This window comes from Panicum hallii, chromosome 8 (assembly GCF_002211085.1).
Source record: "Panicum hallii strain FIL2 chromosome 8, PHallii_v3.1, whole genome shotgun sequence".
Classification (NCBI taxonomy): Eukaryota; Viridiplantae; Streptophyta; class Magnoliopsida; order Poales; family Poaceae; genus Panicum; species Panicum hallii.
The window spans coordinates 41,085,809-41,146,756 of NC_038049.1; the positions used below are offsets into that span (position 1 = coordinate 41,085,809).

At 44.6% G+C, this 60,948-nt stretch overlaps 8 protein-coding genes across 9 annotated transcripts; 5 read left to right on the forward strand and 3 right to left on the reverse strand.

Annotated features, from left to right (window-relative positions):
* Positions 1–12,978: 12,978 nt before the first annotated feature.
* LOC112902487 (DEAD-box ATP-dependent RNA helicase 52C-like) lies at positions 12,979–17,758 on the forward strand. The gene is made up of 6 exons (XM_025971603.1): positions 12,979–13,861; positions 13,973–14,056; positions 14,421–14,663; positions 15,831–15,989; positions 16,090–16,203; positions 16,577–17,758. The coding sequence occupies exons 1-6, from the start codon at positions 13,139–13,141 to the stop codon at positions 17,090–17,092; spliced, it is 1,839 nt and encodes a 612-aa protein (XP_025827388.1). The 5' UTR covers positions 12,979–13,138; the 3' UTR covers positions 17,093–17,758.
* A 1,065-nt stretch (positions 17,759–18,823) lies between these two features.
* LOC112872315 lies at positions 18,824–24,154 on the reverse strand. The gene is made up of 2 exons (XM_025935420.1): positions 23,018–24,154; positions 18,824–22,696 (listed from the first exon to the last, which is right to left on the reverse strand). The coding sequence occupies exons 1-2, from the start codon at positions 24,152–24,154 to the stop codon at positions 19,115–19,117; spliced, it is 4,719 nt and encodes a 1,572-aa protein (XP_025791205.1). The 3' UTR covers positions 18,824–19,114.
* Positions 24,155–26,274: 2,120 nt separating this feature from the next.
* Positions 26,275–30,121, reverse strand: LOC112872316. The gene is made up of 2 exons (XM_025935421.1): positions 30,040–30,121; positions 26,275–27,104 (listed from the first exon to the last, which is right to left on the reverse strand). The coding sequence occupies exons 1-2, from the start codon at positions 30,119–30,121 to the stop codon at positions 26,275–26,277; spliced, it is 912 nt and encodes a 303-aa protein (XP_025791206.1).
* A 1,345-nt stretch (positions 30,122–31,466) lies between these two features.
* Positions 31,467–32,438, reverse strand: LOC112903341 (probable calcium-binding protein CML45). The gene has a single exon (XM_025972585.1). The coding sequence runs from the start codon at positions 32,350–32,352 to the stop codon at positions 31,759–31,761; it is 594 nt and encodes a 197-aa protein (XP_025828370.1). The 5' UTR covers positions 32,353–32,438; the 3' UTR covers positions 31,467–31,758.
* Positions 32,439–35,567: 3,129 nt separating this feature from the next.
* On the forward strand, positions 35,568–36,557 carry LOC112903055. Of its 2 annotated transcripts, none has more exons than XM_025972264.1 (3): positions 35,568–35,873; positions 35,948–36,009; positions 36,187–36,557. In XM_025972264.1, exons 1-3 carry the CDS (start codon positions 35,714–35,716, stop codon positions 36,316–36,318), a joined length of 354 nt encoding a protein of 117 aa, XP_025828049.1. In that variant the 5' UTR covers positions 35,568–35,713; the 3' UTR covers positions 36,319–36,557. The 2 variants fall into 2 exon arrangements, with proteins under 2 accessions (XP_025828049.1, XP_025828050.1); XM_025972265.1 differs by having other exon boundaries at positions 35,569–35,873; positions 35,948–36,006.
* Positions 36,558–38,105: 1,548 nt separating this feature from the next.
* On the forward strand, positions 38,106–42,609 carry LOC112903345. The gene is made up of 8 exons (XM_025972591.1): positions 38,106–38,265; positions 38,816–39,141; positions 39,928–39,999; positions 40,751–40,815; positions 40,936–41,068; positions 41,662–41,745; positions 41,825–41,914; positions 42,157–42,609. The coding sequence occupies exons 2-8, from the start codon at positions 38,875–38,877 to the stop codon at positions 42,286–42,288; spliced, it is 843 nt and encodes a 280-aa protein (XP_025828376.1). The 5' UTR covers positions 38,106–38,265; positions 38,816–38,874; the 3' UTR covers positions 42,289–42,609.
* Positions 42,610–45,675: 3,066 nt separating this feature from the next.
* On the forward strand, positions 45,676–50,160 carry LOC112902007 (mannose-6-phosphate isomerase 1-like). The gene is made up of 5 exons (XM_025970898.1): positions 45,676–46,446; positions 46,587–46,754; positions 47,973–48,185; positions 49,204–49,470; positions 49,600–50,160. Exons 1-5 carry the CDS (start codon positions 46,036–46,038, stop codon positions 49,918–49,920), a joined length of 1,380 nt encoding a protein of 459 aa, XP_025826683.1. The 5' UTR covers positions 45,676–46,035; the 3' UTR covers positions 49,921–50,160.
* Positions 50,161–56,713: 6,553 nt separating this feature from the next.
* LOC112872317 (cysteine-rich receptor-like protein kinase 10) lies at positions 56,714–60,144 on the forward strand. The gene is made up of 7 exons (XM_025935422.1): positions 56,714–57,569; positions 58,330–58,419; positions 58,522–58,700; positions 58,835–59,045; positions 59,128–59,365; positions 59,462–59,612; positions 59,842–60,144. Exons 1-7 carry the CDS (start codon positions 56,714–56,716, stop codon positions 60,142–60,144), a joined length of 2,028 nt encoding a protein of 675 aa, XP_025791207.1.
* Positions 60,145–60,948: the final 804 nt, after the last annotated feature.

Consider the following 60,948-nt stretch of genomic DNA (forward strand, 5'->3'; position numbering starts at 1 on the left):
TCTTGCATTGGTTGCATTAATCCATCATTTTGCGCCATTGTGTTAGTTCTGGCATCGCCATGTCGAAGATCCGTCGTGGTGCAGTCCAGACATGGTCTGCCATATGCCATCTAATTGTGACAACAATGGTCGTGCCGTGTTGATTATTCTCCAGCACTTACCTAGCGAGAGGGTGTGTGGTTCCTGATACCTCCCAGTCCCAGGACGTCATGTACCAACCCAATGCATCGTCATGCGGCTCACAACTCCAAGTGGGAGTTTCCTGATGCCATTGCCCTCTTCTCTTCTCTCACGGCGGCTCTATTAGTTCTGAAGTTCTATTTCCTGCTGGAGACTACTAGACTGATGAGCATGCAAGAAGTCATTGAACAAATACTACAGCCTATGTATGTAAGCATAGAGGAAATGATTAGAGGAACTGTGATGTTTCTCTTATGCGAAAGATTGTATTTTGAGAACTGGAGGTTGGTGGGTGCACCTATACCTGCACTTGCTCTAGGATTATATCTTGCCGTTATCATATCTATGGCTTGAAATTTCAGAGATATCATTGGCCTGTACGTATCATAAGAGGAGTTACCACAACGAACGGAGTACTACACCTTCGTATCCCAATTATAAGGCCATATTATGACATAAACTAGGACAGTCCTATTTAATCAGTTGTAAGAGGCAGAGGCAGAACTAATGATAGGAACACCAGTTGCGTTTTTCTTCAGCATGAATAAGCTACCACTACTGTGTAAAGATTTTAGGGAGCGTTGAACCTCCCGTAGGAGGCCGCACCTTTGTTATATAGGCAAGGAATAGCCCCTTGCGTGGCTTACAAGTCGCATATCCAAGTCTGTTACAATTGAGCCAAATCTATACAACCGAAACATACAACAACTCAAACTAGATTCTATTTTATCTCTATTCTATCTCTAGGCTCGATTGAACAGACTTGAACTGCAAATTATCAACGGAAGATTACAACGTATCTTAACATACTGAGCATCTTCCCGCCGTGCACACAGGACAACCTAGATTTGCAACACCAATATTCCATTAGTTCCGAGTGCTCACTCAAGGCTCTGGGGTGATAAGGATCGTTACTGATAATTTTTGCTTGAAGATGAACTATATTAATTTGAAGATAAACTTAATCTAACCAAAAGATATCCCTAATAACAAACTTTCTGCGCGAAATCAGTGGGCTCATGGGGCCATACGGCCCGCCTGCGGGCCACCATGACACATGTACCTTGTTTTCTCCATGAAAACCCTGTCTAGGTTGGTCCCCGAGCAAACATAACCTGTCACGATTTGCTCTTCCAGATGCCAAACATTCCCAACGTCAAACTCTCCTCCTCCTCTCCGGCCTCCATTTTTGAGCCAGAGTTGTGCTCCCTTTTGGGTGGATGGCCATCGAGTACTGACTACTTGAAATATTTGGTAATACTGAAGAACATGGCTATTTATATAAGGAGTTGATGATTTGGTTTCAATCGTTCAGTAGTGGGGATGTCTGTGTGTAGCTGGGTTCAATAATACTGCACTCGCTTTCTTGTAACCCCGTCAATGAACCTACAGGTACAACAAAAGATCTATAGCAATAACTCACTTCAGTTGTCAAAACCACATCTTGCTCTTTTGTAAATAATCCTCCAATCACAAATAAGTAATGCTTTATTTGGGAGTAGACTAGTACCAGGGTGCATTCACATGAATGAGTCATCTGGTGGTCGATTGTTGGGAAACATAAGTCCCAGATATGCACCATGATGTGATGCGCATGTAGAGACATTGTCAAATCACGAAGCGCAAACGTACATATCAGAATGGAAAATTTCAAATTGACCAAGTGAAAACATAAGAACGTTTTGCATTTGTACTAGCTATAGATAGTCGTCAACAGTGGCGGACCGTGACCAAAAAGGAAGGGAGGGCCAAATTGACCAAGTGAAAACATAATAACCTCGTTCACACATTAAACCTTGAAGCCCTTTTCTATTACAAGAAAAATGGTCACACGCACACACACCACACTAACGCACTCACGTTAAGGGGCGTGGTACCCATGCATGAACCTGATTTACGCTCGAATAAACTCACACATCTTGTCATTAATTCTAATTTATACCACACTACCAAATAGACTAACTTCTAAAAATAGTTTGGAGTGAGCTCCTCGATGCGCACGATTGAAAGCAGGCATATGTTTGCACATCGTTTCGAAAAAATCATACAGGAAAACATTTAAGTTCAAACATGAAACACACGATAACTTCAGAGAGAACCTATATACATGGCTTAAGATCAAGCACCTACCATCTAATACTTCAGCTTAAGAATTGCATTGCCTTTTCTCAGCCGCATCACTTCTCTGAGAAGGAAGCCTCGAGGTTTCTTGCATCTCCCCGTACTGGCAGCAGCTGATCTTGCCACGACATTGGTGTGGTGAAGGCGGTTTCGAAGACTATGGTGGCGGAGCAGTGCTGGCAAGCGTTGCTGTCTGCAATATTGCAATAGCATAGCAACCGATCGACATGTTCTTCTTAACTATGCATACCAGTTCGGGTTTGAACCTAATGCATGCTGATCTCCTCCGTTATTTCGGCAGTAACGAGTAACCACTTCAAGGTCGATCTCACCGCACCTGCGGGACCCGATCTTTGGCAGCTTGTTCATTCTTCAGTAATCACATCCCCGCTGATTCTATGCCATTAGGATCACTTGAGGAGACACGGTTCCTGATGCCTTCTATTTCCATGTCCTAACTTAGTTCTCAGCTTCAAAGAGTTAGTTTCATATTGCAATTGTTCTGGCACTTCCAATTCCATTAGTGCATGCTGTGTTCACCTTCGGCTAAGGCTATTCCCAGCAGGTATGGTATCTGGCACCTTATCCCGATTATGGGATCGAATTATTACTGTTGTGCCACCCAGCGGCTGTCCATATACGATCCCAAAATCCGAGCGCTCTCTTCCGACTCTCATTTTCGCACCTTCTCTCTCCTGTTCGGATCTCAACTGCCGATCCGTGTCTCGCCCCTGCCCAGTTCCAGATCGCGCTCTGCTCCGCCTCCCCCGCTCGTCCGCCGCTCTGCTCCCCCTCCCCTGGCCATGTCCTCGTCGTCTGCCGCTGCAATCCGCCTCTCTGGTCAACCTCCCTGTCATGTGCCGCTAGATCCGCCTCACCAGGTCGTCATCCTCCCCGTCCGTTCTGGGATCCGCCTCCCCGGTTGTCTGCTGCTGGATCCTCCGGCTCGGGTCGTCCTCCTCGTCGTCTGCCGTTGAGATCCGCCAGGCCCCGGTCGTCTTCCTCCTCCACGGTATGCAGTTCCCCTCCCCTCCCCTAGATGAGCAAGGCCGGAGATTGGCTACGGACTGGCTTGGATTTGGCCCAGATCCACACAATAAAACCTGCTGAAATGGATTATTTCGTCGAGTAGGCATGCATTTGTGCGTTGCTGTGTCTGCATATATGATTCATCTACCTGTGACAAACATCGAGCAGATCATTATGTATGTGTCTTTATTAATCGTCCTGAACATCGAGCAGATGCATGTACCTGCTATACATTGTGTGTCTTTATTAATTATGTATGTCTTGCTATGTTTTTAAGATGGCGAACATGTGGAATGACGCTGGTGCTGATGGAAGCCAGCCATATGCAGATGTAACATACACCCCAGGCTTTGAATTCAATGCCTATGATTTTTCTGTTGCCGATGACCATGAGCATGAGCAGCAGGCCAACATTTTGGTAACGTGTAATGTTAACATTGAGTTATATATATGTGCCAATGAGTTACAACTTGTGCATTTGATCCACTGATGTTTTCACTGATTTATATCACAAGAACCCGACCAGCCAACTGAAGCTGAGAACTCTTCACAAAGGAAGACAAAGGGAGTGGCCAAGCGAAACTAGAATTATTCTGGTAATGAGGATGAGACTTTAATTTCAGCGTACCTTAATGTTTCAAAGGATCAAGTGGTTGGCATAAATCAGCAAGCCAAGTCGTATTGGCAAAAGATACTAGATTACTACAATGAGTTCAGGACGACTACTACCACTAGGACCTGGTCCTCTCAACATAGATGGGGTGAGATACAGTGAGCCACTACCAAGTTTTGTGGATTTTATGATGAGATTGAAAGGAAAAATAAGTGGAAAGAGTGAGGATGATAAGGTATTCGTGTTGCTTTTAAATAATACATGCATAAGAAATTGTTGTGTGCTGAATACTTGCCTAATGTTGAATAAATTGTAGGTGAAAGATGCACTCCAGATGTTTGAAGGATTGGAAAAGTCTCAATTTAAGTTTCTCCATTGCTGGATACTTCTTCGGAAGGAGCACAAGTGGCTTTGTTGACTTGCAGAGAAGAGAGACGAGCTAGCTGCCAATCCTACTGAAGCTGGAGATGGTACAAGTATGGATCCAATCAAAGTGATCAGCGAGGCACCAAAGTTTTCAAGGCCAATGGGTCGTGACAGGGCCAAGAGACTCCGAGGCAGCCCAGGTGTTGGTAGTTCTGCTAGTTCTACAGCTTGCCTTGAGGTGCTCCAGAAAATTCAGTTAGACCGAGCTAAATATGATGAAAGGCAGGAGATTGCTAGCAAAGATGAGGCACAGGAGGTGGCTGCCCGATATGAGAGAAAACTAAGTCTTGTGCAGGAACAAATTGATATTCAAAGGAAGATGTTAGAGCTGCAGGAGAAAGACCGGGTGGACAAAATCATGTTCATGGATTTAGATAAGGTGCAGCCATGGGTGCGTGACTTCTACATTCGGGAGCAGAAAAAGATTGCAGGTTGGAACGACGAAGCTTCGGGTGCACCTCCTAGTTAGAATGCTTCGGGTGCACCATGGATTCTTATACTAAAACTTAATTGTAGTGCTGTTGTATGAGATTTGTACCAAACTTAGTTGTAATGCTGTTGTATGAGATTTGTACCAAACTTAGTTGTAATGCTATTGTATGAGAGTTGTACCAAACTTTCTTGTAATGTTGTTGTATGAGAGTTGTACCAAACTTTGTTGTAATGCTGTTGCATGAGTTGTATGAAACCTATGAACAATGAGAGTTGTACCAAACTTCACTGCTTCTGTTGAGAGTGGTTGTGATAAGACTATGGTGTATTGCTTCTGTTTATATAGCTGCTGCCCACAAAATGTTTTACATTGCTTCTGTTTATATAGCTGCTGTCCACACTTGTTGTCCAAAAAATAGTTCACATACTTAACGTCAAGAATGGAGCACATACTTCATGTCCAGAAATACAACAATTAGAGAGTGCGTAAAACATTCAACTACAATTCTAGTACAATTAGAGAGAGAGTACAATTAACATTCTTCTACAATTAGAGAGTACATAAAACATTCTTCTACAATTAGAGAGTACATAAACCGTTCTACTACATTCCTAGCTTCTTCCGTAATGGTTCCAAACATGTTCTACCAAATCTAACTTGAGTTGTTCGTTGGCCGGTCGGCTTCTTATGCGCCGGTGAGCATCGATCAGAGCTTCGACCTCTGGTACATTTCTATTAGCAGCGATGTTTGGTTGTGTAGCACCCTCATAGTCCTCAATATGCAATTGGCCAACATCTTGCTCGAATTTGATTCCCATGTTGTGCAAAATGATCACACAATCAACTATAAACTTCATGTCCTCGGATGACCAAATCTTTGAGGGCCTTTTAATGATATGGAACTTAGCTTGAAGCATACAAAACCCGCACTCAACATCTTTTCGGTAAGAAGATTGCAAATCTGTAAATAATTTCTGTTTATTAGATTTCAGAATTGAAATACCACCTATAAGAGTTGCCCATGGTGGGTATATTCCATCTACTAAGTAGTACCCCAATTATACTCTCTACCATTGACAACATAATGAACTTTAGGACCAGTCCCACTAGAAATCCTATCAAATACATGGGATCGGTGCAGCACATTTATGTCATTACAAGAACTCGGCATTCCGAAAAACGCGTGCCATATCCATAAGTCATGACTTGCCACTGCCTCTAAAATTATTGTTGGTTTCTTGAAATGACCTCGATATTGACCTTGTAAAGCTTTAGGGCAGTTCTCCCATTCCCAATGCATACAATCTATACTTCCGAGCATTCCCGGGAATCCCCTTTATTCTCCTACAGCAAGAAGTTTGGTAATGTCATTGTCATTTGGCTGCCTCAAGAACTCTGGACCGTAGATGTCGACAATTGTACGAGTAAAGTGCTGCAAGGTTTCCATGATCGTGCTCTCGCCCATGCGAATATACTCATCAAGCCGATCCGCCGACCCTCCATATGCAAGTAATCTCAAAGCAGCTATAACTTTCTGAATTGGATGAAACCCAGCCTGACCGGCTGCATTGTGTCGAAGTCTGAAGTATACATTTCTTTGTTGGACACGAGCCAATATGTCATCAAACATTGCCCGTCTCATTCGAAACCTGCAGGAAAACATAACCAAAATCGTGAGCTAAACTTGGTGATTGGCAGGAAAAGGTTAGGTAATTGGGATCAACAAACCTGCGATGGAACAAGTTTTCCCCATACACTGGATTTGCAACGAAATAATCTTCCATCAATCATACATAACCGCTATACCGATCGCGTGGAATGGTCCGACGACCAGGAACAGAACCAATGTACACACGTTCTTCATTCTCCTCCTCACCCATGCTCGCTAGGGTTGCCAGGCACATTATGTCATCCTCTGCAACCAAGCTTTCCCGCTCAGTAGCTCGGCAACCCGCTCTGTACCGGCGCCACATCGTCGACGACGCACGGTGGCACTGAAAAAACCGAGTAAATCAGTGATGAAAGGGGAAACTCAGGCGTGCTGCTTGACGGTACGGAAAAATCATCAGGAAAGGGGGGAAAACAAAGATGGGATTGGAAGGAAAATACCTTACAAGGAGGCTGCCGTGAGGTCGCCGGAGTGCCGATCCGGCCGCACACCGCCACCACGCCGCCGGCAGCACCACGCCGGCGCGGGAAGCAAACGGCCGCCTCGGCGGGGGAGCCAGCTGCAGTGCTGTTTCGGGAACCTGCTGGAGGCACGATGCGGAGATGGAAGCGGAATAAGTGGGCCCCATACCGATTCGATTGGTATTTCCCGATCCGAACCCGCTCGCTGCTGGGAATAGCCTAAGGGTAGCCAATGCAAGACTATGTAGAAAATGTAGGAGGTAGAATGCTTGGCATCAAGAGGAAAGCTGATATATAAAATGACATCAAGAGGATATCCAAGGGCCCAAGGGAGTCATTCTTCAATAAGAGGTAGTTGGTGGCTGCACTGCTGCACTTATCTCAGCTCCATTAACTTCACATAAAAGTGTAATGGTATTATTGCCTAAGCAATGCAAGTACAAATACCAGTACTACTCCTGTGCGTAAAAGATTTGCACCGGGAAATTATTTGAAAAATACTATTATGGTACCTAGAGGTGCACAGTATCACAGATACTTTTTTGCAGGTAATTGTAGTATATATGGAAATTCTAAGCAACCATCATTTCAGTGTAGTTTATATTGGGACAACTTATTGGTATCTGCTGCAGCATTGATCCCTAAAGCTAGTGCTGGAATAATTTTTAGGCTCTATCAATAGCTTTTATATAGAAGAAGCACCATTGGTATAGTCCGATGGAGATGATCTTGGGTGTATGTACTTGAACTTATAAACGAGACGGCTACACTAGAGCTCCGTAACGGAGAATGGGTAACTTAACTGAGACCCAACGTCATGTGCCTGCCAAAATTCTTTTACGTTGCCTTTGACAAAGTGGGTGAAATGGTAAAAGAAGAAAATCGGGATGAGCTAGAAGACAGCAAAACTCCAATTCCAAATGTCCAACAAGAAAAATGACTAGAAGATGAGGTACGACTGGATCAGGATTTTCTATACTAGCCTATCAACCCGTGCTTCCGCACGGTCTAATTAAAATTAATATAAAAATAAAGTTTATTGCTAATATTATAATTATCTATCTCACGCTCTCTTTCATCTATTAAATATTCTAACACATACTCTAAAATACATATTTATTATTATCTATTTGCAATAGATTTTATTTTGCATCACACCTCCATGCGTGTTTGATATATATTTAATTGAACCATTTGTTTGTGAATCGGTATTCTTATCTATTCCATCGTACATGAATACAAGGTGACACATATCATGGGTAGTATTTTATATAAACAATAACATAAATAATATATTAATAATGATAGAAACAATAATTTAGAATTTTATATTGGTGCATTTTAATATTTTGTTATAATTATATAATTTAAATTCAGTTTTAGAGGTTACTTTAACTATTAATAATGATATGATTGGATAATTTATATGCAAATTTAGGGGTTATAATGGCATAGGTGGGTAATTTACATAAAGATTACGGGTATTATAGATTTTTTATAATGCAAAGGTGGGTAAGTTAGATACATGTTTAGGGTTACTTTAATCTATTTTCATAATGGCAGAGGTGGGTAATTTATTAGAAAGATAATAGATCCAATGACTATTATGATTAGAGTTGTCGGATTGATGGCCGGATGTTTCTAATTTTTATGAGAATTTCAAGAATTTCTCTATTTTTTTAAAGTATCCACCTAGGATTCTAGATGGCTTCACCTGGAGACTTCAAAAGGACATTTCAATTAGTAATAGTAAGATATCTTTAAAGAACGTCAAATAAATGTGAAATATCAAATCGAAGCCATCGTTGTTGGTCCCAGAAAAAGCTTCTAGAGCCACGCGGCATTTGATGCATGTATATGCCAGCTTGATCCAAAAATATAAATTGGAAAAGGTTCCATCCTGTTGATGTAACAAATAAAAGAGTGACCTAACCATGTAATATTAGAAGTGGTGTTGCTCGGTTAATCCCCTCCAGGTCTGCTGGAGTATTAATTAAGCCCCTTGATCCACTCTGGTCCCTTTCAATCCGGGATTAACCAAATAAATCCGAGTACTTGAGTTTTCTCTAACCGTGAGTGTTCATCCCAAACAAATTATGCACAGTTTTTGAACCATGTAATTACGACTATGATATATTTTTCTCCCTTCTGTTTACGTTCCATGGATTATTTACTGACCTCTCCTACGATGCATTTTTTTACCACATCTTATCTCTTGGTGAGTGGTCGTGTACTCTCGTGTTACACGTGTTTTCCATGGATTTATTGAACTCTCTCTACGATGCATTTTTTTACCACTATCTTGCCTCTTGGTGAGTGGTCATGTTACACGTTTTTGCCTTTTCGTACTTTTGGAAAAGACATGGCCAGCGCAGCTCATCGAGATCCAAGTATATATGATGGCTGTGTCTGAGCTTTCTACCATGGTCGCCCAATATTTTCAAGCCCAATATTTTCAAGTCATGCGACTAATCACGGTTAGTCATGATTAATTGCTCTTATCGATCCGTCAGTACCGATCAGGCTCACTGAATCGATTATCTCGACTAGAAGTCTGGTCGTCCGACTAATTATCGACTAACCGTGATAAGTTGTCCGATTAGACGACTAGTTTACAACAAGCTTTAGCTAACTTTTGGGCTATCGGTGGTTTTGACCTTTTAGGCTGGTAATTTAATGGCCCACTAGTGAAAGATGTTCTATTCTAATGCTCTTTTAGTCTACTTCACATATCAAAACTTATAAATTATTAAATTAGTGACCATCTACCATCAACATTATCTTCATCTTTACTTTAAATAGTATACTATATATAGCATATTGGTCTGGAAGTATACAGGACGACTAGGCTACGACTAGTATTGACTAGGCTCGAGACAACTAATCATGACTAATCATCTTATTATCACCCTAACGACTAGACACGATTATACAATTTGAAAACATTGACTTTGACTCCTAGCTGAAAAACTATTCTCCCCACCGCCTGTAAATCGGGCTTGGTTCAACGTGTAGGGTGCAACAAAGCAGAGAGAGAGATATATATAGAGAGAGAGAGGGTGCCGCGACACGGCATGGAGAGTGGGAAGAAGAAGGCAGCAGCCGGCGTGGCGGCGCTGGTGATCGCAATGGTGGTTCTGCAGCTGGTGCCAGCTCCCCCAATGGCCATGGCGGCCCGCTCACTGCAGGCCCATCCGGAGGGGCTCGGGGAGATGGTGATCGGGGGAGCGCTGCGGTCGGCGAAGCTAGCAATGGAACGGAGCGCTTGGATGCCAGCACCCGTATTGCTGGAGGAGGCCAGAGCCTCCTGCTGCTGATGCTTGAAGCCATTCCCATGGCGGTACGACTCGATCGGCACCTTCCTTGGACGTACGAGAACGACGACGACGTTGCCGTTGCTTTCTCGGTGCTGTGTGCAGGTGCAGCTATATATGTTTGGTGATTGAATAAATGGGATGCTTGTGCGTGGGGTGCGTGTATTAGTACCCTGCAGGTCGTCGTTGCAGCTATGTTTGCTTTCATATCTACCATGTTTTCATAAAATGAAACGATCCAGACATATCAAAATATGAGAGCCCTGCAGATCCATCCAATCCAAACTATTTTTTAAAAACCAACAATCCAATCGAAATCCAAACCGAAGCAAAAGAAACAAACGTTGGTTGAAATGTTTGCATAATGTTTCCCCATATTTTAATTCAATACTGCCGCATCTTAAGAGAAAAGCCTTTCAAAATTACGAACTTGGAACTCTCTTGCGAAGGTCCTAAATTCTTAAGCTAAGAGAGAGGGAGAGCTGGATTATATTAACTGCAGCTGCTTCGTTCCGCAATGATATCTTGAGTAGATTCTGGGTTATTCGAATATGACAATGATTGATGCTATCATTTCTTTGATATCTAGCACTGAGATACTATCAAGACACTGGTGACATGGAAGGTGAATGCTCCAGGTTGTGATTGGTTGGCTTCATTACGTAGATGATAGATACTCCATACAATACAAGGGTATATATCTCAATGTATTTAAATAAAAGTGCCTCAACATTAGTGTGGGAGGGTACAAGGATCCGAGTAACGTACTAGTGAATAATCTAAGCCTGAGACCGAATGCATCTCGTATTTTTCGTCGAAAAAATGTATCTCGTATTTGTTTGGTTTAATAATGGTGCAAGGATAGATATCAAACCATGCATACAACAAGGGTACCTTGACATCAATTTAGGAGGCTGCATAGATTCATTCAGGTGATAAATAAGTGCCTATCTATCCTAATACAAGAACCGCTCCTTGTTGCATTCTTGTGATGGCGTCTCCAGCCATCTCAGTACTCGTGAAGGGTATGTATGTATACAGCTGCTAACTGCTGCTTTAGTTTTGTACGTACTTGTTAATTACCATACCATGGTGTCATTATGTTCGCGCATGCATATGGTTTGCTAGTAAACTAGATGTGGATCGCATGTCACATGCAGCTGCGGAAGTTCATCTCCACATGAACCCATGCACTTGGAAGAAATGCGTCACAGAATGTATCCACAGGAACAGAAACTTTAACAGACTTGCAGAGGGAGCATGCGAGTCGCCTAGGATGTGTCTCTGCAAATATTAAGGAACGCCCTTCTCCGCCGCCGCCGGCGCCCCACGCTGGAATAGTTGCCGCTGGGGAGAATGGTAACGGATTCCTTGGTTGAATGGTACTGAAACGGACGCCGACGATGGCTAGATTCATTTCATGAATGCAGCCCAATGCAGATCTGCAGAATGCTCTTTGCGTGTAATGCATCTATGATGTATGATGTTTCTATCCAAATAAATCTAATAAAATAATAAATAAGTGTGTCCTATTTTTTCTTGCATTTTCCTAGGTAGTGTTTATTCCACTCGCAAACTCCGTGCCAACGAACGTCGCATCCATGGTTTGGTGTAACGAAAAATTCCAGACGAATTTGCTAAATTTTACAGGTTCGAGCACCACCGGTTAATAAATATTTAGCACGCTACCATTCAAGCCTCCTTACTTGTGGACAGAAGGTTAGCCAAACTCTTCTCTTCTCATCCATGCATGCTTTAATAATTTTTCTTCCCGGTTCCCACACCACCTCCGCGCTGAAAAAGATAAAACCACATGTGAAAGACTAGCAGCTCCCACCCTTCGCCGAAACTCCATGCAAAATGGCAGCAAGGACCTTGACACAGCCATGCCTAGCATGGGATTCCCCTCTTGCCTAGTGTGAGATTTTCCTCCATGAACCCTCGTCATTTATTAGCCGTCTAGACTTCTGAGGATGCATGTTCCCCTAATAAGCCTCTTATAATAAGACCGCTTCATATAAATTGATGTTTCTTCCTAGTTAATTTTGTTCAATAATACTTTTTTTTTTGGAGTAGAGGCTAGGAGGCCAACAATACTCGGCAAGAGATGAAGAGATCTGTTTTTTCCCGTGTCTTTCCTTCTCACCAATTCATCACACTTAAGGTCTGTTTGGAATGGCTTATTTCAGTTTCGGTTTCATCCGTTTTGCACAAATCGAGATATTATAGTGTGTAGCTGTTCTGTAAGCCCGGAGGTTTAAATGAGTTAGAAGATGGATGAAGCTAATCTTTTTAGCTTTATCGGCTTTTAACTTTACTAGTTAAATTGTTTTGGAGAAATTCTCCCAAAAGCCACTTATATGTTGTGGATACACGTGTGACATGACATTCTTTACTAACCAAACTCGATGGAGAAGATCCCGCGTTAGTAGCAGCACGGTTCGCCGCCTTCCAGAACCATCTAGAAACGCCGGACCCGGTACGCCGCGAAGCAACCCGACGCAGGAAAAAATGCCTGGGTGACGGAGCAAAGGCCACGAGAGCCCCCACCCACCCGGCCGAGCCCGAGATATTTTCCGCCTCCGCTCCTCCACCACCTGTCCTCCCCACCGACCAAAAGGCCACGCCGACGCGGCGACGCACGGGCACACGCCGCCCGCCCACCGCCTCTTCGCTTCCCTTCCCTCCCCCACCCCGCTTTTAGCGAGCCGCAGGCAGGCCGGATTACAACTGGCCCACCTCCCGTCCACCCACCTCATCCCCATCGATCGGAATCGGACCCCTCCTCCCAGGAAAAAAAAAAAGCTCACACCAAATCCACCCCCTTCCCCTTCCCCTCCGCCGCCACCGCCGCCGCGCAGATCCGCCCTCCCCCCCCTCCGCGCCGCCGCCATGGCGACCTCCCGCACGTCCTGGGCCGACGTCGCCGACGCCGAGCCCGCCCCGCCCCCGCCCGTCACCACCCCCGCCCCCGCTCCCGCGGCCTCCAACGGCCCCGCCCGCTCCTCCTACGTCCCGCCCCACCTCCGCAACCGCTCCGCCTCCTCCGCGGCCGCCCCGGCCCCGTCCTCCGCCGCCGGCCTCCTCTCCCGCCCCGGCGGCGGCTTCGGCGCCGGCGCCGCCCGCCCCCGCGGCGGCCCCCGCTGGGACCGCGAGCCGGACCCCTTCGCGGGCTCCGAGCCCCCCCTCCCCCCCGCCGACGCCGCCCCGGCCGACGGCGCCGCCCCCTTCGAGGACCACCAGAACACGGGCATCAACTTCGACGCCTACGAGGACATCCCCGTCGAGACCTCGGGCCGCGACGTGCCCCCGCCCGTCGCCACCTTCGCCGAGATCGACCTCGGCGCCGCGCTCAACGACAACATCCGCCGCTGCAGGTACGTGCGCCCCACCCCCGTGCAGCGCCACGCGATCCCGATCTCGCTCGCGGGCCGGGACCTCATGGCCTGCGCGCAGACCGGGTCCGGGAAGACGGCGGCCTTCTGCTTCCCCATCATCAGCGGCATCATGAGGGGACCGCCCGCGGGGAGGCCGCAGCGGGGCGGGGGCATGGGGATGAGGACGGCCTACCCGTCCGCGCTCATCCTATCGCCCACCAGGGAGCTCTCCATGCAGGTCACCGTCTTCTTCCTCTTGTTGTTGTGGTGCTGTAGGAAGGATGCTAGCTAGTTAGTTTTCCCCAGATTCATCCGGGTTGCTGATGCTGTGCTCCGTTTTTGTGGGCAGATTCATGAGGAGGCCAGGAAATTTTCGTACCAGACTGGTGTTAGGGTAGTTGTTGCTTATGGAGGAGCGCCGATTACGCAGCAGGTCTGCTTTTTTCTTTTGAGCAGCGGATTTCTCATGGATGATTTATGGATAGACTATCTATCTATACTCTTCTTTAATTATTAATAGCTCAATTGGTTCGGTTGAAGCTTGCCTGGCATACATTTGTCTAGACTAACCCTGTGTACAGAATTATGAGCTTTACATTGAAAAACTTGTGCTGCTACAATGCAAAGCTTAGCTAGTTAATACTTGTAGTATCAAGACATGAACCATAGTAGTTCTCCTGACTTGTCATGATGCAAGATATGTTCCCCCCACATATTCTCTGGAATTGCTGAACTATCACCATAGCTTATTTGCTTAGGTTTCTATCACATCCTAAAGTCGTATTCTGTCCTTGCAGTTAAGAGATCTTGAGAGGGGTGTTGACATTCTTGTGGCTACCCCTGGCCGTTTGGTTGACTTGTTGGAAAGGGCAAGAGTGTCATTGCAGTCAATTAGATACCTTGCCCTTGATGAGGCAGATAGAATGCTTGATATGGGTTTCGAACCACAAGTCAGAAGAATTGTTGAGCAAATGGACATGCCTCCACCAGGTGTCAGGCAGACAATGCTTTTTAGTGCAACATTCCCAAAAGAAATCCAGGTTAGCTGTTGTTTATTTGTTAACATTACTGTGATATTAGATGTTGAACCGAGACATCTCCTGAATAAGATTTCCGTTTCTTGTAAGCTGTTGTTCTGCTAATAAATTTGTGGTCCTCGCCGCGCTTCTGTATTATTTCTTGTTACAGTCTTGGCATGTTTTCCCCCACTGATATCCTGTGTGTGATTGAGCATTGTGGGTATTAGCTTTGCATATTTTTCTTAAAATTTCTTTCCATGCTAGATGAGCTTAGGCAAAGCAACTTGTTTGTAGTTTTGTGACCCGATGTGCTATATAATTTCTAGTTAGTTTAATATGATGTTTATGAATGTTGAATTGGCAATCTGATACTGCCGTACTTGTGTAGCTGAAATTTTTCGTATGTTATTTAATGCTGCTATTTTATTTTATATGCCTGTTCTATTGTTATGTTCAATGTAGAAGCATTTCTATCATAGTATGGTATAGCATGATTATCTTGGCATTGTATATATGTGATTCTTTTCATCCTTGTCTGCACTCAGGGGCTGTTTGGATCTGCCGGACTAAAGTTTAGTCCCGTCACATCGGATGTTTGGACACCAATTAGGAGTATTAAATAATGGCTAATTACAAAACCAATTGCATAAATGGAGGCTAATTCACGAGACAAATCTATTAAGCCTAATTAATCCATCATTAGCACATGTTTGCTGTAGCACAACATGACAGCAAACATGTGCTAATGATGGATTAATTAGGCTTAATAGATTCGTCTCGTGAATTAGCCTCCATTTATGCAATTGGTTTTGTAATTAGCCATTATTTAATACTCCTAATTGGTGTCCAAACATCCGATATGATGGGGACTAAAGTTTAGCCCCCCTCATCCAAACAGGCCCTCAGCCTATGTTTTGCATGAAAACTTGAAAAGAAAAAAAATAGCATGGACATTGGATTATCCTTTGCTAGCCAGTACTTGTACTTCTTCCAAACTAGTTTTCTTCTTCAAGCACCTTTTATTCTTTATTGTTTCAACTTCTCTTTGGTGATGATCATCTGTGACTTGTGTGAAGTAATCAAGCTGCTCGCTGTGCTGAGTTCTTGGATTTTTTTTATTTATTCTAATGAAAAAGTTGTTCAATTTTTGTATTCTTAATGATATGGATGTTACTCCAATGAATACAGAGAATGGCATCAGACTTCCTGGAGAACTACATCTTCCTGGCTGTTGGAAGAGTTGGGTCGAGTACTGAATTGATTGTCCAGAGAATTGAATTTGTGCAGGAGGCAGATAAAAGAAGTCACCTGATGGACCTTCTTCATGCCCAAAGAGATACTGGAAAGGTAATGTTCGATCGCTAATTTCTTTTGTCCATGCTATCGAATCAACTTTCCTGATATGTTTACTTTATTAGTACTCATTTTCTTTTTTCCCTTGCTGCAGCAAACTCTCACACTTGTCTTTGTGGAAACCAAAAGGGGTGCTGATTCATTGGAAAGCTGGTTGTGCATGAATGGGTTTCCAGCTACTTCTATCCATGGAGATAGAAATCAGCAGGTTTGTTTTTGTTTGTACTCCCTTTAGGACAGCTAGATTTGCTCAGAGCATTTAGTTACACCTGTTCAGTGCAGTACCACTGGGCAGTTAGTGCCATGAATGAATATTATGCTCTTACTATTGCTACCTGGTCTAACGTGTGTCTGGCAATCTATAAATAGGATGCTATTTGAAAATATTGCTATTAGGTAGCACGCACATGACTCATGAGTTGCTTACGTTTGCTCGTATCTATATCCAAGTTCCAAGACTGCTGTATCATTTAACCATGTTCAATTTGACTTTTTAATTTTTTATATACTTGTTTCAAATCATGATGAATGTTAGCAGTGGCTTTTCTATTCCTGATGCATTGATCTACTGTTTCTGACAGGAAAGAGAATATGCTTTGAGATCCTTCAAGAGTGGGCAGACTCCTATCTTGGTTGCTACAGATGTGGCAGCTCGGGGCCTTGACATTCCTCATGTTGCTCATGTTGTGAACTTTGATCTCCCCAATGATATTGACGACTATGTACACAGGATTGGAAGAACTGGGAGAGCAGGAAAGAGCGGCCTTGCAACTGCCTTCTTCAACGATAATAACTCATCAATGGCAAAATCTCTTGCTGAACTAATGCAAGAATCTAACCAGGAAGTACCTGCATGGCTCTCACGCTATGCAGCTCGCCCATCTTATGGTGGTGGTGGGGGGAGGAACAGACGGTCTGGAGGTGGGAGCCGCTTCGGTGGCCGTGACTTCCGCAGTGACTCTTCCTCATTCGGCAAGGGGGGTTCTCGTGGAGGTGGCGACTACTACGGTGGAGGCAGCAGTGGTGGTTATGGTGGTTCCTCTTCATATGGTGGTGGTGGATATGGTGGAGCTGGGGCTCCTAGTGCTTGGGATTGATGTTATAGTCGCTCCCTAGTAGGGTTTGCCAAGTCTAGGTCACTTTTTACTCTAGTTCTCTTTAGGTATACATTTTTGGTAGGAGCTGTTATACAGCCATAGTACAAGGTGAATGGCGTCATCCCCTTTGTTCTTCTGGTTACTACCTGCTGCAGCCTTATCTTGCCGATGTCCATTATGGAGAGGGTCTTGAGGACTTTCAAGCACACAAGAGATTCCCAGTTAGGAATAGGATTTCCACTTCTGAAATTCCTAGTTAGGGACAGTAGCTGGTGTTGTTGCTAGGCTGACATGTAGTGCTTGAAGCGAAGTTTCTGCCTTTGCTTTTTCCTTTGTCTGTGTCTCATTTTGGTGGTCGGTTGTAAAGCTTGTGTTGAGGGGGCTTTTGCGGCTTGATTTTTGTCCTGGATTCGAGTTTTGACACCCAGAGGTTGAAGAAGCGGTAGGATGGTAATAGTCCTTTAGATCCTGTTGTAATGTATATACTGTGAGGTGAGGCTGGATAGAATAAATTATGTAGGTTTAGAGGAAGAAGGGGGAAGTTTGTGTGTGATGGTTCCGTCTGAGAAGATCTGTTACTGTGTATTGAGAATTTCTTTTGGATGGAGTTCGACTAATATTATCATTATCATCCAAATGCATTGTGTCCTGTACTATGATTTCATATATATTTGTGCAATTATGTTACCATGATATGCGCCTGTGAATTTTGGGTGCCTATGTTTCTGTTGGTACAAGTTATACCAAGGATCAAACACACTGCTGTGTTACGTCCATGTGTATGTTTGTGTTAATCAGATGGTTCGGTTGAGTTCTGCGCTCGATGGCTCAGATTGTGTTGGTGTTTTGCTAGTGAATCCGATGTGTATGTTGGTGTTTTGTGTTTTGTGTATGGTTACACGTATGTTCTTAAAATATTGAATATTGCCTCATGATAGTTCTATTTAAAATCTTTTGTGAACCTGGAACTTAGTGTCAAAACTATTGGTCGGCGAGAGGATGAGAACACCTCATGACTTTGGGCCAATATTTTTGTTTTGCGTGGTGTTTGGTTCGTCCAATTTGCTGCAGGAACTGATTACTGTGCAAACTCATAACGTTGTTTCGAGTGATCGGTGAGAGGTTAAATAGATCCAGTCTGGCTTCCTTTCGTGATCGCGGCCGAATGAGTTCAGGCCTTCAGGGATATCCAGGCACGCAGTTGGTTCCTCTTCCCCTGCTACAATTTTCCTCCACATACATGTGGGAGCTTCAACATCACAAGATCTCTGGTACAAAGACTAGACGCCAGTAGAAACCTTAGTGCAGGCCTATGGCTATGAATCACCAGTATAGAAAAGTTTCCATTGATGATTTTGTATAAGAGCACTGCAAGATCTAGATTTCCATGATTATGGTGAATTTATTTATTAAAAAAGATTAGTTAACCAAGAACCTGCACGGCGCGGCGGAGATCAGGAGCATCCACGTCGGCGAGAAGAGGTACGGACAGACACCACTAATATCGATTTCAGAATCGAACCTTACATTCTTACCAACGCGGATTGCGCTACGCGTAAAACTCTGCTTCAAGGGACTAGCTAGATCATACATCAAAATATACATATCTGATTCAAGGACCTAGCTAGATAGCATGAATTCATGCATGAGACATGAACCACACGCTTCATGTCGTAGAACCCAGTCAATCAAACGTTCGAAGCATAGTGTATATTGGTGTAGCACACACATACAGTACATTAACAAATCAAATGTGCACACAAGCATTCCACTTATTACAATAGAGAACATGCAGCATGAATGCCTCAGCTCACAGTCAATACAGAGGAAAGCCACACAAGTCCAAATCTGTGAGCATAGTATGCTCAACCATTGTGCAGGGACACACATGTAGAACAAGCTAAGGTACCAAACACATAGATCGACGCGCAAGCAGACACCACGCACGTAGATAGGAACATAGAATGGCAAATCATATGAGCACAGAAGTACAAACCATAGGAGGGACTCGATGATGAACCTTCAGTAGTTCCTCCTCCTGCACCAAACCTGCTTGTCCTTCCAGATGTGCACGCGACTTGGAACACTATCCCCTTTTTCTGTGCCTCTTACTGTTTGATCTTGACTCTCCGGTTTGTAGTGTGTGAAACGAATTGTATCTCTATGTTTATCAATGTCTTCTTTCACCCGGTCGGGTAGGGAGTCCCCAATGAGCTCAAGTTCCTTCAGTCTTGTAAGGTTCCCGATGCCGGAGAAGGAGTTCATGTTGGCGAAGGTCCACACGATCTTCTCGAGCTTAGGAGAAGACCCGCTCTCGAATCTGATCTCCGTGACCGTAGAGCAGCTCACAATAAGAACGTTGAGTCTTGGGAACTCATCTTTGTTTAAGTCAAGCCGCCTTTCACCGTATGATTCATGCAGGAGCACCAAGCAGCGTATGTTCTCCATCCTTGCGAGTGCTCGTAGACCGCCTTGCTTCAGCATTGTACCACAAAGGGTCACCTTGGATACTTGTCTGGCATCAGAAAGCAATTTTGGAATCAACACTTGGTTAGCGGAGGTGGTTTGGGTAGAGGGTGAGGGATTGACAGCGTCAGCAGTGGTATTAGCAGTGGGAGAGGGAGCAGGGTTACGGACTGTGGGGGTGGAGGGGACATGGTCGTTGGCCACAGCAGAAGTGGAAGCGGTCAGGGGACGGGGTGAGGGATTGGCAGCGCCCCCAGCTGGGGCAGAGGTGGTGGGGTCAGTGCCTGTTGCGGTGGAGGGGACGACAGCGGCAGCACTAGCATTCAGTGGAAGGGTCGAGGGATTGGCAACAGAGGTATCGGCAGGGTTTGTGGTAGTGGTGTCAGTGATGCCTCCACTGTTGCTGCTGCTTCCCTTGTTATATTTGTTCAGCTCAAGCTCCTCTAAGTTTTTAAGGTGATGCACTCCACCAATAGACTCTATGTTGTCGAAGGACAAAACAATCTTCTTGAGCTCTGGAGCTGCCGTATCTTCTTCAAAGCTGATCTCAATCCAGTTGGAGCCCTCAACATGAAAGTAGTCAAGTTTCTTGAACTGAACCTCCTTGAATGTGAGTTTGTTGTGGGTGTATGTATTGTGCCGAAGCTTTAGGCATCGTAGCATGTGCAGATTGGCGAGGGCCACTAGGTTGTCCTGTCTCAGTAAGGTGTTACTTAGAGTTAGCTTGATGAGTGGAGTGTTTTTGTCGGTCAACACTGATGGAAGAAACCGGTCCTGCAGTATGTGTATGTTTCCACTGATGCTGAGACTCTCAAGAACCTTGGGATACTCTTCGATTTTGTTGTCAAGCAGAACCATGGGAGAGTCTCTCGAATCTCTGCTAGGTGCCCCCTTGTGACCTGTTGCGTCAAGAGTAATTGATAGAGACTGGAGGCACTCATGCAGGTTACTGATAGCTTTAAGCAAATTCATGAGGTGAGTATGCTTGTCCTTGATATTGATAACCACACCAAGCTTCCTCAGCTGCCATAGCTTTCCGATGTCATCGAAATCTTGATCACTCTTTGCCTTGACATTGGATAGTACCTCCATGTCTAACATTTTTTCGATCTTTACAGGAACTAGGACATGGTCGTGGGATGATGTGCTGCCTACGCCGCCGGTTCTGTGTGGACTTGGACTTTTGTTTCCAGCCAGCAGACGCTTCAGCTTCAGGAGCAGGAGATCTCTCGTGAAAGACTCGGGCACCTCTGTCTGCTGGATATCCAATACCTCCAGCTCGCGAAGGTTGTTGATTTCACGGGGAAGCCAGTTAACATCTGTTCCCCTTAGGCTTAGATACTTGAGTAGCACTATCTTGTTGCAAATATTCCTTAGGTAGCGCCGGTTGTTCTTGAAGCATCTGCAGCCTTCTAGATCAAGCACCTTAAGCCGAGGCCACTGAGATGATTCAGATAACCTTTCCAGGAAATCGTTGATCTTGTCGGACACGCGGAGATGGAGATCACTGAAAATGGAGAAGAACCGAACCAAGTGATGTGACAAGCGTGGCTCCACAATGCGATGTTTCTTGGCCATCTTGGTAATGAAGTCATAGGCTAGATTACCCACCATGCAGCTCTTGACCTTTCCAGTGGCACTGATCTCAGCAGAACAAACAAGCCCCCTGGTGACGAGAGCGTCAAAACATTGCTCAGCGATCTGCACTGAACTGGACCAACGCCAATCTTCTGTAGTTATCATCCGTTCTGCAACCCATCGCCCTACCACGGTTGACCGTCTGATCTTGTGTCCTCGAGGGAAGATAGCTAGGTACAGTAAGCAGGACTGGTACTCTTTAGGCATATCCCTGCAGGAGAACTTGAACATCTTCATAGCAATACTATGGTATGATTTCTGCGGAAGCGCCTGCAGGTTGTTGTGCAGCCTGTGCAGTTCTTCTTTGCTTCTCTTGGGCTTGGCATACAAAGCATGAGCGAAGATCTTCATGCACAATTCATTTGACTCACACTTGTCCAAGATGGTGCGCAAAATCTGGGCTTCATCGTCGTTGTATTCACTCTTCTGCAGGCCTGTAATCTCCAGCACAATACCATGGTAGAGTGCAGCAAGAGAAGAATAGTCTATGGGCTCCCCTTTTGGATAACAGTATTCTTCTTTGGCCCTCTTTAGATTTGTTTCTGTTTTGGTCAGAATCATCACAACGGAGATGCAAGGCAACAGGCTCAGAGCACTTCTGGTCTGCTCCCACTGGCTCACATATTTGTCATCTACTTTAAGGATGATCAGGGTCTCTTCACGTTTCAGATGATTTTTAATCTTGGCCACAATTCCATTGATATCCAGCTGCCTTTTGATCTTCTTCTGGATATCTTTCATCTTCTCTGTGGTTTCTTTAATGGTAGAACCCAGGATTTCTCCAGTCTTCTTCGTGGCTTCATCATCATTTTCTTGTTTCTTGTCAGTGGATTTCTCCTGGCCTGTATTCACTGGATTACTACTACCAGTGTCTGGCTTGTTGGGTTCTTTTTTAGGAGCTTCTGTGGTTGGACCCTGACCACCCGATACACCTGTTTCTTGTTTCTTGTCAGCTGGTTTTTCTTCCTTCAACTGCTGTATTGCCTCCTGGATCATTTTTTTCACTTGAGCCTCATCCAGTGTAGTAGTACTAGTAGTAGTAGTAGTATCAGTCTTGGTGGCTTCCTGGCCCTTGTCACCGATCGCCATGAACACCTCGCTCAGGATTTCCTGTTTAACCTTGTCGACAATTTCCCTGATTTGAATCTTGCCCGGTGTAGTAGCTTCGGTAGTGGCTTGTCTGGTGTCTTCCTCCTGGGCGTCCTGGGGCTGGCTGGTGCTGCTGCTCATCCTTGGGAACACGTCATGCAGGATGTGTTCATACTGGGCAACACTGTGAATAATCCCTTGTCCCGCGGCTTTTGTATTTACTTGCTCCATATGCTCTTTGAGCTTCTTGGCTGCTTTCTCAATTATGACATCGTGGTGTTCTGCCAATGTAAGCATGTTTTTCTTGTCCATTTGGTCCGCGGCAGCCGATGGCATGAGCAGCAGGACGAGGAGTTCAGCTAAGGCATGGTCTTCCTTCAAGATTTTGTTTTTGGTAATGTAATCTTCCTTCTGCGTTGGAGGGAAATAAAATTTTCTCAGCGTAAAAAACGAGAAAACCGATAATCGTGTTTATCAGTGGAGCAGTAGTGACCGGTTTCTCAAAAAAATTTAGTAATTTTGAATCCGTGCCCATCCTCTTACTTCTAGTCCATATGTCTTCTCATTTCTATGCATTGTGATATTTTATTTTTCTTGTTAGATTGTTTGGAGATAAACTAGATTATTTTATGTATAGTTTGAGGGAACTTTTCTATTTTTTCGGAAGAAAAATGGTAAACCCGATAAATTTTCGAGAAATCCGATAAACACATCCGGGTTTTTCTCCCTTACCTTTGTTGGTTTGGTCAGGTACGGCTGCAGCTTCTTGTTGTCGCCCTTTACTTTTTCAATGTGAGTCTTGATCTCTTCAATCTTTTCGATAACTTTCAATTTTTTAATATCTGTCTTGATTTCTCTAATCCTTGCCTGTTTTTCTCCGCGGATGCGCCACCGGTCAATCCCTTGGCCTTGCTGCTGCTGCTGGGTTTGGGATTTGGCATCAGCCTCCCGCTGCTTAACTTTGAGCTCGATCTCCCTCAGGATGTAGTAGAGGATATTCTTGGGCCCTAGCATACGCCAGATGTGCAGTGATGGGATGTCGACCAAGATGGTGTTCTTGACATGCTTCTTCGCCACAGCCGAAGCTTGCCGTGCAATAGTACCAGACTCCGTGCTGGGCACCACAAAGGCGACGCATCGGGTGTCATGACGCCCTCGGCTGTCAGGTGCCCTCCACTGTGCCTGTGCTCGAACTTGCTCTATCCACTCGGCTAACTGGTCGTTGAAGTAGTCCTCCCGAACGTAGAGTCCAAAGAGGGCTCCTCTGATTCGACCAGAAGCGGCATCAGTCGCCGTCGTCGTCCACAGTTGGTCGTGACCGCCGTCTTCTCCACCGTCGTCGACGCGGACGAGAGAACCTTCCCTGCTGCGCATGCCTTGATGTGCTGCGTCCGCCGGCACCGCCCCAGGAACAGGACCTGGAGCAGCGGCCGCCTTCTTCGGGACCTCCACGCCGTACCTCAGCCGCCGCTTGCCGACGTCCCGCGCCCGCTCCTTGAGCACGCTGAGCTCCAAAGCCGCTCGGTGCTGCGCCAACATCTTCTGCAGGAACCACGGGACCAACCGGAGGCAGCGCCGGAGCGGGTCCCTGCCCAGGTGGATGTCGGGGTTCCCGCGGTACAGGTAGAGGTCGATGCAGTTGTTGCAGTCGTGGGCGAGCACCCGGACCTGGTTCATCCACGTCTGCACCTGCTCATCGTGCTCGCCGCCGGGCGGCACCGTCCTGGCCAGGTGCATCAGGAAGCTGTTCATGCTCTCCATCTCCTCCCGGATGAAGTGGACGTCGCCCCCGACGCGGCCCAGCAGCCGCCACTCGTTGCGGATGACGCCGAGCAACGAGGTCACCGCGCCCGCCGCGAGCTCAGCCATGTTGCTAGCTAGCTCTCGCCCGCCGTTGGCGGGCCGCCGGCGGATGCCGCACCCGCACGGTTTCTAGCTCGATCGATCGATTTGGGTTTACGAGTTTAGCTAGCAATGCAAGGGTGGTGGCTGGCTGGTGAGGTGACCAAGCATTAGATCAGCATGCGTGCATATGCATACGTGGGATCTGAGCACTGGCCAACCGGCCGGCGAAGTATTTGTTTGTCCAGGCCGGCCTGCACGAGAACGGCAACCCACCGGCAAGGCAAGTATAGCATCCGGCCGGACCACACATGCTGGCAAATCTTATCTTTTTGTTTTTTGATGACAAAGGTAAAACCCGGCTCTTATAAAGCTCGAAACGTAACCATTACAGCATAGTACTCTATATAGCAGGGATCAACAAAGAAGGAAGACACTGAAACAAAAGAGAAAGACACCAGCTCTCAAGACACAGCAGAGTTTCTTCATTTCAGTATTTTTTTTTTCATCTCTCTTTGTTTCTTTGATCTCGCACTTTATAAGAGTGCTACAATTTTGTTTCTTTAGCTCCGTCTCGGACAGCTTTGTTTCTTTGATCCTTGGCCTACCATTTTGTAAACACTAAAAAGCAAGCTAGACAACGCTTGATTTCTGTTCCAAAAATGCTACAATTTTGCTCCATCCATGCAAGCTTCTCTTCCACAAACAAGTCACGAATGATTCTTCCATAAGCTAGCGTTTCATTTCATCTTTGGTCCTTTTCTTTTGTATAAAGATGGGGATTGGATCCTGCCACGTCCTCTACTGTTACCCTTTTCTGCTATGTACATAGGATCACACTGCTTGTATTCCACGCACAAGTTACCTCAGATTCTCTCCTTTGCGCCTACGACGACTAGAGAGCGTAGATCCTAGATCGTCCGGCTAGAATCTGACAGCGACGTGGCTCGCCGAGAGGCCAGAGATGTGAAGCTGCAGTACACTTTTTACCTTCTAGGAGGTAAGAGATGTGATAAATCTGAACCCTTGATTTTTCTTTTCTCTAAAACAATTAAGAAAATAATTAAAGATTAAAAAGCGTGGGATTCAAGGGCGGTTGAAAAAACAACCGTGGCATCGTTGCTATTCTCACTCTGTCACGTTGTAACTAGGAATTAGATTTGATTGACATCGTTTGTTTCTCCGAATGCATGATCGTATCCTTGGGATGGCATGGCACGATCGGATCATTGCACAGAGCTCTTTGCTCGCATGAATAAAAGCAAAAGAAAAAAAGAACAGACGGAAACACATTATTATGGTGCATCACGTTAAAACGGCCAGGTACGAACCATGCATGTTATGTGGTCTACAATAGGGTGCCTTGGTCACGTACATCTTTAATAAAATGTGAGATACATTGAACATACATATATAATATCCCTTCTCATTATATCTTTTTCTTTGATGTGAAGGGAAACTGTCACATACGCGTCATGTTGGATACGTTATTTTCCCTGTTGTGCGGCCAAGTTAACATGTTGCCATGCTAACTTGTTAACATGTTGAGTTATAGGTTAACATGTCACGTCTTTTTTTTTTTTGCCATGCTAACTTGTTAACATGTTGGGCTATAGGTTAACACTTCCTCTCTTTTTTTAAAAAAAAAAAGCCAATCGCATGCAGATCGCACGATCTTATACAGTAGATGACTTAAGTTAGTTAGATCTAATAGGAAGATTTTTTATTATATATTATTCATCTATTACTTCCTATATAAGAGGTAATATGAAACGTTTTCCATTCTGATGAACGGTCCACAATTATTTTGAGAGTACCGTACGTAGCAATTGACAGTAGGAAAAAAAAGATGAAAGAGCATGAAACCTTTAGGTTCAACTTCAAGAAAACTAAACTACTTTAAAATCTTCCTCAAAAGATGAACAGAGCTAATGGACAAGTATAACCAGGTGAACACGGAAATAACATGCTCCCATCACAACAACGTGAAAACCAAGACTACAGCTCCGGAATAGCACGCAGCAGCACAACTCAAACATATATTTACAGGTACAATTTAAATTTACCAGCAGCTCACTGACTGCTCAAAGCAAAAGATTTATAACCACTAATCTCTCAACCAAAAACTCGGCGATTTCGGCACTGAATCAAGGGCCATCTTCTATTCCCTGCCCACTTTGGCAGGTCCTGTTGTGCACTGGATGCCATTCCTTCTTTCTTCCTCTGGGATCCTTCCAGCTGCTCCTTCCGAAGACCTCATCCTTGTTCCTCAGTTTCTTGTTCTTCTGGTGGAAGTGTCCGCTGCCGTTATTATCCTTCCTGATGTGTGACTTGGATCCTCCTCCTGGCTCCTGGTACCTGTTATTGTTGGAACTACCATATAAATTATTATACCTGTTGTTTGATGCATAGTGGTCGTTGCTCCAGCTGTGCCAACTAGGCTCCTCCAGAGAAGCACCCCAACAGAAGTTGATAGTACCCCATTTACTGGAAGATTCATTGTTCCCTCCCCAAGTCGCATTGGATCCTGGACTGGGTTCCCAGTTCCACTCATCCACTTCAGCTGGCTTTTCTATGCAGATATCCCAGTCTCCAGACTGGTTCTGAGTACACATGTTGTCTGCCCCGGCATCGGCTGATCCGGTAGCCATGACTGAATTGTTATCCGGGTCAATTGGTAGCCGTACCTTATCAAGGTCAGCTACCAATTCAGGATCAACTTTGCAGTGGTGATCGACCTTATCAATGTACATATCAGGGTCCGGCAGAGGAATATCAGAATGTTGGCCATGATAGTTAGCCCAGAACCTTGCCTTTGCATTCTGGAAGTTCTCAAAGGCTCCTGAATCATCCCACTGCTCAAGGTCAGGGAATATGGAAACATATCGCTTGTTTTCGCAGAACCTCTGCCAGGAAATGTTGCCAACATAACTGCAGAATTCCCTTTCCCATAATGGTACTGAGCGGGGCTTGTGTCCTGCATATATGAAAACAAATGTTAGAATTTTATGGAGCCGTGTCATGGTAATGCAGGATGATACAGTATTCGCTAACCTACTGCGTTCAGCAAACTGTAACAAAAGAAAACATAAATAGATTGCCTTGTAGCTAAATTCACCAATACTCTTCTGGGCAAATTTGGAAAATACCAGACTGAAGTTTTAGAACAAAGTTCATTGTTCAGTGACCTGAAAGAGAAAAGACTTTTTATTTCAAATTATAGATAAGGGTAGAAACTGATTACCCTAGAGCTGAAACTTTTTACAATCATCCATGTGTACATACGACCGCAAAGAAAGACAAGTTCAGAAGCTATTATATACGTACCCGTTCAAGGTTCCTTCTAAACAGATATATATCAAAAATAAGTTCATGTGTTAATCACATGGCATCATAAAAGGATGCTCATTTAATTGGCAGCATCAAATATACAAGCAAGTTGGTCATGTGGCGCCCTCTAATTACTGGAAGGTAATGTTATTTCAAATCTATGTATGCTGACCTCTGCACCAATAATGCTGATTTCACCAGTGAAATGGTGGCCTTTTTGTTCTAAAAAGTTGATAAATAGACAAATATACAACAAAACCTTACAATATTACAAAAAACGTGGACAACTACTCATATTGCTGAAATAGCTAATGGTATCCAACCATGACATAAGAAATTCATGACAATGAGAAGTCTGCAACACTAAAACTGGAAAGATGAATGCAGTTCAAAGGAAGAAGATCGATATATAGGACAAAAGTTATCCTGCTGGTTATGTTAGAAGGGCATTTTTCCATTATGTCTATGTTCTGGTAATCTGCTGTGGTTGTTCTGTAACCTTATTTTGGTTCCAACACATAAAGCAGGGTGCCTATATATCCTGCCGTCTCTAAAAAAAATAGGTAAAACCATAGTGGGCAAGGAATATCAAGTTTCTTTTCTTGTATGAAGATTGTTAGAACCTTTATATGTTCTTGGCTAAATTTATTATTAAGGCTTCTTGATATTTAATGAAGGAGTTTGTGTGCCCTGTAATTCTTTTTATAAAATTTTATTTTCTCCTATAAGGCTTTCATTGGCAAACGTACTGACAGATTGCGACTACTTCAATCTGGAATGGACTATCAACTGGCGTTGTGGCAAAGTGCACAAAAGGATAAATTAATCAAACATGACGCGCAAGGCATGAAGTGAGCCTTCAATCTTGTCCTAACCTGCTCCGGAAAAAAATAGGCAATGCAAAACTATAGTGGCAATGAACATTATGTCTCTTACTTCGCAAGAAGCTGCATCCTTTATATTTCATGGCTAAAGTAACAAGGCTTCCTAATATTTTGTTATAAACAATGATGAATAAACGATGAAAGTAAACAGATCAAACTGAAAGGGGACACGAGATTTAACGTGGAAAACCCAACCAATGCGGAAGGGAAAAAACCACGGGCGCCAGCCAGCTAGAACTTCAATATATCAAGAGTCGGGTTACAACGCCGTGCGGCGGCTTACAAGAAAATTATCAGCCCAAGCCTCCGGCGACGGGCCTCCGCTACGCTCCGTCACAAGTCGGCCTTTTATGTGCAACTGAATTTGAAACACAACTCAACATATTTAATAATGCAGTTTGTGTGCCAACTTGCAAACTAGTTCGTTGGTTATCGTGGAAGTATTCCATGTTACTTTTTAATTAAGAACGGTAATGAAAACCACCCCAACCTAGCTTAAAACCAAAACCATATCCCTAATTAAATGATCAAACTTACTCCAACTCTAAACCATATCTCAAGCAAATGTCGTATTAGCTTATTCACATATAAGCCAACATTCTAGGATGACTTGCTTCTGAGCCTACAGCTATTTATTAGGTGTTTCTTTCGTAAGTGAAGCTCATCAAGATATGCCCTCGCACAACACTCGAGCTATATAAACTCATTAATATGGAGGAGTGGTTTTCTACTTTATCTTCAATTCATATTAAAGAAGATCAAGCACGATGGAAAAAATTGGACAGCCAATTCATAGCATGCTAAATTTGACACTTTCCTACATGATTGGATTTACTATGTCATCTAATGCAATTAGTCATGCAAGAATAAAAGCGAACATGTGTCTATTTTCAAGAAGACCATAATTTTGAGGTCATGTTGCTTGGGAAAAAGATAGACACCATGTTTGGGACCATACTATAGTCATACTTTCATAGGCAAGAGTACGGACAAAACTTGGTTGCTTAATTAGGAAGGGACATGCGCTAGCCGTTTCGGCAAAGGGCAAAAAAGGACAAAGTAATCAAAGATGGCGCATAAGGCGCGAAATAAGGCTTGAACCTGGAAGATCCCGACCGTTGGATCTATGTAAAGCGTGAAATGAACCTTTCTAATTGAAGCCAACTATTAAAAGAGGGAAACATTCAAAATATATCTTGAAAACAGTGCACTGCATGATTTTATAGATCTGTACTTCCATGTAACATCAAGATTATTTTGTGCTAACTGCATACATTAGCTAGCACAGCTGCACTTTGCAATACCCAACCCCTTCAAGATTCCTAGCTGTTTCCCCAAACAGGAGTGGCTACCTCCGATATGCGCCATAGCCAGGCCAGGGTAGTATTTCTCTGACAGTTAGTGTTGTAACACTGCCATTTCAGCAAACAGTTTAGACAGACGAGAGAGCCTGAAGCAATAGGTTGTAGTTTCCATCAGCTACCCTGATGTTGTTAAAAAAAAACACTACTCTGATCTAAAGCTCGAATCAACGATCAGCGCACCAGAAAATCTCCGTTCCACAAGAATCAAGAAGAAAACTCCGAGGTCGAACAAGTTGAAAACCGATCGTAACCCTAGATAGAGATTACACGGGATGACAGAACCCAGAAACCAAATCGGAACACATGGGGCTGAGCGAAAATTTTCCGTCCGTACCGTGAGCATGCGAAGGGAGAGGAGGACGCCAAGGGCGGTCGGGCTGCCTCCTCGCGTAACGCGACCGATTCTGACCTCCCATGGGGATTGAGAAGAGGAGGAGGACGACCCAGCCCCCAACTCGCCGAAGCTCCCTACAGGCAAGGTCACCAAGCCAAGGCAGCTAGGCCAAGAACCGGCTCCTGATGCGGCTAGGAATCTATCGCCGCCGCGAGATCGGGTCGGAGGCCGGCCGCCTGTGCCCGTGACGATGCGTTCTCCTGGAGTGTATCCACACAGCCGAGAGCGGAAAAAGGCAAGCAGACAGCTGCGAGTGCGCGCGGGGGCACGAGGAACGAGAGAGAGACGACGACGGCAACAGATGAAACCGCCGCCGAGTCTGAAACGAGAGCTGCCTGCCAGAGGCTGTTTTTGGGCAGGGCCTGTCGAGGCCCATGATCTACTGGGCCAGGAATGTCTAGTAGGCCTACCGTACAAGCGACTCAGCACCGAGGTTTTAAATCGCCGGCTAAAACGTTTAACGGCGGGGCTGCCATTACGGTGTTTAGCCGATTTTAGAGTGCTAAATACTATAGCAGTTATTCTTTCTAATAGCTGAGTTAGCGATAGCTATAACTGGTTATTTAAAACCTTACTCAGTACCCGACCATGCCCACTGAAATCACGCAGCCTGATTACAACACAAAAAGTCTATTGAGGACCTTTTTAAGAGGCTTTGCATTGATTCTCATGAGACGTGTTAGAAACAAAATTTTATAAATTCTCATAAAATTAGAAACATTCGGTCAACAATCCAATAGGTAACAATTTCACTGAACGAAGAGCGCCATTGCTGATCCATGATATGTGATAGCCAGGAATTTTTTGACATTGTCTGCTTGCAGCTTCAGATTACTAAGAAACAGAACTCTTCAGTTCTTCAGTTTTGTTTTAGTTTGCCCAATCGGACTAAAATCAATTTTCAATGAAAAAATAAATATTTGTGCTCCCTTCAATGCACTACGTGGCTCGCTGTGAAACTCTGCTATGCCAGAGACGTGACTACAAGTAACACTTGAGTTTTCGAGCTACTCTTGTATACTATTTTTCTCAGAACAGTGTTCATAATCCTTTATAGAAAGCAAATATTAGTGCATTACAAGAGAAGCTGGAGACACCAGATCGACATGAGGCACCAAGTAAACTTAGACAGAATCACAGAACACCACTGACATTCTTACAGGCTAGAGCAGCCAAAAGAGAACATTTGGAGAATAAACATCCATCATCAAAAAGAACAAAACGAAACAACTTTCTTCAGGACCTTGCCCTCTTCTGTTCAGGTTCAGGATGTAACTTAAAACCACATCTAGCTTACTTTTTTTCATCTATTAGAGTGGAAATATAAAAAGTTTTCGATCATATACTAAATATATTGATATCTTGGTTAAACATATTTTGTTATATTGCTCAGAAATAAGATCATAGGCCAAAGTTGTATTTTTTGTACCATTATACATATGCCTTATGCCCAAGTATGATGAAGCTTTGCATTCATGGAACTGAAAAAGTTTTTTTTTGTCAAATTTGACCGAACTTAACACGGTAAAATGAGATTGCAGAACAAGGGAAATATCTTTTTTTTTCTGCTACTTTTGCCAAAACCAACTCTCGGATCCTGTTCTGCATATCAATCCTTCTGCTTCTGGGACATTGAACCAAACATTACACATAGAAAAACTAGCAAATGCCAGCCTCCAAAACCTTGGTGAACTCTGCTATGTCTATTCTCCGGTCCTTGTTCACGTCGTATTTGGCAATCATCTGCTCACACTCATCCACACCTACACCTTCCCCTAATCCTAGACTCCGGAGCACTCGCTCCAAATCCGACGCGTCGATGTACCCGTCATTGTTGTGATCAAACACCAAGAATGCCTGCCATACCTCCTGCAAGCTGGGCTCATCCTCATCGAAAATCTGAGCAATAGAGTCATTGCCAATGCACTTGCAGACCATACTGTTTTCTTGATCGAAATCCAGGCCTATGTTTCTCATCATGGTGTTTATATCTTCATGTGCCAGCTCCATGTCATCGTCCTTATTCTTACTCCTTGTCTTGATTACTTCTCTTTCGGTGAGAACCGATTCCGGTGCCGCCTTTGCGGCGGGACTACAGTTGCAGGAGCTGGATTGGCATGAGCTGGGGAGGAACATGTTGAACATTGAGATGCACCATGTGAGGAACTGGAGGAAGAGGATGATACCACATGGTTCTTGCAAAACAGGTTCCAAATATTGGCTTGTTGCAGTGGCTGCTAACTTCGTCTCCATTGATGTCGCTTCGTAAGCTTCTGAGCTTAAGCTGTTTGTTGAGAGTTCTTGTTGTTCTGGTGAGACTAAGCTGCTGTCAGAAAAAAATGAAGTTAGTAAATTCAATGGGAGAAGGGAGATGTTGCGACGGAGGTTATATAGGAAAGGTCTTGTTGAGCTGTTTGTCGTACGTTGGTTGTTTCAGCAGAATTAATCTGAAACATCGAAGCAGATGACAAGATGTTTCCTCTCTGAAAAATACGTGTTGAAGGATAGCAGACAGCAAGATGATCTTGACCGACTGATTCAGAGTCTATGGTCTTAGTTGTTTTAAGAAAAAAACACTAAAATACTAGTCTTGTTATTTGTTCTTTCTTGTAACCTTCTTCACAGTGATAGTGGAGGCTTCCTGGAAAGTGCGGAGTACTTTACTCTCTCTCTCTCTCTCTCTCTCTCTCTCTCTCTCTCACACACACACACACACACACACACGAAAAAAAGCCTAGTGCATGATTTTTTGTTTGTTTTTTTAGATTTTCACAGTCGTAAGCACTGATGTTATGCCGTGATCTCAATCTAAAAAAATGTAATGCCGTGCTAGTTTGAAGACAACGTTATTAGATGTGGGCATTGATTTTCACAGTACATTTGTCTTTGAACTCTTACCTCAATCCAATGTACCCTCTGAGTTCAAGTAATAGACAGAGTGCTCTCAGCTATCGAAATTAATATTTTACCCTCTGGTTCCATTGGCAGGCAGTTATCGTCTACTCATTACAGTGACCAAAGAGCCCACATGTCATGCATTTTGCCTCGAACTCGTTTCTTTTTTTCTTCCCCATTTCTTCTCTTATCTCTCACAACTCTTACATATGTGATATGTCTCTTCGTAAAAATATCTGACTTGGATAGCTAAAGAAGCACTCATGTCTCGCATTTAAGTTGAGGGGAGTATATCGAACTGAATAAGAATTTAGTAGTGTCAAATGGACCTTTTCCGTTTTATTTTTATTAATAGGATCATTAGGCACACTACTACAGAATAGAATGACTCTTTGCAAACGGGACTTCACCGTTGGTTCCAAAGTCGGTGGCCAATGTGGCTGTTGGAACCGGCGGTGATGGTCCTCGTCACTGCCCATTCATATTACGAATTGGCGGTAATGGTGTCTCCGGTTTGTGTCATAAACCGGCAGTGATGACAAGTCATCACACTGGTTATGGACCAGGCGGTGATGGCCCCCACACCGCCGACTTAAATCCAACATCCCCAAAATTAGAGGTGATGGCCATCTTGAACCGGCGATGATAGGGGACGCTGGAGTAGTGGTAGGAGACTTAATACCTGGTTTCATATGTTGAGAGGGGTTAAGTAGAAAAATCTCAGCATGTTTTAGTCATGAGAAAACAGATTGCCAACTACGGGCTGGCATGGGCTGAACGCCATAAAAAAGAGTTGACCCAAGATCATCAGCAGGCAAGGTTGGACCCGGTCCAAACCAGGCAGACTGCGCTGGCAGTCCAGTAGTTTCAGGCCTTTCATGATGCCCTGAAAGTAATCTTTTTTGTTGCGTACTTTCTCGGTTATAATGATTTGAAAAATACGTGTATGAACAGTCTTTGACATTTTAATAGTAGAATCATTGTGGTGGTTGTCCAGAATCCAGATCGAAAAATAAATAAAAACTGAGAACCAGGAGAACGAAGGTCTGTGCGTGAATCACGAACAAAAGGAGTACGACAAGTGAGACGCAACGACGACGACCTAGGGAAAATGTCCAGAAGTTGCAGGCAAGCCCAGTATATCTTTGGTAAGATCAGGACCCAAGACCTGGGAGGCTGAGACAAACATTTCATCCCAAAAAGAGTCAAGACGACCTGAAAAGAAGTGTGGAGCAAGCAAGCAGAAAGTTACTGATCCTTACACTATTGCAACTTCTCTACGTGCGTCTTCTCATACTATTCCAAGGCCTTGCTGTTGAACTTGACTCTTGTTCCCAGATTACGACGACGATCTGGATGTACTTGTTCAGGTTTTCTTCCCTACAATTTCAGTTATTAGGACCGTAAGGATGTCATAGTTTTATGTGATCATCCAAGACTCAAACTGTTTCAGTTTCTTGATCATTTTGACTCGGTAAATTTGGAGGCTTCTACTCTTGGATAGACTGAATAATTTTACTGTCATCATCTCATTCATTTCTTAAAAAAACTAATAACAAAACGTGTCTACTACGGCCAGGTCCGTCAACTACTTTCTGAAGAAATGACTGGTCCATTGCATGGACATTGTCTGAAGTCTGAACAAAGCATAAAGCAATCCATTGTTGTGTTTGGATGTCCTAAACAAGATGCCAATGCAGGTGACTCATCAACGTCGTGAAATTCAGTGGTAACCTCTACCCACTGACATATATATACTGGCACTTATTTCAACCTTTGAGGCTTTGAGCACTTCGAGCAAAGTTCTACCTACATGTTCCTGCAGTTTCACTGAAGACAGACTTTGGTGTCAGAATTCACCAGAACAACTTTTGCATAGCTGTCAAGCTCCAACTGAGGCAAACTAACACGATGAGTAGTTAAGTACTGTTGTTACTTGATCAGATAAGGTAAATTAGGTTTAGTGGAGGCTCACAAACTATCTATTTGAGTGCTCAATCCACTATGCGCTTAAAGCAAATGGACTCTGCTTAGTTTAATAGAAGTCTGCAGCTCACACTGCCTGCATCAGGATATGAAAAGCTAGCCGTTACCCAATTGGTGGGTAGCTGAGCTGAGGCACAGTCCTCGGGCAGCTGCAAAAATTCCCAGCATCATCTGCGCCACGTCAGCGCCCAATAGGCAAGCAGTAGTGCACTGTACAATGATAAGATCTCCTCTTGATCCCAATGCAATTTTCCAGTAAATTCATCTTTTCGATCCCAACCTTGCCATTTCTACCCAATCATGTTTGTCTTCCATGTTCGTCTTTTCGTCATCTTTTACATGACATGCAACCTTCTCGCACCGCCTTTTCGCATGCCGAGGAGATCCGGTATGATCACGTTTCGATCGGAGCCCCTGCCGATGCAAATGCGCAAGATCCAACCCATGCGGATCGATTGTTCATTATTTAAGCCATCTCAGGAGCTTTACCAGGCCTATTGCAGGGAACGCTCACCAACTTTTCTAGGTACAGAAAAAGCTCATCCTGTGTGCTAATGAGGCACTTTGCTCTCCGAAAAGCCGCTTATATAGAGAAGATGGGCTACAGCTAGCTACACACCATCATGGATGCTGCTTCGGAATCCTCTATCCATCTGCCCATCTTCTTCCACGGCAAGGTCGCTATAAAATAGGCGAGGATCCAGAAGCTCCATGTAAACCCCATGGTCCATGGATGCAGCGGAACAGTGATCGGCAGCGCAGTAACTGTTTCAAGAAAGCCTGGAGGAGGAGAAGAGAGATGGCGAGGCTCCCCGCGATGCGCCTGGCGGTGGTCGCCCTGGCCTTGTGCTGCTGCCTGATCCATGCTGCTGCTGACACTGCGTTTCCTCCTGGTATGTGACCTGAACCCTCTGCCCTCTCCGTGCTCAACTCTGAAGGTTTCTGGTTCTCGTGCACCTTGGCGCAGGATTGAAGGTCGCGCAGGATGCCAGAGCGGCTCCGCCTTCGTGCGGCGCAGACGGTCAGGTGGTACGATTTGATTGATCACAATTGTTTAGGATCTGTGCTGGTAGTTTGGTGAGATTTTTAGGTGATCCAGATCCAGTCCGGTGGTTTCAGAACTCTGTCGACGCTTACCTTTTCAGCGGTGTTCGACTGTTCGTTTGCCTGGTGCAGCTCTGACGTGATCCTTTGGTCATTATTCAGGCCGCCGTGGCGGGAGAAGCGGAGGCCGCCGGCGCCGGCGGGAGGATGGATCTGGAGCTGGAGGACTACCCGGGCTCCGGCGCCAACGACCGGCACTCGCCGTGGGGCCAGCAGCGGAGGAACCGACGATGAGCTCTTCGCGTCCGCGTGCAGAGGAACGGACCAGACAGAATCCAAGCATCTTGTTCAGAGTTTCAGAGATGACGCACTGTATACGACCACCGTACCTGTACCGTAAAGCTTTTACACGTTAATCCATATATGTACGTCACCGATCAGGTGTTCGAGAGAGACTTATCATCAACGAGTAGTCAGCTGTGTTTCGATTTGGTTTTTCTTTCTTCTTAACACAAAGATACGAAGTTCTTCTATATAGAACCTGGTTGCTTTAAAACTTGCTTTAAAGACAACTCACCGACATCAGAGAGTTGTTTAGAGCGGTTGAGCATGTACAAAGACAACTGTCGCAACATAGAATTTCAGTTTGGTTCTACGTTGATGACGCTGACTAGTACCAGCTAGTTTTCTGTCATATGCGAACCACACAGCTGGTGCCGGAAGAACCTGGTTTGATCGATTCTACGCGTGCGTCTTCTCAACTGCTGCGTACTGTCCGTCTCGTGTGGTTAGCTGCATGGTGCTCTTTGCGTGCGAGAGTTGGTCAAGAAAAATACTCCATCGTCTAGAATAATGAAACAGTCTTTGCCATGGTGTGCAGCTAGCTTGCACGCTAGTAGCGGAAAAAGAAGCGGCAAAGAGAAAATGGCGTGACACGACGTGCTCTGCGCGGCCACAAACCCTAACCACAAGACCATTTTTTTTTTCTAATAACCACTAACCAGCTGTTCAATCACGGTTTGTTTTTCGCTTCTCTTACGAGGTTTATTAGTTGCATGAGAATATTTTTTTTGCGTACCACTAATTCTGCGTGCACTCGGGTTTTATTTATTTTATAAGTTTTTCTTTTATTTTTTGACAAATTTTGTGTAGAGTTGGACACATGAACTACTTATACATAAAAGGAAAAGGATCTATTTTTCTACTTTGTGCGTTTAACTCCTAAATTAAATTTGGGATCGATTTACTCTAAAAATTGTCTCAGCTAGTTTAATCTAACCTTCAATGAGATTTGTCTTTTTCTTTTGTTTTTCCCACATACGAGTTGAACTTTAAGCCCTAGGTCAGAAAATTACACAACACATTAGGTATTTTTCATGATTATTATCATACATTAGTAATCATCTTGCGAGCACATGTGCGAGGTGGCATCGCTATCAAGAATCCAGTAGATATCAATAGCCAACATATATAGCGGATGAGGGCATATATATATATATACATACATACATATATATATATATATATGTATGTATATATATATATCATTATTCAGGCACAGTGCAGGTATTCGGACAGTGGTGATATTATTCAACTAGAGTTAGAGTTGTGTCCGATGTGTTAACGTAAAAATGGAGTAGCTACATCTGAAATTCTGGAAACTTATAGCAAATTATTAAGAATAATTATAATAACAATTATCTACCTAATGATAAGTCTTTCAAGAATCTAGCTAGTAATACGTGGCCCTTCTAGTCTTTTTCGTGGTAGCAACATTTAAGCCCTTGTTTACTCGTATAAACCCAGCCACAAAGGGAGTAGAGGCGTGTGCGATGACGGGAGCAGGCAGAGCTCGGGCCCGTCGCCGCCCCGTTCCCCACGTCGCCAGCCCAGCCAGGGAAGAAGTAACGGAGCCGCCGCGGCCTCCGTCCGTCAACGGCACGTACGCGCCGGCGGAGGAGGCGGGCCCCACGGGCCGCGCAGGCGCGCCGCGTTTGACCGTTGCCGGCGCAGACGCTTTCTCCGCTGCGCAGGCGAGAGGGGAAAAAAAAAAGAAAAGAAATCGCGTGGTATTTAGACCAAACCAAACCCAAGGCGAAGGGAAATTCGACGACGAAAAAAAAAAAGCTCGGAAGTTTCTTTTCAGTCTCCCCAGCCGTGCGAGGACCCGACCAGGAGGAGCCGAGGAGGAGAGCGGAGAGGAAGGAGGAGCCCGCCGCCGCCGCCGCCGCCGCCGGTGAGGTACGTGGTGTCCGTCCCCAACCCCCTCCCCGTCCAGGACTGTCCCCGTCCTCCCCGGCGCTAGATCCGCCGCCGCGGCGCGGGGCGTGCTTCCCCCGCGCTCGATCGAGGCGGGCGGGCGGGCGGGCGGCCCGCCCGCTTGGGGTTGGGTCGCTTCGTGGGCTCTGCCGCCGCGGCGTGGGTGGCGCGGCACGGTTCGGCGCGGAGCCCGGCGGCCGGCCTCGTAGATTTCGCTTGTGGGAGGTCGAATTCGCCCTTTGTGTTTGGGGGTTCCGCCGCAGTTGAGAGGGCGGCTGTACCTAGGGTTCTGGGGGTCGGCTCGAGGCTCCAGAGTCCAGACCAGCAGTCCAATTCCAGTAAAGGGGAAAGCTGCTACCGTGCTCTCCAAAATGGAGGGTCTCCATTTTTAGGCACCGGTGGTTGCCAGCACTGCGCCCCTTCTATCTTGCCCATTACATGCCGCTGCTACTCCTAATGTTACCATCATGCTGATTGTTGCCTGAGTGAAATACCTGGTTGTTCTCACCCTTGTTGTGCATATTCCTTGCAGGAGTTCGATTTCTGCGAGGGGGAGCGATTGCGAGGGTTGCAGAGGAGGAGGGATTTGGGATGGCCGGCCAGGACCATGTGGTGGTTGATGTGGATGGCTTGGCGAAACCCAAGGACGACGGGGTCGCCGAGAAGCCGTCTGAGGGTGTGGCCACTTCGGCGGCTGCTGCGTCTCCGTCCGCGGTCGTTGACGTGGTCAAGGAGGAGGAGGAGGGCGGTGGTGGGGAGGAGGAGCCGCTCATCCAGGCAGCTGAGTGCCGCATATGCCAGGAGGAGGACAGCGTCAAGAACCTCGAGAAGCCGTGCGCTTGCAGTGGCAGCCTCAAGGTCTGGATCCTCTCGCGCTTTGGTTTACAAACATTCTGTGCTGTTTCTTTTGTTCATAGAACGTTTTAGTCTGCTAGTTGTTCATGATGTGCACATACAACTAGATTTTTGCTTCCTGGTTCTCGTTTTGGCATCAACATGTACTTCACATTTCATCAGCATGTCATCTGGCTTGGAAAGTATAAAACAATCATATGGTGTCATTCATAATGCAATATCTGTCCCCAATCGTTACTGCAAATGTCCCTGTAATAGTCTGTTTATATTCTTTCTGTTGGAGTTGTTGGCATTTAACAGTTACAAAGCATTCATTTGCTGCATTTGAGCTATGTACTAGATTTGCATTTCTACGACACTTTAATGAGATAAATCACTTATTCACCTACTGTGCACCCATGTGATGTGATTTTGTATGTTAATGCACACATTTGTAACCCTACAATTCCAGTTCAGGCTATAGCAATAGCTTGCCGAGTTTTAAGCCCCTATCAAATTTATTTGATCCATATCTTCTGAATCACAATTAATGTGAAGTTATTGTCTTGATTATTCTTTGGACTGAGTATAGTAATGGATGACTTCTGAACTGTGACTATTCTTTGCTGCCATCTTTCAATTTAGTCACTTTACTCCATGGTACATTAATGGCGTAGTCAATTAGTCAATGATATTCTCAAATTGTACTTGCACAGGATGTCTTTAACTTCTTGTGATGATGTAGAAGTCTTTATTCTTGGTATTCATGTTTAGCGAAATAGTGTCTATAGCTTCATTTTTCATGTGCAGTATGCTCATAGAGCTTGTGTTCAACGCTGGTGCAATGAGAAAGGAGACACTACATGTGAAATTTGCCATCAGGTAGGTTTAAGTTTTCTCATCTTCATTCCACTGATACATGTTTCATTTTGGTTCTAGCTTTCTGTGCTGATCTAAATATGTTGATATTTGTATCTCTGGAATCTTGTTGTGCATGTTTCTTTCTACTCGAGATTTATTTTGTTCAAACATTGCAACCACTGTGGACATCATTTGGCTTTCTTGTCATCATGATAACCTCTCAAGTGTCACGTACCACAAGAAAAAAGAACTATCTTTGAAAAAAAATGAAAAAAACAGAACTAAGATGGTAGACCCATGACCATGTGCTGTCACACCATGTGCAGTTACTATGCTATCAACTTGGATTGTACTAGAATGGTTGGTAACATGTGTGGTTGTTGGTGGGATCAGACTTTAGTGTTTTTAGACAAGCGATCTAATTTGGATGTAAGAATCTGAGTAAACATATGATAATGTTTGTGTGTGTTTTTAAATCGTCATTATCCAGTTCACCAATATTTGTCAGTTGGATTTGGATGTTAAATATTCATATTTAATCATGGATTTCCTCTATTATTGATTCCATCCAAAATTTTTCTTAAAAGGAACTCACATTTTGGCGTTAACAACCACTGAGATAATAAAAATATTCAAGGATTTTTTTTATGATTTCTGTTATGAAAGATCCTAAATTTTCCAGTATGCTAGTCTTGTAGAATTTTCCCTTTGTACATTTGTAGAATTTTCTTCTTGTATGCTGATTCCTTTCAGGCTTGATGGTAACCTGTAGGAATACAAGCCTGGTTACACCGCACCACCTCGTGTTGAACCAGATGAGACAACCATAGACATCGAGTAAGTTATTTCATTATATTTCTTTTAGTAATTGTTGCAATTATTTCAGCCATTTTGTTCCATTTAAGTAAGAGTGCTTAGAAGTTAGAACATATCTAAGCCCATACTATCACTTTGCAGTGGAGATTTGATTATGGACCCAAGAATTCTCGCTGTAGCAGCTGCCCAGCGTCGTCTTCTTGAGGCAGAGTATGATGGTTATGCTACTACAGATGCAAGTGGTGCTGCATTCTGCCGTTCTGCTGCACTTATTGTAAGTACTTTCCAGCAATTGCTGATCTTATTGCCCTTCATTAGCTGAACTGATGTATCATGTGTGAACATTAGATAATACCAACCTCCGTTTCCAAATACTTGTCACTTTTGACCACTTTATTTGTTTCAAAATATTTTGCCCTTCACGTTTCTCGAAACATGATTTCCTATTTTGTCCTCACAAGAATATTATAAGAATGTTCTAGAAATACTAAAAGGTACCTTTACAAGGGTATTTTGGTCATTTTATGCTTAAAAGGTGAATAGCCTTCGTATTCATGTCTTGGTCAAAGTTGCCAAGTATTTAGAAACGGAGGTAGTAGCTATTTAGGTTGTTTCGTTTTGGGATCAAAGGATGCTATTTTTATGTCTTCTGCAGTTATCTCATAATTTGTATATGGATGGAATTATAATGCTTTTAGTTGCTCAATTGCTTAATGAGTAGGGAAACTGCTGCTGCTTTTCATAGCGAATCCTCCTTGGCTCCTAGTCTGCTCACCTTTGCTCTTCCCCGAGTCTTTACCAATGGCCTGTGTCAGATTTATAGTATTATCAAGGTGGAGTACCTGAAGATCCTTGCTTCTTTTGCAGTTAATGGCACTGTTGCTGCTGAGGCATGCATTGTCCATCTCAGACAACGAAGGAAACGATGATGATGCTTCTACCATGTTCTCAGTGAGTGTTGTGGCATTCCTTTTTCCTTCTGGTATTTTGCGGTTCAGTTGGTGCTTTGTGTTGACTTGAGCCTTTGCAGCTTTTCTTGCTGCGAGCTGCTGGGTTTCTGCTGCCGTGCTATATTATGGCCTGGATCTTCAGTATTTTGCATCGCCGGCGACAGAGACAGGTACCTTAATTGATTCAATCTTGTAGGCATCATCAGTTGGCCATGAAAAATAATTACTCCAAATTGTCATAATGATTCAGATGCATCCTTTTCATAACTGCTGAAAAAAGCAAATATTCTTGGGCATAGAAGATCACTACAGTATTGATGCCTTAAATTAATCACTCTGTAGCTCCTGGTAATCTACTTGTTGCTGATGTGGGGCACCACCATCTAACTTCCAATGCTTCGTCTATCTGCAGGAAGAGGCTGCACTGGCGGCAGCAGAGGTGGCCTTCATCCTACAGTCAGCCCGGGGACGCGCCCTCCAGTTTGCTCCAGAGTCCCCTGCCACTCCGCAGCAGGAGCAGGAGCCATCCCCGCAGCAGCAATAGCTAGCAACGCAGCCTCAGTAGTTCGTCACGACTACCGTACATCCCTGGTTGTTTCGTTGTTTATGCCCACTGATTGAAGAAGGTCGTGCCGGCTTGGCTTCTGCTTCCTATTTGCCAGGTAGGATGCCACACACACACTTCGATTCAGCGGAAACTCTCTGTACCTTGTGTTCGAGCGAGTGTCATCGAAGCATCGAACTTAATGTAAATTCATTGTTTACATTCTCCCGTTGAGTTACTGTGACCGGAATTTGAGTTTTATCTCATTACTTTGGAGGACGTGTCTGAGTAAATCGGCAGGTTCTTAGTGATACGAAAATATTTATTCTGGTAAAAATGGTTGAATTTAATTTTCATTGTGGGAACTAAATCGGTTATACTGGAATTAAACGCGAAACAAATATTCGCCCTGTCGAATGAGCTCGCAATGGGCCAGGCATAGCCCAGCCCAGCAGCAGGCATTCTGGCCCAACAAAGCGCCCAACATGTGTGGAGGCCCAAGGAAACGGGTAAACTTCGTAAAAATTACTTCAACATTTTTGAATGGTCTGATTCAACACTTTATACCGGATTATCCAAGTAATATATTAACAATGTTGAACGAGCATCCTCAAAATACTGAGCTTACACACCCAAAATGTTTGAGTTTATACAGAATCAACACAGTCAACATTTTTTTTAAAAAAAAATTATACCTCCTAGTAGACAGACAAGATCCATCCCTGAAGTTGGTGGAACGGAGCTGCATTTCATGGAATGGAGCAGTCCTAAACACGTCCTTAAAGAAGGAATCGTGAAGACCATGGCACGACAGTTTAAATCTATCTATTAATTAGGCAGAGTTAGTTGTTTTTTCCTTTTATCTCTAGAAAAGTTTGTGTCGTGTCCAATAAGAACTAGTATCCACCAATGGGTGTAGTTATGTGCACCCGGGGTCATTGCAAGATTATCTCTCGATCAATGCAACATAACTTTTGGCGCATCGCCACCCTCTTTTCCAAAGTTTTATCACCAGCGGAACTTGGCATATGACGCTGGGCTGCATTGCTTTGATCTCCGGCGAAGGGGTAAGGCTTAAGTTCCGCCGGCCCTAGCAATTGTATCAATATTCAAGTCTGCATCGTTTCGATCTTTTGAATTACTCTGATTCGGTTGGTATAGTCGTCTACATGATATTTCAATTCTATCTTTAATTGCATTGTATTTAAGAAACACATCAATTTAGTTGGGACTTTCTTTGTTAGATCCAATATTCTGTCTTAGCCGATATATCTCTAAAATCATAATGGTGTTTTAGAATTTATTATATCCATCACATTAGACAAATTTATCTACTGATTAAGATCAGATAATTAAGCAAATCTCATACTATCTTAGTTACGTCTGATCTCTTATATTGCTTTTGATAATCAAAGTCTTATTAAGTCGATAGGTTCATGCTATTATTTCATCGGAGTGCTAGCCGGTAATTTATTTTCACATCACACTCCCTTCCGATGTATGTTTATTCATTGGACCTGTATCTTATATTTTATATCAATATCGGTCGATTAATTTATTAAATATTTATCTCATCATATCAGCATCGGCCAATTAGTTCATTCTGTTATCACCTTCATATCATTATCTATCTATTAGAATCTACATCAGATATATAGCTAATTATCTAAAACCCTAATTGACATCGGCCTATTGGCCGATCACTTTCTTGATCAATCAATATACTTTCATCTTATCAGTTATAGGATCAAAGTGACTGGCAAGTCTCGAATCTAAGGAGCTGCACCGAAGCTAAGCAGATCTTCTAGACAATATGTTATTCTGCATTCTAAGTGTAGCTAAACTTAACTAATTATTGGATAATTTTTTGTAATAATTACTGCACACACACGTATCGTATTATTAATAGTAATACAGATATTCGATTCGGTAATTTCTGATCACTTCGGTAATTTGATTGTTGGGTTGGGTGTAGAATAAGACTACACTTGGAACGTAGAATAGCGCTGCCGCGTACGTACATAGCTATATATATATTTACGCGGATCACGTGCTCTCGCGCGTATAACAATAATACAGTTGCATGTCCTAGTATATTTACTCCCCACCCCCCCCCCCCCCCCCCCCCCCCCGGTCCTATACAAGCAAATCAAACCGCACCGATCCGATCGAACGCACATCCGGCCGCCGGTGCCGCCACCGCCGCGCGCGGGGACCCCGACGGCCCTGCTTCCGGCCGCCACCGCCAAGTCGCCGAGGGCGCGGCACGTCGCCTCGGCTGCCGCCTGCCTGGCCCCGCGCGCGGCCCTGTCGCGGCCACGCCGACGCCTCGCCGGTGCGCACGGGGGCAGGGCGAGAGCGGGGGGAACGTGGCGCCGGCTCCTCCTGGGATCGCGGGACGAACGCACGAACGCAGGGGCCCTCGGGTGGGATGCCGAGAGAGGCCGCGACCGAAGATGACGAGCGCGCCTGTTTTCTCCGGGGCCCACACCGGGCGTCCACCATTCCCGGTTTTTAGAAAATCACCCCGTCCTTATTGGGACAGGACTTAGCCGGTGGGTTCCCTTCACGCGACAGTTACGTGTCACCAAATACGTACCTACGAAATGGAACAACATCATGGAAAAATACGCAGCGTTAGGTCTGTATGTATCACTATAGGAAAATAGTGTAATTTCATCAACAAGAAACCGACGAAAATAGCCTGAAAGCCGTCAAAAATAGCTATTTTCGTCGGTCGGTCGACGAAATTAGACTGATGGAATAAAGTAGACGAAAATAGCTTTATTTTGGTCGGTCGACGAAAATATATTCACATATATATGATTTTTTCTCATTTCCTGCTTAATAAATGATACGCAGCTCCTCTACCTATTCGAGAAGAAAATAACACCATGAAACATTTTTTTTTGAATGAACACCATGGAAACATGTATCGAGGAGAAAGGAGTGTCGGCAACTGTCCCTGCTAACGTCCTGTAACGGAGATCAGGGGTATAGATACCCCTAACTGTTCATGCTACACCTTCGCACTGCCGCTCGTAGGAACGGCAAAGGTGCTGGAGTCAGCCATGGATTGCAAAAGCATTTTTGGATGCTTCACAGCGTTGATCGCAGGGCATCGGCGGAGAGCGCAATAACGAGCGATAGTGGCAGCGGGTTTGGCAGGGACTCGGGAACGACTAGGTTCGAATCAAACATAACAGGAATTAGGGGTATTTTGGTCACTTCACCTGGCCCGAGAAGAATTCGGAGAAACCCCCGTATCCAAAGAATTCCCAGCCTCGGTGTCAAATTTTGAAAAGCATGCGAATTGGATGTCAAATTTAGTAAGGCGATTATCAAAATTTCTCGAAAAAAATAAAGTGAAAAAAATTCCAGTGCAAATACCGAACCAGCTGGGGCCCTTTCATGCAAAAAAAAAAGGAGAACCGCCCGGTCCCACCATCTCCCCTGCACGTCGCGCGCCCAACCAACTGACCACCACCACACCAGACTCAACCGCTCCTCCGCGGTAACCCAACCTCCCATCCTCCCCTCGGCTCCGCTCTGCTCTCCCCCCCTCGCCGTTCGCTCGCCGTCGCCATCTCCTCCGCCCGCCGCTTGCTCAGCGTCCACCGTTCCCCTCCGTCCATAAAACCCAACCGCCTCCGACTCCCGCTCCTCCTCTTGCCCCGGCGCAATCATCACAACCGTGAACCGCCGCGCCGCGCCACCCCGCGGACCCTCCTCCGGCCCGCCCGCGCAATGGCGTCCTCCGCGGCCTCCTCCGCGCCCGCGGCGTCGCTGGAGCGGCGGCTGGGCCTCGGGCGCCGCGGCGGAGGGATGGGCCTCGGCCTCCTCGGCCCCCCGGCCGACGGCGCCGGCCCCGCGCCGCCGATGCCGGGGCTCCTGCGCCTGCGCTGCGCCGTGCAGCACTACGAGTGGGGCCGCCGCGGCGCCGGCTCCCTCGTCGCGCGCCTCGCCGCCGGGGACGCCGGGCCGGGCGCCGCCTCCGACGACCGCCCGTGCGCGGAGCTGTGGATGGGCACGCATCCGTCCGCGCCGTCGTCGCTCGCGCCGGACGTGTCGCTGCGGGACTGGATCGCGCGCAACCCCGCCGCGCTGGGCCGCGCCGTCGCCGCGCGCTGGGGCGGCGACCTCCCGTTCCTCTTCAAGGTCCGTCGCACGATTAACTCCTCCCTGCATGCCTCCGCCATTCCCAGCTCCTCAGCACAAGATCAGAGCTTCTCCTCGATTGCATTGGCTGATTCAGAGGCGTGGCCTTGACGATCGATGCGACGTGTCGCGTGGCGCAGGTGCTGTCGGTGGCGAAGGCGCTATCGATCCAGGCGCACCCGGACCGCGGGCTCGCCGCGGCGCTGCACGCGCTGCGCCCGGCCACGTACCGCGACGCCAACCACAAGCCCGAGATGGCCGTCGCCGTCACCGAGTTCCACGCGCTCTGCGGCTTCGCCGCCACCCAGGTAACGACGGCGACCACCACCCGCTTTTTCCTGCCTGCGGCCGCGCTTGTTCGTTCGTGCGCGCGACGTGCCATTGGTTACTGCCCCCCCCAAAATTCCGCGCATCGCTTTCTCCCACAATCCGCGGTGGCGTTGACCTGAAACTTGGAAGGATTCCGGTGACATACTGGCATCACGTCACCGAGATGCCGCCGGCTGCGGAATTAGCTGCCTTGTTTATCGGACGTGGCTGCCAGGATGACCCCGGGTTGTTTGGTGGGGGGAGTTGACTGACGTCAGCTGGGGGTCTCTCAGGCTGCTAATGGATTTGGTCATTAATCAAGTATAATCAATCGCATTCTCAATTATATATGAATTTAGTAGCAATAATTGATCGTATTCATAAGTAGTTAATGAATCTGGTAATTATTCAGTAATTTAATCGCATAGATACTGAAGCCATATATTTGTTAAACAATCGGATTGGATCCTCCATTCCTTCTTCTGATCTGGAACTGTCAGAAGATGAGGTTTTATGTGAACCACTGGAAGTCTGCACATGCTGGTAAATCGCACGCCTTTCGTGAGGTTCGACGGCGTGCTCCACGACGGGCCATGCTGTCCACTAAGCTGTTCCAGTGTTCTACTGGATATACCCCATGGCCAATGGTATCTTAGCTTGATGGGCCCTGAATGCTCGAGTTCTGTCCAAATCGCATCCAGCGGTGCTCTTGAAAGTGATCGCTCGTTTGGTGGATAGCAACCAAAGTGGGCAAGTGATGGGCACGGCCAAGTGTCTATTTGTCACTGAATTTTCTGCGGTGCAGGTGCAGTAGACAACTGAATTGCCTATGCAAGCATAATGAACTGTAACCAGTAGCTGACTGGGACAGTAAGTGCACTTTTTTGCGGTAAAGTTCAGATTCTTGTTTGTTGGTAGCATGTAGCTTGAGCCTTGAAATATTTTTTTAGATGTCTGTCCCCGCTTTCGGTTGACGGTTAGGTTGGTGGGTTGAGCGATCTTGTTTTGTGTTAGTAGGCAGTAAGAGATAGTGAAATGTCTACTGCATACATTCCGGTAGATATTCAGTTTATTTGATGAGCTTATTCTGTTTCTCTGTCTGAACTCTGTTGTTTGAATCCACTGCCTGCTTCTAGAAAGGAATGCAAAGTGTTCCAGGCACTGTGTTCTTCTGTGTGTTATATATTATGTAGTGACTGATTCATACTGCTGTCCAGGAGCTCAAGGAAGTTTTGAGGACTGTACCCGAGGTTCAAGAGTTAGTTGGCAAAGAAGAATCCAGGAAGCTTTTGAGCGTCAAAGAGCAAGATGGGGGGATTGGAGTGAGGTCATATCTGAAATCAGCATTCACCAAATTAATGGTAGCAGGTGAAGAAGCAGTTTCTGAAGCGATTGCAAAAATTAAGAGCCGCTTGAATGCTGAGAGTAAGGTAAATGTCTTTTCTGAATAACTCTTCCCATAGGAAATTTTCTTGTTTCTGAAGTACTTGTAATTTGTTTCAGCTTGAAGTTTGATGTCAGTGTCATTTCCTTCCATGATGCTCTGCTTTCATCCATTTATTGTATATCATTGTCTATATCTATGCTTTTCTGGGATCAGTTTTTCAGAGGAAACATAGTTCAATTGGCCAGTCCTAGGTTGATGCTAGGAGTCACCAATGGGAGTTTAGTACTGTAGAGGTTTTCCATGCCGTAAACTACATTGATGCGTTATTTATTTCTTGAAGATCCTATTTATGGAACTCCTAAAAATCACCTTGCTTGGGGAGGTAGTGACAGTAATGTAGAACATGACAGGTGTGAAGACTCAGCAAAAGATGAGACAATTAATCTATTGGGCAGCAAAGATATGGTTAAATGTAGATAACAGAGTGATATTTCTTATTTCTAAAACCAAATTCATTCAAAAGTTTGTTGTGCATCAAACAACATGGGGGGATTTGATTGCTGTTGAGCTTCAAGTTACCGGAAGCCCCAAGTGTTCAGTAGAAACAGGTACTTGTAATTCTTGATAGAAACTGTATGCACTGTCAACTCGTCCACCCACTCTTTGCTTGCAACTGAGGAGTTTCTACCTCTTACCAAAATTTTGATTGAATCAATGGAGTAACTATAGAATCATTAGAAGCCTGATAAATTAATGTTCCTTTGTTCTATCATTGTTTTCATTCTTCTCCCCCTAGAATCGGTTGATTTATTCTGTTGGCTATCCTCTTATCTCACCTCGTATGATGAAACATGGTTAACATGCTTAGAAAATGTTCAGTGCATCTATTGCTTTTGTGTTTGAAAATATAATTAAGCATACGTTTTAGCTAATGCCTGATACTGTGTCTTTTAACTGTTTGTGCTGATAATGCTTCTATACTCTGTTTTTAACTGTTTGTGCTGATCATGTTTCCATACTCTGTTTTTACTTTTCGTGCTGATAATGTTTCCTGTATCCAGGTTAGAGCCTTAACAAAGAAGGAGCAATTGGTTTTATCATTGGAGAAGCAGTACCCAGGAGATGTTGGCGTTCTGGCAGCGTATTTCATGAACTATGTTAAACTCAGTCCTGGTGAAGCACTTTATGTTGGTGCCAATGAACCTCATGCATATCTCTCAGGCGAGTGCATCGAGTGTATGGCCACTTCAGACAATGTTGTTCGTGCCGGCCTGACCCCTAAGTACAGAGATGTACAAACTCTTTGTTCGATGCTAACATATGATCAGGTTTGTTTTACTCACCCCTCTTTATATGCACTAGCTGTTCATAGTTGACCACTTGATTCTCTCAGAAATAACATGCTATATATGTATGCCTGTAAGAAACATTTGATTCTCTACATGTTCTACATGCAGACCTTCCCTGAAGTTCTGCGAGGAGTACCTGTACAGCCATATGTGACACGTTACACCCCTTCAACTGACGAATTTGAAGTCGACCGCTACTTGCTACCCTCAGGCAAATCAGTCACCATGTCTCCGGTGCCTGGTCCATCCATCTTCCTCGTCATGGCAGGTGAAGGAGAAATCCAGGCAGGCACCATGCCTGACAACACAAAGGCAAAGGAAGGTGACATTTTCTTTGTGCCAGCTCACACCGAGGTCAAGCTCTATACTTCTGGCCCTAGGTCCATGCAGCTGTACAGGGCTGGGGTTAACAGCAGATTCCTGAGTTGATGGGCACATGAGCAATGTATTCTTTCTGTAGGTTAGATACCAGCTACACACGAATTTGCAAGTTTCACACTTGTTCTAAGGTTAGTTAGGTGGGTTATCATAGTGTATAGGAAAGATGGAGAATAAGTTCGTAAATTCATATGTTGTTTATTTTTCTAAAAAGATGTATTTTACATTTCCAAATTCAATGAGCTACTGGGATCAAATGGATCTGTAATTGAATTAAGCTAAATTTACCTATTATGGTCATGAGAGAAAAAAAATGGATGTTGCCTCGTACAAGTATGGTATGGAAATGAACTAATTACAGACAAGTATTGTAAATGACATTGGAAACTTGAATGCTTATTTTAGGGAAAAAAAGACAAACACATTGAGCTTCTCTCATTCAAGCTCAGTATTAGAGAAGTGTGATGTTCCATAAAACATGAAACCAGGCATTTATTTCATGAACTATGTTAAATGTTGTTATTCTCATGTGGAAGGGATGGGATGAGCAGCAGGGAGGCCGACTCTCCTTTCCTCATGCATAATTTGTGTGGAAGAAAATCGAGCAACACTCATGCATCTGATCACCAGAAACATTTATATATAGTACAAAAGAGCTGCCTTCTTTGTTTCCTATACGTGTAACAGGTCAGACTTTAGCAGTCCAAAATAAATGTTAAGATGTTTGAGGAAACTGAGAAGTCTTTTGTTCTCAAACAACTCCATGAAATCTGCCATACAACTAAGCTTATTCTTGGAGGAACCTTTTGCATGTTGATTGAGTTAAAGTTTGCTGTAAAGTGTCGTGTTTCATTTTGTTAGAGGTCTTGGACATGTAGGCATTAAGACAATACCAATTTCTAAATGTTTCCGACATGAATAGCACAAGGTGTTTTGCATCATTTAGTGTAAAACGTAGCCTCTCCACAAAGTGAATAAGCATGATGACATTGATGGAGGAGCTAGCATTTGTCGATGAAAAAGTCAGATGAGATGGACAACGAGTTATCATTTGTATGAGCCAATGTGTTGTGCGACCCAACTCCTCTGCCTGTAAGATGCTTTCAGTCGGCTGTGAATGATTAGTTTTATTAGCTCCAATTTCCCCAGGGATGGGATGAGTTATGAGTAGTGTAGTTCCCCATTGTTCATGGTTCATTTGTAAGAGCAGAGTGACCGAACCCTCTATCAGACTCATTTTTTAAGTAAGAGGCGGCCTCGCCCTGCCCCATTTCATTAGAACGAAGCATAAACTGTTTGTAGCATTACAGAGTCAGAAGGCAAGAGGGAGGGTCTGCTAGAGCCATCAGCTCAAACAGGATCCAAACCCACTGCAGCAGCAAGTAAACCTTTAAAGCTTTAACAGGCAACTGAACCAGAACTGAAATAGAATTCAAGCAGGCGCAGCTGGTACCAGAACGAACTAACTACCGGCTATCCCAGCTTCGGCAGTCCTAGCTTGAGTTTCTTCATGAATAGTCGATTTCCAGCGGCACCTTGAGTTTTGATTCCAGAAAGTTGCACCATTGGGTAGCGCCAACTTTCAGAGACTCCTTGTACATCGGCTTACAGGTTGACATGCATCTCCAGATCTTCCTGAGCACCATTTTTATATCCTGCCAATGTTGGTCACGGAAGATCATGTCATTTCTCACAAGCCAGAGCCCCCACAGGACTCCTGCAGTAATGATATTAAAGCATTCCAAGTTTTTTTCCACCAAGCCATTTGCTAGCCATATTCTCATAGTTATCTATTCTAATGCCAGAAAACAAGGCAACATAGCTCCAAATTTTTCTAGCAACAGTACAATGGTTCACAGTTTCTTTTTCATCACAGAACATACTGCTTCAGGTTTTAATACCTCTTTTCAGCAAATTATCAATTTTCATGATTTTGTTATGTGACAGCAACCAGAGAAAAACATGTATCCTAGGTGGAACTTTAATTTTCCAAATAGCAGGAATAAAGATAGGGGTCACTCCCCTAAAATTTATCACAGCATAAAGAGATTGTCCCCTTGCTGTTGTATTGCCATACAAGGGCATCACCATCAGTATCATATCTTACTTCTGTCACAATGCTAACTAATTCATGCCATCTGCTCATCATAGGTTCAGTGAAAGTTCTTCTGAACGTCAGCTTAACCTCTAATCCATCCCAAACATCTGCCAGGGTTACACCTATCTGATCACAGATACAGCAGAGATCCCAAAAATGTACCGTTAGGGGGGCAGTAGCAAACCATGTGTCCTCCCAAAATCTAATTTTTGTTCCATCTCCAATTTTCCATCTATAACCAAATTTCAAAACTTTTGCAGCCCACATAACACCATTCCAAAAATTAGAAGCCTGTGCCAAAGTTTTCCCTCGCCTTTGATGAATCTTTTAACCCAAGAGCCAAGTAAGGCCATGTTCAGATCCCGGAGGTTAGGAATACCTAAACCCCCAAACTCTTTTTTCATGCTAACTAGGTGCCAATTGGCCAAGTGAATTTTACCATGCCCCTCATAATCATTCCAAAGGCACCCAACGATATGAGAGTTAATTAGATCCAGGGCCCACTTGGGGAACTTGAAGAAGGACATCAGGTTTGAAGAAGGACATCAGGTAGGCAGGAACACTAGCCAAGCAAGTTTTGGTCAAGACTATCCTACCAGCATTGGAGAGGAGCTTCCCTCTCCAACCAGCTATTTTCTTCAGGATCTTGTCAACTAAAAGGTTGGAGATCCTCTCTCTTAAGCTTTTGGTAGTGGAGTGAGACTCCCAAACATCTGATTGGGAAGGCCCCCACAGGGCATCCAAAAATATCAGATATGTTGGCGACCACATGATCCTCTAGATTCATGGGAACTAGCTCACTCTTGGAGTAGTTGATTCTCATCCCAGACATCATTTCAAAACGAGAAAGGATCCACTTTAACTCTGTCAGACTCATCCTCGGTCTTCAATTCAGCAACGATGCTACCTGTCCTGATGTAGTAGGACGGCTTGCTGCTCATCAATTCGAGCACTAGTCGCTTCCTTGCAGAGAACCTGAGCCTGTGTTGCTCCTCACGGTTGCAGTGGTCAATCTGCAGTTTCAGGGTCAATCTGCAGAATGACCTGGACCTGTGTTGCTCCTCACGGTTGCAGTCTTGCAGAGAGATGAGTTCCAGGCAGGCTTCTAGCAGCGCTAAAAAAAAGGAGTTTGGCAATCGGTTGACGAACGCCGGGGACAGCCGCGAAGCCTCCAGGAGGAACGGAACCGGCCCGAACGCGGCGACGCTCCGGCGAGCCGCGGCTGGATGCAAGCACAGGTACCTTCTTCTCGTCCTGAGGATATGGCCGTGAGGAGCATCTCCGAGAGGAAGCTAGGGCCATGAGAGGATAGAGTCCCCGCCGTGGCTGGGGCGTTGAGTAGATGGAGGCTCGCGCAGGAGGTCACCGGCGGCGGCGCGGCCTTGCCGGCTGTCTCGCGGACGGCCCGAAGATTTTACAGACAGACCCTTTAAATTTTTCATAAAGACCCCTAGTTTGGATCTCGATTAATAATCGCGATCCAAGTATATGCAAAATACCCCCTGGATTGGATCGCGATTAATAATCGCGCTCCGATGGGTCTGGAAAACTACATATAGCACCCTGCTCCGGTTCAGCTCTGCCTCCTTCCCGTCCAACGCCCGCCTACCGCCGTCCTGCCCGCCGGAATCGCGAGGACCCATCCTCGACCTCTTCGAATCCGGCAAGCCTTGCTCCTATTCGTACTGACGGCGGCGCGCCGGCTGGCCGGCACAGGAAGACTCTTCTATGGCCTCTGCTTCCCGAGCAGTTTGCCTGCAAGTGCCGTGTGCACACCGTCAGTCATCAGAGGTCATTCAGATTCATGGCCAGTATAGCCTCCTCCTTTCTGAGTCAGGGCTTACGTTGTCGTGGAGAAAGTTCATGCTTTTTTGTTTAATTCAATCATGCGTTGCTGTGCAGTAGAGATCAAAGATTGTCAAACAAACTGGTCGAAATGAGGAATGTGTCGAAGCCTGGAGGAGTTTCTGTAGCTGATCAAGAATAAACTCTCTGTACACACGCGCTGCTTCTCCGTCCCTGAAGATGCAATGCAAGTTGTTGTAGGGAATGCAGAGAGCTACAAAGAGGAACTGAACATATCTGAAGAATCTTAATAGTGTGTAATCTGTACCGACTCCTGCAGAAGCACAACAGAAAAACATAAGCAGATGAGGAGTAATCTGTGTCGTCAGTTTCAGCTAGTTTTGGGTGCCATTTTTAGTTCTCCAGTTATGTTCAAAGCTAAGTCAAATATAAGTCCTTTATCTTGGTCAATAATCCTGCTACGCCTACACGATTGCAACGGCGGATTGACCAAGAACACATTCGCCGCAGCTGACTGGGCATTACGCCAGCTGAATGATTCACTTGAGAAATTATTGCTGAGAAGTAGCAGACAAGTTTTCTTTGCAACGTTGGAATCCAGAAGCACGATGATTTTAGGCAAACATATATAGCTGAGTAATTAGCACAATATTAATAGAGGCAGTAATATGAGTATTAGCATATCCATGTATACTAATAAGACAAGTACGAACAAGCTATGTACTTTGAGTTAGCTAGTAAGAAATCTAGAGTGCTACCTAGGTTAAATTCGCTGAAAATAGAAACTAACCTTGGCTCACTTCAAAGTTCAAACTACTAGAAACATAAAATTCAGAAGAGATATATAGAGACTAGTAAACACAACTTTCACCTAAGAACAACAAGAAAAAAAGACACTAACTTCTATCCATGGTGGGTGTAATCTTGAAACATATTGAGTATGGAGTATTAAGGGATGCTGAAACAAATGGCGCGTGCATGAATTCGATAAGCTCTTGCTGTAGAAAAATATGTCCATACCTATAAAAAAAAGTTAGTTCCGCTCGTGGTAAAGATTTTAAGAATTAATGGTTATTGTTATTGAACAACCCATTGGACTTCTATGCACGTTTGATGGCTAGCTATCACTTCTAGAGATCTGAGTCAGCCATTGCCAAAGCCAAACTGGTCCGTCGGCTTGAACCAGAATCAGAGCCAAACTGGTCTGCTGACCGCACCATATTCTGAAGTTTTCGCAGTCGAACCGTCAGTCGTCTGAGCTATAGTGACAATGCTAGCTAGTTGGTATAACGGTTGAACTGACTTGGCCCTGTACTTGTCTGGTGCACATCTGTTTCTCGCTTTGTGTGAACGGGCGTCTAGTGCACACTTTGTTAGCCCTAGTAGCGAGCTCTTCCGATCCTCTTCTCTATCTTCCTCCTCTCTAATCCAATTGTTCTCGTGGTGCTCTAGAGCACAATCCAATAAGGACACAAACACCGATCCACCCATAGTTGGGGCGAAAGGTGTGGTTGTACTTTACAATGACCCATATGTTAAGAGTTCATTCAGCTCGAATTGGTGAGGCTATGTCTTGTTTCTAATGAAAACCCACCTAGTTACACCTATGTCAAATCTCATTTAGACAAGTACTCATCTTACTGACCTCGACTAAGGACTAAGATAAGTGCTCAGCCTACTGACTAAGAGTTCCATTCAACAAGGAACCAGCTTATTCATCCTAAACGATTCGAACAAAGAACCACCTTATTATTCCGGGCCTTCATAGAGGTGCCCAGAATGCGCTCTTGCACAAGGCCCCCAAATCAGGTAGGGGGCCCTTCTCTCCATGCAATTAGCATGTAGTTCTCTCAACTTTAAAGAAATTAAAATGTTGCACTCATAGTCTCGAAACATCGTATATAGATACAATGATTACCAACAAGCCTTAAGATGATATATTAGTGTACTATTAAGGTAGCTGCTAGTAATGTATTGGTGGACCCTACATATGTTCCTACCCAAAGTTAATCGGTAGCTTTTAAAGTTCATTTTCATTTATAATTTTTTTCCTGAACACGCAGAAGAGATATGTATTATTATATATAATAATAAGAACAAAAGGAGTAGGAACCCTTACTAACACATACCTACTCACACCGCATAGAGTTAGATTACACGCGCGCCCTTGGAAAATAAGGAAATGAACTTGACTTCACCAGGGGAGGAACTACTGACCACTATCTGGCAGAAGGGCAGCGAGAAATCAAGTACCCTAAGCCCTTGGCAACTCCAGAAATACAGTTCTTTTCCTCTTCCAAACCAAATAAATTTATTGAACTAAATACGAATGATATGTCGGTTGTAAAATCAATGAAAAATGGATTCTTACTAAAAGAATCAGCTTGCAGTTGTTTATTTATTTAGGGCCTAAGTTTATCTGCCGCACAGGGGCGCTCAAACTACTATGACGGCCCTGGCCCTATTATGAGCATGTTATGTCCGATATGAGTTAGCACTTGAGTCAGCCGGTAATAAATCTTGAGAGCTACCGAAGGGAAATTTTCTGAACAAAGAAAACTCGGGTCACTTTAGACTATCTCTATCTTCTTCCTTATGTGATTTGACTAGAGACATATAAGCGGATTAAGTCAAAGACGAGACTAGTAGACACAATTTCACCTAAAACCAAAACAAATGACACTAACTAATGACCACACTGGTGCCACAACCAACTAGGGAATCACGGGACCTCAATCTTTTTAAAGAAGTTTTCCTGAAAACATTATTTTGCAGAAAAGAAAGAAAAGACAGGTGAGGAAGTATTTTGTCGCTTCCGGTCCGGGCAGGCTTGGCCTGCAAGAAGAGCATCATCCACCGTTACCACTTGGGGTAACCAGTCTAACCAATGCAAAGTTCCTGTTATAGCTGATGAGGTGCCGTTGGTTAGCCAACCAAACCATGATCGCCATCGTCCTGCTCACTCTCGGCTTCACGCCGGCCGCCGCCCAACCCTGGCAGATCTGCGGCGCCACGGCCATGAACTACACGACCAGCGGTAGGCACCATGCCAATCTTGAGCTCCTATCCACCATGCTCACCGAAAAAGCCACCGCAAGTCCCTACCACTTCGGGACGGGCTCCGTTGGCGCCGCCCCGGACACCGTCTACGGCCTCGCGCTCTGCCGCGGCGACGTGAACGCCACCGCCTGCCGCGCCTGCATCGCCGCCGCGTGCCTGGGCGCGCAGCAGCTGTGCCCGTACCGTGACGACGCGACCGTCTTCTACCCAACCTGCCGCCTCCGCTTCTCCGGCAAGAACTTCCTCCACCCAGACGATTACTCCCAGATCGTCGATGGCGTGGTCAACACCATGAACACGATGGACACCACCAACGCGGAGCCCGAGCTGCCCGGTTGGGATCCCGGCAACGCCGAGAGCGCCGCTGCCATCACCGAGATCATCAGGGAGCTGCTGCAGGTGACGGCCCGGCAGGCGGCGTACAACTCCGGGGCGCGGATGTTCGCCACCGGCCGCATGGACGCCGGGGGCGGAAGCTTTCCGGTGTTGTACTCCATGGCGCAGTGCGTGCCGGATCTGACGCACAGGGACTGCTCGTCCTGCCTGCAGGTGATCAGCTTCATGGCCACGGACAACTTTGCTGGTAGACAAGGAGGACGGCTTCTTGCTCTGTGGTGTAACCTGAGGTACGACACGGTTCATTTCTACAGCGGCGATCCCATGGTGACAATCGTGTCGCCGGTGAAGGAGGTTGTGCGGCCAGCGCCACTTGTCGTTCCCAGCCGGAAACATAAGAGTAAGTAAGACCAACATATCCTTCTAGAAAGCATTTCTTTAAGAAAAAAATATCCTTATATGTCAGTCCCTCTAATCACAAAAGATCATCATTTTGGACATATAATATGAATTCAAACTTTCAAGTTTATATTAGTTTTTGAAATGTTTATAGTACTAACAAAAAAGTCATACTTTCAGCTTTCTCTCGAAAAGTCTATTCATATTATTAATATATTATTATGATTTTAGTGGGTTTTCTAAATATACTGCTAGTGATGGTCAAAAACCACGTAATCAAGACCATGTCAATGATCAAAATAATATGTTCCAGTCCATGAACCCGTGCTCCTGCTCCGCAAATGTTAAATACAAAAAGTTCAAAATGGGGTTCAGATTTACAGACTCAACTTTGAATTGTCAAAATGTAAAATGAGATATGAAACTTCAGAGCTTTGGTTTATACAACTTGCAGTTCTGGCAAGGTAAGTGTTGATGACAGTCAACGATACAATTGACATGTAGTTTATGTCTAGGATTATTCTGATCACCTCACAATCTCATTGTATTAGGACAGCAATGATTTAGTTCAGTCTCATGTCCGAAAACCTTGCATGCCACACCTTATATATATAGTATGTGCTTAAATTTAGTATGTCTTCATTGAAATTGAGGCATCATCCAAAGTTTTGTGTAGTTCCACTACTATCCAAATGCATCAAAATTTCTAATAAAGGAACCATTTGTACTTCCTGCAAAATGATTGTCTTGTTTCACGTCAGGGGGCATGATCAAAGTTGTTGTTCCACTACTTGCATCGATTATTGGCTTGATTATTTCCTTCATACTCATAAGACGAAGGTGCATAAAAGGTCTGCTATCCACAAAGAGGGCCTAACTTAATTTGAGATTTCATTTACTTGGTTGAAATCCTATGTGCATACAAAAATGATCACATTAAGCTTTCAATTTAGGTAAAGGGTATCAGGATAAGGCTCAGGTAAATATGAAGGAAGATGAAACCATAGTTTGGGGGCTAGAAGGAAGGAGTTCAGAATTCATGATTTATGACTTTTCACAAGTATTAGAGGCTACAGCCAACTTCTCAGAAGAAAATAAACTTGGGCAAGGGGGCTTTGGTCCTGTATACAAGGTAAGAGTGGGGCAACAAAATTATAAGTGGACAGAAAGCAGCAGAAAAACGAAAACCGTAATGACAAATAGTCTTCAATATCACGCAAGAATTGTGCTTTAGCTCACTGATACAAAAAATGAACTTCTCTCTAGGGTCGGTGTCGTGATGGGTTGGAGATAGCAGTCAAGAGACTTGCTTCACATTCAGGCCAAGGTTTCACACAGTTCAAAAATGAAGTACAGCTCATAGCCAAGCTCCAGCATACTAATCTGGTTAGACTCTTGGGATGCTGTTCTCAGGAGGAGGAGAAGATACTAATCTATGAATGTTTGCCAAATAAAAGCCTTGACCTTTTTATTTTTGGTACTAAGTTTAACAAGATCATTGCATAAATTTTGGGATCCAAAGTTTTTCTCTAATATATCTATGCTTAATTGATTTGCAGATGAAACAAAAAGAGCTTTGTTGTATTGGAATACACGCCTAGCAATAATAGAAGGGATAGCACAAGGACTTCTGTATTTGCATAAGCACTCTAGGTTACGGGTCATACATAGAGATCTTAAAGCAAGCAATATTCTCCTGGACCATGAAATGAATCCTAAAATTTCAGATTTTGGGCTCGCAAGGATATTTAGCACAAACAATGCTGAAGTAAACACGGAAAGAATCATGGGGACATAGTAAGATGTTTCTTATGAATTACTCGCCCAAATTATATTAAGCAGCTATTTAATTGCAGAACATGGCATCACAGTTTGTTACATTCATAATTTCAGTGGCTATATGGCTCCTGAGTATGCATCAGAGGGTCTCTTTTCAATCAAATCCGATGTATTCAGCTTTGGTGTACTAACTCTTGAGATAGTCAGTGGAAAAAGATCATCAGGTTTTCATCAATATGGAGACTTCATCAACCTTCTTGGACATGTGAGTCTTTTATGTCCAATACTACATGTAAATGGTTTCTTTCTCTAATGTCTCAAGAATAGTGAAAAGCACAATTTCTTAAGCACGTCGCAGCTGTTATTTGCCAACAGCCAACAAACTTCTCCAGGATTTCTACTTCTCGCCTTTTTTATCAGAAGAGTGCAGAAGTACTAGCAGTGCTGTTTTCGTTATGCACTTAACTTTATTAACTACGATCATTCTTTTCCAGGCATGGCAGTTGTGGAAAGACAAAAGATGGCTTCAAATAGTAGATGCATCATTAGTTATTGAGTGTCATACATTGGAGATAATGAGATGCATTAACGTTGCATTGCTGTGTGTGCAAGAGAATGCAGCTGATCGACCCACCATGTCAGATGTGGTTGTGATGCTAAGCAGCGAGAGTATGACCCTGCCCGAGCCTAAGCACCCGGCATACTTCCACGTAAGGGTGACAGCGGAAGAGACCCCAATAGTCACTGAGACATCTATTGTCAATGATACGACAATATCCACTTTCCGTGGCAGATAGTTTCATAATTTTCTTGAAGATCGTGTGAAAACTTTAGTGTGTTGTTATTGCTAAGGGCTTTTTCTGTTCCAAATCTCAAATTGTGAATTAGTAACGACAAAAAAATGTAATGCTAGCAGCTGAAACTCAAATAATTCCTATCGATATTTGGCTTTCTGATCGAAATCGACTGACCCTGGTTGACACATGACAGAAAAATAAGGCAACTCTAAACTCTTCCTACATCAGTCAAACTCTACACGTTTGGTTTGGGGGAGAGAAGGTGACTGCACAATTGGCAAACAAAATCAGTCAAAATATACTCTGATCGAAATTGATTATATTTGTACTAATAGTGATAGATTGAAAACAAAATCAAATGAATGAGGATGGATATATAATAAAAAATAACCAAAGCAAAAAAAAAAAAGCGATAGAGAGATGTTATTATGACATTGTTTGCAGAACAGCGCAAGCATTGAACAATCCTGTAATAAGGAACCTCTGCTCAGCTTTCCCCCAAAATCTAATACTTCCATCTTAACATGATTTCATTTTTTTCTCCTTTGATATTTTCAATTCCAACAGGAAATTGGCGTGGACGATAGGCGTCAGCATTAGGGACCATTAGTTCATGGCAGTGCCAGTTGTTGACAAGTTAGCTCCTCCTCAGCCTAATGTATAAGTGCATCCGTGGCACGTTTGAACTCCCAACATATATGCGCCCTCATTAGTTCTCCCTGCGTGTAGCATCCAACACTTTTGACAACTAATGTGAGCTAATATATTGGAAGCAGGATATCATGTTTAAAGTGGAGAATATAC

Coding starts and splice junctions, on each gene's coding strand:
- LOC112903055 (XM_025972264.1), top strand. CDS start 35,714: ATGCAGCGGAACAGTGATCGGCAGCGCAGTAACTGTTTCAAGAAAGCC. Junction 35,874..35,947: donor TGACACTGCGTTTCCTCCTG/GTATGTGACCTG, acceptor ACCTTGGCGCAG/GATTGAAGGTCGCGCAGGAT. Junction 36,010..36,186: donor GCGGCGCAGACGGTCAGGTG/GTACGATTTGAT, acceptor GTCATTATTCAG/GCCGCCGTGGCGGGAGAAGC.
- LOC112902007 (XM_025970898.1), top strand. CDS start 46,036: ATGGCGTCCTCCGCGGCCTCCTCCGCGCCCGCGGCGTCGCTGGAGCGG. Junction 48,186..49,203: donor GCTTGAATGCTGAGAGTAAG/GTAAATGTCTTT, acceptor TCCTGTATCCAG/GTTAGAGCCTTAACAAAGAA. Junction 49,471..49,599: donor CGATGCTAACATATGATCAG/GTTTGTTTTACT, acceptor TTCTACATGCAG/ACCTTCCCTGAAGTTCTGCG.
- LOC112903345 (XM_025972591.1), top strand. CDS start 38,875: ATGGCCGGCCAGGACCATGTGGTGGTTGATGTGGATGGCTTGGCGAAA. Junction 40,816..40,935: donor GAGACAACCATAGACATCGA/GTAAGTTATTTC, acceptor ATCACTTTGCAG/TGGAGATTTGATTATGGACC. Junction 41,915..42,156: donor ATCGCCGGCGACAGAGACAG/GTACCTTAATTG, acceptor GTCTATCTGCAG/GAAGAGGCTGCACTGGCGGC.
- LOC112902487 (XM_025971603.1), top strand. CDS start 13,139: ATGGCGACCTCCCGCACGTCCTGGGCCGACGTCGCCGACGCCGAGCCC. Junction 14,057..14,420: donor GAGCGCCGATTACGCAGCAG/GTCTGCTTTTTT, acceptor CTGTCCTTGCAG/TTAAGAGATCTTGAGAGGGG. Junction 15,990..16,089: donor CCCAAAGAGATACTGGAAAG/GTAATGTTCGAT, acceptor CCCTTGCTGCAG/CAAACTCTCACACTTGTCTT.
- LOC112872315 (XM_025935420.1), bottom strand. CDS start 24,154: ATGGCTGAGCTCGCGGCGGGCGCGGTGACCTCGTTGCTCGGCGTCATC. Junction 22,697..23,017: donor ACCTGACCAAACCAACAAAG/GTAAGGGAGAAA, acceptor CCTCCAACGCAG/AAGGAAGATTACATTACCAA.
- LOC112872316 (XM_025935421.1), bottom strand. CDS start 30,121: ATGGGAGGTCAGAATCGGTCGCGTTACGCGAGGAGGCAGCCCGACCGC. Junction 27,105..30,039: donor TCTCCCTTCGCATGCTCACG/GTACGGACGGAA, acceptor TCATATATGCAG/GACACAAGCCCCGCTCAGTA.
- LOC112903341 (XM_025972585.1), bottom strand. CDS start 32,352: ATGGAGACGAAGTTAGCAGCCACTGCAACAAGCCAATATTTGGAACCT.
- LOC112872317 (XM_025935422.1), top strand. CDS start 56,714: ATGATCGCCATCGTCCTGCTCACTCTCGGCTTCACGCCGGCCGCCGCC. Junction 58,420..58,521: donor AAGACGAAGGTGCATAAAAG/GTCTGCTATCCA, acceptor CTTTCAATTTAG/GTAAAGGGTATCAGGATAAG. Junction 59,046..59,127: donor CCTTGACCTTTTTATTTTTG/GTACTAAGTTTA, acceptor ATTGATTTGCAG/ATGAAACAAAAAGAGCTTTG.